The following is a 72,089-nucleotide window of genomic DNA, read 5'->3' on the forward strand; positions in this document are numbered from 1 at the left end:
GGTCCTGAACTTCAGCTGCCTCTGACAGACTATTTCCATATTATCTCTGTCCTTTCTTTTACATCAGAGGGTGAGGGGTTGGTTATTCTTTTAAAAGTTGTATTCTGTGTTTTATTACCTGTTGTATACAATACAGTTTAGTGATTTTTCAAACTTATCAGAGTCTATGGTTATTAACATCTGAGAGATCCACTGGTGATAGATACAGTGGGTTCCAGGCCGGATCTTCTTCTGGGACAAAGGCATTTACCATCTAGTTAGCAGGCCCCAGTCTAAATTAGTTTACTAGTGCGCCTTTGCTGGTAACAATTATTTATTTCAGATAATAAAAGCAACAAAACAAATAGTGCTTCCCACTTACAAATAAATATGTTTCACCACGTTGCATGTGTGTCTACAAATGAACAAGTTGGGCAAAAGAATTATTATTTTCATAGACAGGGAGCAGAGGCACAGAGGGAATTTAGATTGTTCCTCCTTATGTGAAAAGAAAAGAAAAGAAAAGAAAAGAAAAGAAAAGAAAAGAAAAGAAAAGAAAAGAAAAGAAAAGAAAAGAAAAGAAAAGAAAAGACCAGTGATCCCAACCTTAAACTGTACCTCCAGGATTCAAGCAGAGGGTTTTTGTTTGGTTGGTTGGTTGGTTGGTTGGTTGGTTGGTTGGTTTTTCTAAGACATAATAGATAAGCCATGTACCAAAAGAAATTCATTGTCTACCAGAGAAATATCACAAAGTGCTGAAGCTTGAGGTATTTCTACGGCAAATTCTTTTCTTTAGCTTTGCTTTTTTGTAATAAGAAAAGCTTCACATGGACAAGAGTGGGGTTGTTTTAAGAAACTTGAGAGAGGAGAAAGAACATCATTTTCACTGTCATCTGCACTTATTAACCTTGAAAAGCACTTAGAAAAGGGCTTTCTAAACTATGAACTTGCCATTGCATTAAAAGCTTTTTTTCTTTATCCCAGCACTGAGAGGGACATAAGAAACAGAAAAGGCATAGATGGCAGTGATAACACCAATGGGGAAACTTGAAATACAATTCTGAATGCCACTTATTGTAGTCTTGATATCCATATAATCAATATGGATTATATTGAGTTTACCAACCTTGTAGATGAACTGGTGGAGTTGCTGAGAAAAAAAAATCATATAGTTTTCAAAAGAAAATACAATTGCTTTCCGTATTATCTGGTTGTTTTAAATTTCTACTAATTGTGCAGTAAAGCAACACATTAATGTTTTGTAAAAGTGGCTTGTTCCCTTAAAATGTTGTGCTTATAAGAAGTACACAAGATATTTTTCAGGGGGAAATGAAATGCATAGTGTTTATTAAAAATACAATATGGAAAGCAGAATTTGCATTAAACAAACATACAAAGATCCTGCAGATGACTTTATAGTTACCAGTCTGTAGTGGCTCAAGTCAATCTATTGGCCAGTTAGATTGAACATGAGTGAGGAGTCAGGAACCATTGATAACAATTTGAGGCTTCTCTGAGGCTCCTCTGTAGGCTTCTTATGGAAGACGCTTTTCCGGAAGTGATCTCATAGAAAAACTTAAAGCTGAATAGGAAAACTTCATAGAAAAACTTAGAACATAAGAACATAAGAACGGCCATACTGGGTCAGACCAAAGGTCCATCTAGCCCAGTATCCTGTCTACCGATAGTGGCCAGCACCAGGTGCCCCAGAGAGGGTGGACCGAAGACAATAAGGGGGGGCAGCACTACACAATGATCAAGCGATCTGTCTCCTGCCATCCCTCTCCTGCCTCTGACAGACAGAGGCCAAGGACACCATTTTATCCCCTGGCTAATAGCCTTTTATGGACCTAACCTCCATGAAATTATCTAGTTTCTCTTTAAACTCTAGTATAGTCCTAGCCTTCACAGCCTCCTCTGGCAAGGAGTTCCACAGGTTGACTACACGCTGTGTGAAGAAGAACTTTCTTTTATTAGTTTTAAACCTGCTTCCCATTAATTTCATTTGGTGTCCTCTAGTTCTTCTATTTAGGGAACTAATAAATAACTTTTCTTTATCTGCCCTCTCCACACCACTCATGATTTTATAGACCTCTATCATATCCCCCCCCAGTCTCCTCTTTTCTAAACTGAAAAGTCCCAGTCTCTTTAACCTCTCCTCATATGGGACCCGTTCCAAACCCCTAATCATTTTAGTTGCCCTTTTCTGAACCCTTTCCAAGGCCAAAATATCTTTTTTGAGGTGAGGAGACCACATTTGTACACAGTATTCAAGATTTGGGCGTACCATAGTTTTATACAGGGGCAGTAAGATATTATGGGTCTTATTTTCTATCCCTTTCCTAATAATTCCTAGCATCCTATTTGCCTTTTTGACCGCCGCTGCACACTGCATGGAAGTTTTCAGAGAACTGTCCACGATAACTCCAAGATCTCTTTCCTGATTTGTCGTAGCCAAATTAGCCCCCATCATACTGTACGTATAGCTGGGGTTATTTCTCCTGATGTGCATTACTTTACACTTATCCACATTACATTTAATTTGCCATTTTGTTGCCCAATCACTCAGTTTGGTGAGATCTTCTTGGAGTCCCTCACAGTCTGCTTCTGTCTTGACTATCCTAAACAGTTTTGTATCATCTGCATACTTTACTACCTCACTGCTTACCCCTTTCTCCAGATCATTTATGAATACGTTGAAAAGAATTGGTCCCAGGACTGACCCTTGGGGTACACCACTAGTTACCCCTCTCCAATCTGAAAATTTACCATATATTCCTACCCTTTGTTTCCTGTCTTTTAACCAGTTCTCAATCCAAGAAAGGACCTTCCCTCTTATCCCATGGCCATGTAATTTACACAAGAGCCTTTGGTGAGGGACCTTGTCAAAGGCTTTCTGAAAATCCAAGTATACTATATCTACTGGATCCCCCTTGTCCGCATGTTTGTTAACCCCTTCAAAGAACTCTAACAGATTAGTAAGACAGGATTTCCCTTTACAGAAGCCATGTTGACTTTTGTCCAACAAATTATGTTCTTCTACATGCTTCACAATTTTATTCTTTACTATTGTTTCGACTAATTTGCCCGGTACTGAAGTTAGACTTACCGGTCTGTAATTGCCAGGATCGCCTCTAGAGCCGTTTTTAAATATTGGTGTCAAATATTGGTGTCAAAACTTCTTTTCAAAGAGAGCGTCCACACAGCAAAAGCTCATCACAAAAGAGATTTGCTTTTTCGAAAGATAGCGTCCACATTGATTGGATGCTGTCTCGCATTTAAGTTGTAATTAGTCTGGATGGAGTGGCCACCAGGGCACCTGTGCTTTTTCATGAAGACCTCTTCTTTTTAAAAAAAAAACCTATTCCCTGTCCACACATGCCTTTTTCTGAAAGAGCTCTTTCAGAAAAAGACTTCTTCCTTGTAAAAAGAGGTTTACTGCTGAGTTCTTTCTACTTTCTGTGTAAAGAATGCAATTGCAGTGTGGATGTAAATGAAGTTTTTCCAGAAAAACAGCCATTTTTCCAGAAAAACTCTGCAGTGTGGACATACCCTGAGTCTTGGCTTGTAGGACTAAACCCAGAGTCTCATGGCAAGAGCACCATACTAGTAAGAACCCTTGTAAGTATATGGGTTTTGCAATGTCATGCTGCAATCTTTAATGTGTTAATCTTTTTTTCCCACAGTTACCCTTTAAGGTCAATCTTCTTTATCTCTTGTCTGTGATCTTACCTGCCTGAGTGTCTGCCTGTTTCCAGGGCTCATATATTCTGCTAATTCATTTAGCCTGGGGCACAATGGATATTCTCCTATCTTCTCCATGTCTCTCAAGTCTTCTTGATCTTCTGGGCATTCCTCATGGCTTTCACACACATTATTCACTCACACTAAATAATTTACAGAGAATTTCCGACAAAGAATTATATGGTTACTAAAAGACACAATTTAGTTTGTAATGCTAACAAGAAGTAAGACATTACACCAAACATTGTCTAGTTATGGAAGGCAGAGTAAAATAGACGCATACAAAACTTGTAAGCAAATCATTATATGGGACTTATGAAAATCCTTATAAGTATATTCTTATACAACACTAAAATACTACATTTTGGCACCTCTTAGTAGTGTGTCATGGTAAGCATGAACATGTGTACGAGTGAGAGAAAGAGAGTGAGATGGGTGTGAGTTTGTAATGAAAATATGAAATTGTAGCCACAAAAAAAGCAAGGAAATAAAATGGAGAAAAGGAAGTGGGAAAGGAAAAATTAGATTGGGGATAAAAAGAAAAAAAGAACTACAGGTACCGCATTTTTCCATTTCCCTGAACTTTCTGTTGTCATTTGTACTAGTGCAAAATGAATGTAAAATGCTGCCATGATGACTAACAAACATTTTATATCCATTCTGTATTCACTTTGCACTGGCTTAAATGATTTCACAATATACAAGGGAATGGAGAATAATGCCACAAGACTGTTGTTAAAAGTAAATAGGGACAAAAGATAAATGCAGGAAAACTGCAGTTTGCCTTTATCTCTGCTTCATTTTATCTCTTTGATGGATTCCACTCCATCTCTTCGTGTCATTTTAAGAGACATTTTCTTAGACAATGTTTTACAGCAGCTTAATTCCTGTCTCATCTACACCGCAGTAAATGAGGAGTAACTCCATTTAAACACTCTGTTACCCTCCTTTGAGGGAGATCAGAATCAGGCCCTAATATCATCTAACCCTTGAAAGCTAAGTTGTCAGTAACTATGACAACTGTTCCCTTTTCCTCAACCCGTCATATTCAGTGATACTGTTATGCCATGGTGATCCTATTTTGTAGGTCCACTTATCTCAATAAGCCAGAGAAGAAAGTTAGAAAAGCTGTGGTCTGAAGTAGTTCTCCTTATTTCAGATCTAGATCAAAGCTATCTTCCAGGAAGGTTAAAAAATTACTTTGCTATAATTACAGACATTATGGGTACATCTACACAGCAGAGATAAAGTCAAATTAAGCTATGCAACTTCACCTATGTCAACTGCGTAGCTTAAATTGAAATAGCTTAACTCGGCTTTAGGCTCTGTCAACACCACAGGAAGTCGAAGGAAGAACACTCTTCCTTTGACTTCCTTTACCCCTCATTATGGGAGTCGGTGTAAGAAGTCCTCCAGCTCAACACTATTTTGAAATAAAGGTTTGTAGTGTAGACACATTCTCTGTTATTTCAGAATTATGTCAGTTATTCCAAAATAACACTGCTGTGTAGACATCCCCTCAGTGACCTATTTTTATCTCATTCCCAATAGGGACAGAGGTTGTCAAAGAAAGGGATTTTTTTCAAAATGTAGAGCACTAGGCACTGTCACATCCTGTGTGGTCCCATAAGAGGAAATATAGAGATGAACAGGATCCAGTAGAATAAAAGAAGGTAGGACTACTTCATGAACTCCTCTGTTGTTGAATAACTCCTTATAGTATATATGTTAAAAACAGTAAATTGTACATATTAAAAACAATGACTGTTGCAAGTGATGTTGACCTTTATGCCTTGCAGCTTAAGCGTGCCTCTACATACTGGCATTAGAAGGAAATTTTCCCTGGAAGGAGTTAACCCATCATTGTCTACCACAGTATTTCTTGCACTTCCTTTCTGGCATATGTTACTGACTACTGTCAGAAACAGAATACTGAAGAAGTTCCCCTGCTTTGACATAGTATGGGCATATGTCTATATTAGCTACTGTGTGACTTACTGTAGAATCATTCATTACATCTCCAGCTTTATGGGCAGACTGGTGACAAGAAATTAGGGCATGAACAATGAAGCAAACTTATTTATACCCATATGTACTATTAAAATGTGAGAACACTTTGCAAGAAAAAGCATGAAACAGTTTCAAACTTGCCTCATTTATATAGGAACGTAGAAGTCATTAAAAATCTTAGCAATTCTGATTAGTTTTATGCAGATTTTAAATTACAGTTGATTAAATTTAATCTCCCATTTATTTTGAATCGAAAAGCTGCATCGAGCTTGCTTGAGTAATGAAAGTTGCAATCATTAAGTCAGTGTTCAATAAAATGTAAAGATTGGTGGGATAAGTGGAAAAAATACTGAACTTTCACAGTTAAGTCAGGTATAGGTAAACACAGGCTGATTCCAAACTGCAGGAAGAGTTGCTACTCTGGGTTCCTATTCAGCTTTAAATTTTGCTTTCAAAGAATAAATAAAGGTGAAGAGCCGTTTTGACTGTTCAGGATGTAGTATATTTTCTCTTACTAAATTCTATGTTTATATACTCCCAAGAGTAAAATAAGAAACACATATATCCATCTAATTGTTTTATTCATAGGCATCCACCAAAATCCTGGTTCATAGCAAGAGGGATAAAGGGTGGGAAAAGGCTTATGAGTTGAAGCAGTGAAGAAGCAGTGGGGATGTGGTTGACATGGCTATGGCCATGTCAGGCTGAATCAGGAAAGAGGATGAGCTTCTGCAAGTCTCAGGTCTCACTGAAGTAAATGAGAGTGGATGGCTCTGAACACCACATCCCATCAGTGGTTCCCTGCTGCTTTTTGTTCCTGCTCTAGGAAGAATAATCTGCACAGGGATTTCTGGGAGGAGCTACAACAGAAAACAGAATTTGGAATTAAATTAGCTCTTCCTACTGGATGGTATTATTAAAATACATTTGTACAGTAGTTGCCATTAGAAGTCAGCAGTTGCCAGACGTGATTCCCCTGCACATGAAAACCTATTTGTACTAGATCTCCTAAATAGCAGTTTAACCACTATAGCAGAGGTAATGAAAGAGAAGGCAGGGCTTAGCTGTAGCACATAGATACCCACAAGCTTCAAGCAGGCTTGTCATAACTCAGCTGTACCTTTGCTGCTGCTCCCTGTGCTGTATGGTTACATTTCTGTTTATACTGGAGCTAGCTCGAAGAGACCCAGTGTGAGTATGTGTAAATAAATAGCAGAATCACACCCCTAGCTCACATTGTAGACAAAGCCTTAAACATTGCTACTGTATATAGTCTCCCTCAATGCTTCCTTCCCACTGTTAGCATGTATGAAAGGAAGGGGCTGGCCACATCCCCAAAACTGACTAATGACTCCACTTTTGCCATGTTAAAGATTGCCAGTCGTACTGTCTTTTTTCCCCCTGATGTTTCATAGGTCAGATGCCAACCTGGTATTGAAAAGAATAACTGCATTGATTTCAAAAGAGCTATTTACAGCAGTTGAAGATCTGGCCCAAGGGATAGAAACACTTACACTGTAAATGGTACTTAGACTGTTAGCACTTTGGGTCAGGGACAGTCTTTCAGTTCTGTTCTGTCCAGTGCATGGAATAATGGAATCCTAGGTGCTGCAAGAATACAAATAAATAATACCAAAGAAAATGAACCACACTATGACTACCCTCTACCCAGGTGTGCTAGCTATTTGGTGTGTTTGGGCACCCTAGTGCCCTCCTACCAACTTTCTTATAGGGGCAGGTACCATCTGAGTTTGCATATTTTTATGCCATAGCAGTTTGCAGGTCACATGTACTGAAATTGCCTGCATAAATTCTAAGTGAACTGGATAGTTTCCTTTTTTATTACCACTCAGAGACAAAAGAAGAAGAAATCACTTCTATTCACTCATATGCTGGTTAACAGCAAAACGACACAACTATGGCAAGGGAATAATAGGCAGATGTGTCCATCAGAGGGATAAATTCTGATAACTATGGCAGAAACTATTTGTTGGATTTTACAATAGAACTTTCAATGGAACTGAGCATTAATCATAAACCTTTTACTTGATCTTACTAGATTCCCTGGGGAATTTCACATGAGCCATGATAATATTTTGGACTTATATTTTCATAGTGATCCTTGTAATCTTTTTCCTGTTGGTAGCAATGAGGGACTAAGTGAAGTGACCTCTGAAAGGAGGATATACCTTGGTAATCATTTAAAGAGTCACCTCATTATTATCAAGCATTTGATAATTCATGGTGCCTTCATATCAATAAAAAGCCTGATATTCTCAGAAACTGTCTCCTTAATGGGTATATAATGCTTACATATGCTTATATAAACTTGGGAAACTAAAGGGATGATTGTTATGGCAGATATTTCCTGTTGGGGAATAAATAGGAAAGAATGATTAAGGGCTAAGGACATTCTGCCCTGGTCTACATTAGAGAGTTATTTTGAAATAGGCAGAGCATCCATACTACCAAGCCCATTATTTCTAAATAATAAGCTTGTTATTTTGAAATAACTCCTGCTTGTGAAGAGGAATAATGCTAATTTCAAAATTGTTGTTTCAAAATAGCATTAAGTGTGGAAACTCAGCTGCTGTTATTTAGAAATAATTGGCCTCCAAAGGCCTTGCACTTGGCCACAGACCTAACAACACCACTGCTCCCATACTTTAAAGCTGTAGACAGAAGGGAAAGGCCTAGTGGCAACACACTTGCCAGCCCTGTGCCACACAGCACCCTTCAGGGCCGGCATGGCAGACCCCAGAACTTCCTCTGAGTTCGCCATGGCTGCAAGCACACCTGCAGCAACCTCTGCAGTTCCTGGACATGGGCAAAAGAGGGTATCAGGCTGGACTGGTGCGGAGATCCTGGATCCCATCGATGTCTGGGGAAAGGAGACCAACATCTCTGCACTAAGACTCGTAATGCCAAGGTCTATGGCTGGATAGCTGCCAGCCTCACCCAGAAGGACTATGGTCTGAGTCATCTGTTGATCATCATAATCATAATTAGGAGAGATTGAATAGGTTTCCAGCTTTGCTGTAGATTTATGTTATGTTGGGCAATCTGCTGAATCTATCTGAGTCTCAGTTTTTCATCTGAAGGCTGGGGATAATAATAATTCCTGTGTTTCACTCTGTGTAAGAGGCTCTTTGAGGTAGGAATTCTCTCTTACCTGTGTGCATGTACAACACTTAGGACAATTGGGTCTCATCAGTTAACATGGTACTGTAATATAACTAATAATACTAATAGATTTCTGACAATAAAACCAAAGTACCACCCTGTGACAGACCGGGCCGTGTCTGGGCACAACTAAGGGCGTCCGCTCAGGGCGAGATGCTCAAATCCGGGGTTCCTTACAGCCCCCGACTGGCGACCTCTCCACACAGGCCACGAACCAGTCTCACCGAGCGCTTCAGCTGCCTGCCAGAAGCCTCCCGAGCAAAACCCCTCCGACACCCCAGCAATATCCGTGCCCCAGATGGCCCCAGGCCTATACACGGGTGGGGGGGTCCTAGCACCCAATCCCACCTACCCCGAACAAGTTCTGTCCGGTTCCAAGAAACCAGCCACAGATCCCTGGTCAATTTACCCTCTGGATCTTACCCACAAATCACGCTGGGCCAATCCTTTAGAATCTATATCTAAAGGTTTATTATTACAAGAAAGAAAAGCCTGAGAGTAAGGTTATTAAAGTACAGTACGTTACATGCACCGAATCTCCCAGTCCTCGATGCAGGCTCTAGCAGAGATGTTGCAGCTGCTGGTTAAAAGTCCTTATTGCACATCCTACGATCAGGATGGGTTCACAGGTCTGGAGGCAGCACTGCAGGGATTGAAGAGCCCGGAAGACCTGTGAACCCATCCTGATCGTAGGATGTGCAATAAGAACTTTTAAACCAGCAGCTGCAACATCTCTGCTAGAGCCTGCATCGAGAACTGGGAGATTCGGTGCATGTAACGTACTGTACTTTAATAACCTTACTCTCAGGCTTTTCTTTCTTGTAATAATAAACCTTTAGATATAGATTCTAAAGGATTGGCCCAGCGTGATTTGTGGGTAAGATCCAGAGGGTAAATTGACCAGGGATCTGTGGCTGGTTTCTCGGAACCGGACAGAACTTGTTCGGGGTAGGTGGGATTGGGTGCTAGGACCCCCCACCTGTGTATAGGCCCGGGGCCATCTGGGGCACGGATATTGCTGGGGTGTCGGAGGGGTTTTGCTCAGGAGGCTTCAGGCAGGCAGCTGAAGCGCTCGGTGAGACTGGTTTGTGGCCTGTGTGGAGAGGTCGCCAGTCAGGGGGACTGTAAAGAGCCCCGGATTTGAGCAACTCGCCCTGAGCGGACGCCCTAAGCTGTGCCCAGACACGGCCCGGTCCGTCACACACCCCTATTATTGTTCCGCAGATGGAGCTTGCATTGTTTTCAGTCTCCATTTTGTCCATTAGGGGCTTACAGGCTCATACCCGAGACTGCAAAAGGATTTATTTCACAAGAGTAAAATGGGAGAAAAAAGCAGTGAGTAGCATCATACTTTTTACACATTTGGTCTGTGTGTGTGCAAATCTAAATCTTCTTTTCTCTTCTGAGATGAGAGTAAATCTGGGGTTGACCTAGGACCTCTCTGAAAATTGAGCTGACCTAAAATCATGGATAGGTAAAGTACAATAATAATAGAAGTTGAAAATCAATAGAGTGTACTTTACAGGGTCATGCTAAAGTCATTTTGGTTTCACTGACAAAATGATATTTGGATTTTGTAAAGTTTTTTTAAACTACCAATTAACTTCCTAGCATCTTTGTATTACAGCTGGAAATATTCTCAGGATTGAATTTGTTATATGACAGGTTTAAGAATGTAGCGCAACCTAATACTTATCAAACAATGTTTTACACCAGAGTATTATGCTTAATATAATATTTGTTTAGTGTCTCTGTTGTATGAGTTCTGCACTATAAACAGAACATAAAGTTAAGGGGGTAAAATAAAGATGTAGGGAAATAATGTAGAATGCTGTAAAATGCAATATATAGTATTTGTATTTTAAATTGTATAGGAATTGTGTTCCCTTTCTGTATATGAACTGAAGCTCATAGAAAAGCTTGCTGAAGAGAAAATTAGAAAGTGATATACATTCATACCATGTTTAGTACTGCATGTGTTTAACTAAAATTCAGTTATTTGAAAATGCCTCCCGAAATTAAGGTTGAAATCCTCATACTCTGTTTAGAGCCAGGATAAACAAGTTTTGTGCAGTAATCTAGGTGAAGGTTGAGGCAATATTGTTCTCTCAAACTCAGCCTACTGAACTGGCTTTCAACCGCTCTGAAACCCCTCTGCTGTTCTACAGCATGGTATACTCCATTTTTCTAGGTTGCATGGCAAGGGATCTACACAACTCCCTGATCCAGTGAATAATGCCACTCAACCCTTCCATACTGTCCCAGAGAGGAAAGGCCAGGGTCAGTACTCCATGGCACAGAAAGGATATACAATATCCTTGTGTGTTTTCTCTGTGGTCAGTAGAGAGGCTGGAGTCAATGGGAGTCTTATCATTGACTTCACTAAGTTAGAGCAATGCTAATCACTCTTGAAAAACCCATCTTCATATGCCTACCTTTTTTTTTCAGTAAATAATCTAGTGTAGCTAGAACTTAGTTTGCATTTTAAGAATGAAAGACTTCATATTCTCTCCATTTTGTTTTATTTGTAGTTTACAGCAACTATTTGACATACCAAATGCTTTAAGAAGCAGGCATATGTAATCCCATAAATCATTAATCTTTTGAGTAAATCTAACATAACCTGAAAATATTCCTCCCCTCCCAATCCTGTGCTGGGAGAGAAGATAAGAACAATCAAACTCTATAGTACACACGTGGTGCTGAAGCTGTGTAAAGAAGCAACACCATGTAGCAGTTAAAGAAATATAGTGGTTCACAATCAATAAAACATGGGATCTGGATTTTATTCTGGGATCCACCACTTTGGTGCCTTATTCAATGCCCTTTACACATCCCAAAAGACATCTGTTGACCTCAGTGCATAATTTGACTTGGGAATTTTTATTGAAAACAACATGCAAGGAGAAAAGATGGATTTTCAGACCCCAGGCCAAATTTACATAGCAGACAATCTGGGAGAGGGGGTGGGAGAAATATCATGTTGTTCCTTGTAAATTTAATAACTGGATGTACAAATAACAGAGATACAGTAGCTATCAACCAATATTACCGCTTTTAGGCTACATCTAGACTGCACTCCTTTTTTGACAGAGGCTTTGTCGACAGATACTGTTGATGAAGCCTCTGTCAAAAAAGAGTGTCTAGACTATGATCAGTATTGTAGACAAAGCAAGCCGCTTTTTTGAAAGAGAGTCTAGACGCTCTCTTTCGAAAAAGCAGTTTGCATGCAATAGTGCCTTTTTTTGAAAGAGTACTTTCAAAAAAGGCATTACTGTATTCCTCATAAAATGAGATTTACCACTGTTGACAAAACTGCCGCGTTCTGTCGACTTATGGTCAACAGAATGTGGAGGTAATGTAGACGCAGATATAGTTTTGTCAACAAAAGCCAATTTTTGTCAATAAAGCCCTATAAAGAGTAAACCCTGCAAATTAAGGAAATTCTCCTCAGCTCACGTCTCATATTTTTTCTCTGTCTAATGAGAATTGAGCTTAGTGCAAAACTGTAAAAGAATCTGTTTCTGGTCCTAAATCAGTGCTAGTGACAGAAAAGGAGTCCGAATGTTATCACTTTTATGAACAACTCTAAATAATTATTCAGATGTAAATGAAGTAGACAGAGTGGAAGCAGAAAGTCTAGGACAGCTTTGTTGTTCAGCTGCTTCTTTCATATAGATGTAGTACTAAAACTTTCAAAATACTAAACATTACAATGTCAACCGCTTTATAAAAGGAAATAAAAACACATTGAAATAACCTTGCTTGTTTTATAACTCTGTTATCTTCACTTTGTTCCACTGGTTCCACTTGAATCCAGATGATTTTGAAATAAAAAAGTAGGGGAGAGATTGAAAGGAATATAACTCATAATAATCCAAATGTAAACCATAATGACAACTGAACAATGGTACATCCAACATTGGTAGAAGATGGTCACCTTACCTACTCCAAAAGGATTGTGATCTATCACACTAACTACACAGTTCTGTTTCCTACTGCCCTTGCCATGCCAACAAACAAAATCAATAAAATGTGACAAGTGTAGCTAGTGAGTGTTTTGTCCATGAAAATACAAGACTCTTGCTGAGAGGTTTAACCCATCATATGAAATCTGTTTAAATAAAAACAGAACTAGATGGCATCTGTAATGAATTATTATGTATTTACTTTTTGCAGCAGATAAGAAGGTCACGTCCATTTGTCTTTTGTAGGCCAAGATGATGATTCACATTTATAGCTAGTGCTAGGCTAGTTGAGCATTCATATAAAATACTAAAATAATCAGGCAACTCACTATTGCTCTTCAGCAAAGACATTCCATCACATATATGAACAAAAAATTGCCATATGTACGATGCCATAAGAATTTCAGGTACAATTACAAAACCATATATACTAGCCAATTAGCCTGTTATAAGACAGGATTTTCAGGTCTCTCCTCCACGTCGGTCTTCTCTCCTGAGCCTCCAGTCTCTCGCGCCGTCTCTCTCTCTCTCTCTCTCCCCTCTGCCTCCTGACTCTCTCTCTGTCTCTCTCTTTCTCTTCTCCTCCCCCTCCTGCCTCTCACTTGGGAACCGCAGAGCCCAAATGGCCGTTTAGGCTCCGCACTCCCCATGCTGCATGGGGAGCGCGGAGCCCAAATGGTCACTTGCGCCACTTGCTCCCATGCAGCAGCCCAGCTGAGTGGCACAGAAGTCAGCTGAGAGCCACATCGGGAGGTGAAGGGGGGCAGGGCAGTGAGGTTTACAGCTAGGGGGCAAGGCCTTGAGCTGCTGTCACACCACATACACCTCCCCCCCCTCCCCCACCCCGCTACCCTTCACCTCCCGCTGTGGTGCTCGTCTGACTTCTATGCCACTCAGCTGGGCTGCCACAGGGGAGCAAGCAGTGTAAGTGGCCATTTGGGGCCTGCGCTCCCCATGCAGCACGGGCCGCTCAGAGGGAACAGCCAGCATTTCAGCAACAGCGCTGCCCAGAGGGAACAGCCAGCATTTCAGGCAACAGAACCGCCCTGAGGGAATAGCCAGCATTTCAGCATTACAGAGTGAGAGACATTGGGCTACTATATATATGTTATATATATAAAGAATGCCCAAAGTTGTTTATGATTGTTTATATGTGTAGAGGTGGAGGGTTTTCTTTATCTGAGATAAAGACGTAATGATATTCTTTCTTCTATAGGACATAATAGGATTTTCCCTTTAGGTCTTCTCTGTTTTTTCTGAAAGATTTGAGGGTGGTCTCAGAGGATATAATTGTAGTTATAACATAATTGTAGTTATCCCGTTTTAAAGCGGTGAGAACAGGATTTTGGCTAAAGGTATTTTTTATTCAAGTATTGATCAGTGAAATCAAAGAGATGCCAGTGAAACTGGAAAAGAAATAAAAAGTAAACAATTTGGAAATTGAGCAACTAAGAGGGAAACAGATTTGTAACATTTGCTGTAGGGCTTGGATGTCACCGTTTCACTAAGTCTACGTCTACACTACAAGGTTTTGCACAAAAACCTGCAGAGCGTCTACACCTCAAATGAGCCCTTTCACAATTAAATGGGCAGTTAAATGGCAGAACAGAGGGCTTTTTCCGCCATAGGTAAACCTCCTTTTCTGAGGCATAACTGCTTTTAGGGCTACAGCTATTGCATAAGAAACCCCAAGGGGAAAAATCACACGTGCTCACAGAATGGCCATCAGAGCTTTCTTGTGCAAGAGCGTCCATGCAGTGTAGACGCCCTCTTGCGCAAAAGCATATGGCTTTTGCGATGTGCTTTGAGGTGTGGATGTGCTCTTGTTCAAGAAGTTTTTGTGCAATAACCCTTGCACAAAAGGCTTCTTGCACAAGAAGCCTGTAGTGTAGACGTAGCCTAATTGTTTAGTTATCACTAAAACTTCCAGGCGAGACAACACCTGATTACCTAATGTTAAAAAAAAGGTCTAGCTCTTGAATTCATATCTCAGTCCTTCACTCTAAACTACAGTTTGACTCTTCTCTGGAGGGTCCAGTTGTGGAATCGAAGTCTAGACCCAGGTCGGGATGCCATCTACCTCTGTAAGGGGCATTAACCTGCCTCCATTATTGGCATCTCATTCTTTACTTTTGTTATCCTCCCACTGCCCTTGTGGGGTAGAGAAGTATTGTAATCTCCATTTTACCAGCAGAGAATGGAGATCACACAAGAAGTTTATGATTGAGCAGCTGAAGAGAAAATGAAGTGCTTGGACAAAAGAGACAAGGCCTTCTCCATGTTGCTTCCTTGGGATTTGCAACCTGCTAAATTCAGTGAGGACATTGTCTGCAGCTTCATTTCCTGGCAGCAGCTGGGAAAAGCAGGAAGTCCTAGGCCAGCCAGGCAGGAGGTATGAGTCTGGTAGTTATCAAAGGTGTAACAACACACACACACATTCCACTCCATAATTAGACTTTAGCATCCAAGGGAAAAAATAAACACATTGAAGATGTAGCTCTTTTAATAACCTTTTTTTAGGTGTTTCTTTTCCATTCACTTAAATATGTGACTAGATGTATGACCATGTATTTTATATAATATAAATTACATCTTAATTGCATGTTTCCTTTGATTTAACTGCACATCTATGATAATGCAAGAGTATGTGTTTTAAATGTCAGTATGCAGTGTTAAAATAACTATTTTCAAAACATTAAATATCCATCTTTTTTAGTTTAGTGAATGCTTATTGCAGAGACTAAATGTTACTAGCCTCCTTTAAGAATTAATATTTGAAGTTAGAGCACTAGGGTCCTAAATATAATGGTGTATTATCTCCTGTTCTATTAAAACAGACAAGTCATAAACATGGCCCAGTGAAAAGAAAGGCTAATTGCACTGTGCTTCTCAGAGGCCACTAATGTTATTCCCAGCAAAAGGACAACATCCTCGTTTCTGTCTTAGCAGTTACTCAGTTATAAAACAAAAATGTCAAATTCCCATCTCTTCACCTCTCTCTCCTTCAGATGCCTTTCCTGTTATTGTTCCGTGTTCTTTTAACTTGAAGGGCATCAAATACAGACAAGATTTTCATCAAATACAGACAAGATTATAGTTAGGCTCTTAAATGTACATTTAAGCATCTAAGTATGGGTGTGTCAAAACAGCACCCTGAACTTGAAATAAGATATGCAATTTGCACTATGCAAATTGCGTTATCTTATTCTGAAAGCATTTTGAAATAGCTTGTCTTCAAATGTGGCACATCTACACAGCGCCAGATTTCAAAATAACATGCTATTTCAAGCCATCCCTTATCTCTCGTGCAACAAGGTTTACCGGATGGCAAAACAGCAAGCCTGTTATTTTGAAAAATATTTCAAAATAATAGGCAGCTTGTGTAGATGCAGGGTAGCTATTTAGGGATACTTCTAGTATTCCAAAATATCAGTGCTGTGTAGGCATACCCTAAGTGGTCTGATTTTCAGAAATGTGGCACACACAGAGGTTCCCACTATAGTTGATGTGTTTACTACACTTCTGAAAATCAGAATTCTTTTATAGGTATCTAAATATGGACTCAGTTGTGATTTTGGACACAGGAGTCACAAGAAACAACTGGGTTTTTACAATTCAGGTCATCTATTCAAGCCTCTATATATGAAGACTCTAACTTTAGACATCCCCTTCTTTGACAATCTTGGCCTATCTGTGCTTGGAGTGTCTTCCCATAAGGGCCAGGCTACTATATTCTGAGGCCCTAAGCTATGTCAAGTATAATAGGACCTATATCACACACACACACAAAGGAATTATTATTTTTACAGAAAGGACATTGAATATATAAACAAAAAAATATGTTCTCATAAGGAACCAAGAGAAGATATATGATTTTTAAAAATTATGAATAAGGAAAATTATACTATTTTTATATGAGTGGGTGAAAAAAATGATTAAAATTTGTCAGGGAAATACAAAGTTTATTCAGACTATATATAAAATGTATTTACAAATATATATTCCAATTTAATTTTCACTGTGAAACAATGACTTATTGGAATTTTTCTTTTGCCATATTACAAAAGGACAGCAAAGGTTCCTGAAACTGATGGTGAGAAGTCTACACAGAATTATCCTCCTCAAGATCCACTCAACTTAAGTCTAAAAGATGATCACCTCATGTGACGCATGGATAATGGTGGAGGCACAAAGTAGCATGAACACTAAAATACACAATTATACATATGAACAGATCAGAATAAGGAAGAACACACTACTAAAGAATAATGGGGAAAAAAGCAGCAAAGACCTTATACAACTAACCATGCTGGACCATAAACAAAGGATGGCAGCCTTACAGTTCTTACCAGCCAATGTAAATGTTATACATGACATCACCTAAGCACTATATGAATATGAGATTGGCAGAATTGCTTCATAAAACTGTTTCTGATCTCACATTTTTTCCAATTTTATCAGCAGTGAGACTATTTATGTATTTAAATAAATTATGAATGACGTCAGATTATTACCAGTTGCAGCTGGCCAGCAAAATACTGCCTTAGGAGACTGATGGCAGACTTTCTCATAGAAATACTAATTTTATAAGTACAATTATTATTTTTTTCCTTAACCCTGACCTCCTGCCTGTCAACAATTAGTGAAGGGTAATGGATGGGTGAGAGTATTTGTGTAGCCAGTTGTGTAGATTTTTATCATGAGATTAAATGGGAAAGGTATTTAGGGGTCATAGTGGACCATAAGCTAAATAGGAGTCAACAGTGTGACACTGCTGCAAAAAAAGTAAACATGATTCTGGGATGAATTAACAGGAGTTTTCTGAGCAAGACATGAGAAGTCATTCTTCTGCTCTACTCTGTGCTGATTAGGCCTCAGTTGGAGTATTGCGTCCAGTTCTGGGCACCACATTTCAAGAAAGATGTGGAGAAACTGGAGAAGGTCCAGAGAAGAGCAACAAAGAAGAATAAAGTTCTAGAAAACATGACCTATTAGGGAAGACTGAAAGAATTGGCCTTGTTTCATTTAGAAAAGAGAAGACTGAGAAGGGACATGATAGCTGTTTAAAAGTACCTAAAATGGTGTTATAAAGAGGAAGGAGAAAAATTGTTCTTCTTGTTCTACATGATGGTTATAATATTTAAACGATTTGATCAAGAACAATAGATACTGACACATACCCTGCTACAATGAGTTTAACAGGATCAAAATAAAAAGGGACACAGAGGAGGAGGGGGGAAGAACTGAGAAAACTGTGGATCATCCTGACTAACTATAGTGGAAATACATATTTAAATGGACAAACCAAAGGACCGTCAAAAAAAAGAAACATGCTTTATTTGGCAAATAACCTACCATCAGAAAACCTCCATAAATAAATTCTTATTGCTTGTTTGCAAATTCCAGCACCTAAATTAACACAACCAGCTCTACCAGTTTAGAAAATTTGACTGTTTATTCTCTAAATAAATTCTAGCCTTTTAAAACAATTATTTTCTTATCTACCTTCTCAGGAAACAGATGTTGTTTTCTTTATTCCCATGAAAATTTCTTATCTGTATTCCCCTAATATTTCTTATTTCAGCTTTATATTAATTTTTTTGCACTCATCCTATTACAAATTCCATAGTACCTGTGATTTTTGGCTTTGAAACATAGGATTCTTCTTCTTCTTCAAGTTCAAATATATTTGAGTTCTGTAAGCTCAAGAATGTGTGATCTTCTGAAACTAAGCCTTTTGATCAAATATATATTTTAATGTTGTTTGGGTTTTGATTTTAAAATGTAGCAAAATGAAGTTCAATTGCATATGACAGCTCCATAAACCTTACCTGCTCCCAGCCTCAAATAATGCATTAAAGAATATTTAAGAATTAGATTATTATCCAGTAAAGGCAAAGAAAAGTGGGATTGAACAGAGGACAACCTGTGTTGTGATCTTAAGTCATTTCTGTAGTAAAATTACTTTAGGCACTGAAGAAAAATTCAGTGTGGGTGAAAATGGAGCAACAGTAGTTTCTGTGAAGCATTTTTCTTGGGATCTTAAGGTCATTTCTATAATGAAAAATGACTTTGGAACTGACACAGCGACACCAGAGTATTTACCTTATGTATCTAAGGATTTTCATTCTGAATCCCAGCTTTCTTTATAATGGGGGGATCAAAATTACAAGTCTGATAAGGCCAGTTCCCTAGTCCCAATTTTGCCATGCATGAGTATAATTTTTACGAAGCATGGGGACTGAATGGTATTCCCAGTGAAGAAGGTGAAAATGGATCCAAAGCCTTAGCAGCCATTAGGTCACTGACATCAGTAAGTTGTATAAGCTTTTTTTTTTTTTTTTTTAAACTTAGCAGGTTCAAAACTGTAACTACTTTGAAGTTTGAAAAGACTTATTTTCCACAGTAATGAATGTGGAATCTTAAAATGGCTGTCAGGTAATTACTTTCTCATGCTATAAAAGCATAAAGGCATTATAAGTTGATTCCCAAATATACTTAACACATAGACTGGCCAGTTTTTCCAGAAAATCAGCTGCTTTTCCGGAAAAACTTGCCAGCTGTCTACACTGGCCGCTTGAATTTCCGCAAAAGCGCTGACTTCCTACTGTAAGAAATCAGTGCTTTTTGCGGAAATACTATGCTGCTCCCCTTCAGGTAAAAGTCCCTTTTGCGCAAAACTTTTGTGCAAAAGGGCCAGTGTAGACAGCTGAGATTTGTTTTGTGCAAAAGCGCGTCTAGATTGGCCATGGACGCTTTTCCACAAAAAGTGCTTTTGCGGAAAAGCGTCCATGCCAATCTAGACGCTCTTTTCCAAAAATGCTTTCAACGGAAAACTTTTCCGTTAAAAGCATTTCTGGAAAATCATGCCAGTCTAGACGTAGCCATAAGGTATAGTCTCTTTCTCCTTTAAGAATTCTGTCTAGTTAATTAAAAGAACATCATTGTGAAATCCTTTTAAAAGGAACTTTGGCAAAAATGTGTTGCAAAGTCAAGTGCTAATTGAAAAATGTTATATCCAGACTGGAGATTTCCCAGTAACTTTGGTGTTTTTAGTGATCTCATCAGAGTTATTTCATTTCAAAGGTGTGGAATAAATCTGAAGAGTCAGAGACTGTCCTCCTGTGAAGAGACTCAGCATGAGCTATTCTCTGAAAAACGTTCAATGACTGCAAGGGAGGCTCTTCTTATAGCCAGAATGAATGCTTTTTATTAGGTACCATGCAACTTTATAAGGGCCAAACTTTCAAAGAGTAGTAGAGATTAATACTGTATTAAAACCTGCTCGCTGACAATTCAGACCAGTAGACATTGCATTTTGAACTTCAGGTCTAGTCATGTCAAGTTACAGATTATTTGCATGCCCATAAGTGTCCATGGAAAGTAGTGCTGAATTAAGGCATAAACAAACTAAGATATATTTTAGGGACTCACAATATGAGATATATTTTAGGGACTCACAATCTAGACTTCAAGCCTCTTTTGAAAGAGGCTTTTTCGAAAGATACTTTCAAAAAAGCCTCTTTTGAAAAAGAGCGTCTAGACTGCAATCAGTACTTTCAAAAAAGCAAGCCACTTTTTCGAAAGAGAGCACCCAGGCAGTCTGGATGCTCTCTTTCTAAAAAGCACAGTTTGCATTACATAGCGCCTTTTTTTGAAAGAGCACTTTCATTAAATGAGGAGTACTGCCGTCGAAAGAAAAGCCACATTCTTTCAATTTAATTTCGAAAGAACGCAGCTGTAGTCTAGATGCAGGTGAAGTTTTTTCGAAAAAAGGCTTCTTAATTCGAAAAAACCCTGCAGTCTGGACACAGCCATAGATTTAGGCTTACTTGATTTTGATTTTGAAACCATCACTTTAGCAGGCTTATGATTAAGATCTGGGAAGACTCTGACCACAGAGTAAAGTATGACTCTTACTGGAAAATAAGAATAAACACTCCGAGTAGACCTGTATTTGTACAAGAGCAAAGAGAGAGGGAGATGTGGAACAGAGTTGAATTTGAGTTTAATAAATACAGCTGCTCTTGTAAAAGTGTTCATCTTCAAAACAGATTACAAGCAAGTACTGCCACCTGTTATAAACTACTCCATCTCAAGTGCTACTAGCATTTAGATATTGAGCGTGCACTTGTTCTTGGTTCTATGTGTACCTATTGTCTCTTTTTAAGTATTTCAGGTCATATTTTTATCAAACTATGATAGCCATTGTCCATTACTGTGAATCACCCCATATTAGCACAACCAGAATTCAGTTAAAGATGAGTTGCAATGGCACTATCTGGATTTACAACAAACTCTCAAATTCCATCTGAATAGCTTCTTACTGATAAATACCCCCAAGGTGGGAATTTAGGAAACCAGTCAAGGTACTTCTCTCTCTCTCTATTCCCATTGTACCAATATGAAACAATGTAATGAGGGATAATTAAAATTTATGATGCCAAAACATAGCAGTACCAGTACACACTGTGAGACACAGTCTGTGGCCATTTAGGCTGCACTTCGTGTTCATAAAATAATCTATTTTAGGATAGGGATCTGATTTATGCTTCTCTAAGACTTAGGCAGAGTGAGTAAACTGACTTGTTGTTTGAGTTCTCCCCCATGCAGTCTGACTTATTAGGCATCCTGGACCAGAAGACACTGGAGCTGTTGGGGGACGGGGGTGTAGAAAAAGTGAAGAGGTAGGACAAAAGTTGCTGCTTAGAAGTCTCATATGAAAACTCTGACTACTACATCAAGAAGAAGTGACGCTCAAAGAGGGAAAACCCATGTTTGTAGTGTTATGCTCATACAAAGCACACGAGATCATTTATAGGGGAGAAGGCAGCACGCCGCATTTATTGAGAATACAACAGTTAGCCTGTTAGCTAACTGTTAGCTTTTCAGTCACCCACACATACACACACCATGCACACAGTCCTGCCAATCGATGTTGTAGTTACCAGTCCAGAGTATGGATCAATCTAGTGGCCAGCCAGACTGATCGCAGAGGGGAGCCAGGCTTTGTCAGTCGTGATCCGATGCTCCTGGAGTTAGTGGCAAGACGAACCCAAAGTCCCTTGGCAAAACACCCTGTTCTTATAGTCCTTTTTTCTCTGTTGACTTCTATGGATTTTGCTGTGTCAGTTTGTGACTGGTTACTACTTAATTGTTATCTTTTGATGTTAACATTTGAAAACACATCCAAGAGTGTCATCCTGTCCTGGATTGAGTTAATCAATTGTCTTCAGGGGTGCCAGCCTCCACTTTAGGGTCATCAATCTGCCCTTCCTTAATCATGGATGCACGTTGATGGTTCTCTGGCGTCGATAAGTCTAGTTAAATTTCTTTACCTCTCCTCTCTTGACCATCTGGTTTTTACAATGGCCTTCACACCTTATCTTTTTCTGATGCATACATTCCTTATTCACACAAACAGTCTTTTACAAAGACTTTCAAAGGTATACAAACAGTAATGGTTTATACTGAGCAATAAAAAAGCATTGTAAATTAAACCTTACTAAATCTTGTAATCAAAACAGTTCACATTGTGGCCCGGGCCTTCAACATTCCTCTAATTTTATTAACATAGACATAATACAAGATCCTGTCTCTTACTTATTAAACCTTAAAACAAAGAAATGTATATATAACTAAAAGGCCTAATGGTCTGTCCCCGCCTTAACATCAGTAAAGACACAGGCAGTCTGTCAGATGCATTTCTACCAATGCACAAAAAAGGATGGTTGGCAGGATGAAATTAAGTCATACATTACTATATTATTAAACCTGAAATATAAATATAAAATCCCACTCCTACAGTAGGGGACATGAGAGAAATTCTTTTCTCCTAGTAACCAAGGAAAGAGGCGACTAGAGCTTAGATTCTTGTGTGATCATGTAATCAATTTTGCGTCAATACACCAAGGTGCTCAGTTACAAAAAGATGTAAACATGCAACATTAGAACACAATTAGAAGCTCTCTGTAACAGTGTAGTCCAGGTTCCAAGTTCCATATCTTGCACAGATAAAGAGCACAAATATTAAATTGCTTCCATATCATTCAACCTATGCATACTGAATCTTACTTACCATTCTATTTGGCAGGATGCTATCCAAGCCCTGGTCTATACTAGAGAGTTATTTCAAAATAACCCCTCTTATTTTGAAATAATAAGCAGAGCATTCACACACCAAGACCGCTATTTTGAAATAATGGGCAAGCTATTTCAAAATCTGTACTCTTGCTTTCTTCAGGGAATAACACTTATTCCTATTAATGTGTTGGGGTTTGGATGTTTTCTTTCGTATTTCATTAGGATCATTCTCAGTATTAGGGGAGAAGGAATAATTAGAACTAAGGGAGCATAGTAATATTCAAGCTAACCTCTGAACATTCCATCTTTCAAGTTAACAAAGTACACTGAACAAGATGTGGAACCTCTATATGTATGCTCTCTTCAGAATGTATTCATAGCAAAAACTGAATGGTCATTAGTTTATCCAAACTCACAGTTGATCTAACTTGACCAGGCTGTGATAGGATACAGTACAATTTCAGTTTGGTAACAGAGAAGTTAACTATTGCCAGTACTAGAAATTATGCAGGTGAATCCTTTGGTGCCATGTTAAAAAATCCATCCTTATATATCAGGAGAAGTTTGCAAGTAGAAATATAGTTGAGGGGAAATAACTTTGCAATGATGTTCAGGTATCAATAAAGGCAAACAGGGAAACTCATCAAACTTATTGTTTGAATACATCCTATTCCATACTTTTAAAATCCATAAAAGCTAATTTTAGAGAAAATTGTCAGCAAAGAGAGAAGTGAATGCCAGAGATAGCATTTTCAGCAATAAGATGCCTACCAATAAATAACACTTCCCTCTTTGCTCCATCCTGAAAGTATAGCCTACATTCTTTCTTCTTAGATGTATACAATTACATTTTTCTTTATTAAAACACATAGGCTGTGTCTACATTGGCACCCTTTTCCATAAAAGGGATGCTAATGAGACACTTCGGAATTGCAAATGCCACGGGGGATTTAAATATTCACCGCGGCATTTGCATGAACATGGCTGCCGCTTTTTTCCGGCTCGGGGTTTTGCTGGAGAAAAGCGCCAGTCTAGACAGGATCTTGAGGAAAATAAACTCTTTTCCGGAAGATCCCTTATTCCTACTTTCAAGCAAAACCCCGAGCCAGAAAAAAAGCGGCAGCCATGTTCATGCAAATGCCGTGGGGGATATTTAAATCCCCCGCGGCATTTGCAATTCCGAAGTGTCTCATTAGCATCCCTTTTACGGAAAAGGGTGCCAATGTAGACACAGCCATATTGTTTGCTTGCACCCACTTTAATAAGGGATCCAGACTATTCTGAACTGATGACCTGCCCTCTTCATTATTTGCCACTCCCCCAATTTTTGTGACAACCTCATATTTCTGTGTATGGGTAAGGATGGCCCTGGCCTCAGGGGAACAGGCAAAAGGCACAGAAGGTGGTGAGCAGAGCAAGTTTTGTCCAGAGGACTTTGGAGGAACAGTGGATGGTCGCACAGCCAGCAGCGGAAGAAAAGGTGCATTTTGCAGGGGAAACTGCCACTACTCTCTAGTTGATGGCTGCATGGCCACTCTTTGCTCCTCCAGACTTACAAATGAACTTTCAGAACACAACCCATTTGTATGTCAGGGACTTCCTGTATTAAGAAATTTGCCTTTCCCCAGCACTACTCTGTATCTCACTAGCAGGCTGGTAGGTGCCCCTAGTGTGTTTCCCCTCTCCAGGAGTCCTTCTTATAAAAGCCTACCTGGGCCCTGATTGGCTGTCACTAGCCTCATTCTGATTGGCTCCCAGGAAAGCTCTCTCTGAAGACTGTTTTTCACCCCATATCAGGAAAAAAAGGGTTAGCACCTCATTACTATATATCTCCACTTAATTTTTAAAGCAGGTCACTGCACTTTCAAATTTATTATTTTAATGAATGACATTAAATCCCTTTAATTTGGGGGGCAAAATGTTTCAATATTGGCTCAAACCTAGGAGCTTTTGGTGACATTGGAGTACTTCCTAAAGAACAAAAAATGGTACTTTTCCCGTCATGTACTATTGATGTGAGAGGTGGACGGCTATCTATTAAGATTCACTAAGGTCTATTTCTAGAGTAATTTATGAACTAGCATAATTCAATAGATGATATGGTGATATTTATTAAAACTACAGTGAAACTAGACATCCTTTCAATGCATTTATCATAGAAAATTCTGTTTTTCTTGAAAGGTAGATACAATAATAGTGAGCAAAGGAAGTTAATCTAGCTCCATGGGATTTTATTCAATAGAAAGTCAGTGCAGATCCCATAGGCTGTTGCCAACTCTAGTTTAAAAGAGCATAGCACCAGGTAATATGGGATTATACGATCTACCATGGTGTAAATTTCAAATATATGGTAGTATATCTGGCTTTTTCATGACACAGACAAATTGCTTACTTTACTGCCCTGTCCTGTAATTTTGTTAGCACAGTGAAAAATTCATGTAAGTGGACAGATCATAGATTAGAGATGCTAGATGGTTGCCTCTTTTGGAAATTTTCTTAATGTTTTATCTATCACGTAAATGATTTGCTCTCTCCAAGCAGGAGCATCTGTTCATTGACTGATTCTGCCATCCTTTTGGCAACACTTCTGGGCAGGATATTACTAAGATACTTTTGTTCCATGTCCAAACTTTAAATACTTCAGGCTTCATTTAAAATAAAAGTAGTATTGTCTGAATCATCAACAAGAAAGTTGTATAGCATCACAGTCTGTTCTGATTATTTTGCCACTGTGGAATCTACTTTAAAATAATAATCAGTGTTGAACTTCACTGAGAATAAACACTATGTGATCAGGTGCATCAATTTTAATTTAATTTATAGTGAGCTGTCAAAAAAGTTATATTCCATAAGGTGCTTTGTAAGCAGACCTTTCATCTAAAAGTATACTTGGGTTATTTCTTCAGGATGTTCATTATTACACAGCAATGAAGAAAAGTTGCAAACAGTAAAGAGTCCAGCTATAGAAATCCAAATGTGATTGAAAGTCTGGAAAACTTTCCCTGGGGATCCATCAAATGCTTCAGTACAATATAGCAGGCACTTGCCTAGGAACTCAGCCTGAAAGTTACATATAATAAAAGCTAGACTGTAAAAAGATAAATGAAAGATGTAAACTGCTTGGGAAAATCTAACAAAGAAGCTTTCTTGTTAAATTAAGCATTCAATAATAATAAAAGAGGAGTTTGGAAGGATAGTTTGCTACCTGAAGGTCTTAACATAGAATATCATGTACTCCAAATTCCATTCAAATATTCCTACATTTACTAAACATTACAAAGATGAATATGTGCACTTGGTTAAAATAATACACTGCAACAAATCAAGTTTAAATTTCTATCCAGTAGGAGGCATGCTATTTCTTCTATATATTTGAGAGAGTTTGTGAATCTGTCTGTGTCCATTCAGCTGTGAGCTGTCAGTTTGTTCAAGAACTCCTCCTAAACGGTAAGCACTAAGGATGCTGCTTCCTATTATCATAACTTAAAGAAAGGTCAGGGTTTGGTTGGGCCAGGCCAATGGAATGTGCTTGGAATGTGATTGTTTCTCATCAAACAGAAAGGTATGGCTGTGATTGCAGAAACAGTTATACTCCGGAATGACCATGGGAGAGCCACAAGCATAGGGGGACAGTTACATATCCCAGAATGACCACAGGGAGGCAGCAAGTGCACAAGCATCAGGGAGCAGCTACCAGCTGGGCAGAGCAGCCCCTGTCACTCTGGCCAGTCCTGGGAAGAAGTTGGCAGGCAAGCTCCATGCCCCCCTCACCTCTGGCCAGTCCCAGGGAGCAGTCATCAGCCACTCCCATCTCCTTCCCTGAGTCCTCCTCCTCTGAAACTCCTCAAACACCTCACGCCCTCCAGCCCTGATTCCTTCACCCTCAGCCCCCAGCCCCTTGTCCTGAGGAACCCAAGCAATATTGGGTAAATCTTCTTATAATAAATATAATAAAGAAAAGATCCATAAGTTTGATACAATTGCCTTAATTCATTACTGTATTCCAATTCTATGCTGGTGTCACTCAGTTGAAATCAGTGCAGTGACTCCATCATAAAATTAGAGTAACACAATGGGAAATAAGTGTTCCTTTCATAAGGCCCAATTCTGCGCATTTTTCTACGTAGGACTCCCACCAATTTTAATGACAAGTCTTGACTGTGGGGGTGAACTTGGCTGTGAAGAGAAAGAAAACAAAGCCTATGTGCACCTTAACTTAAAATAAGAACATTATAGTAATATCCTTATTAATCATCTTGAAAACATTAAAAGACTGATTTTCACAGGCTTTGGGTACTTACATCTCTCACAGAGCTGTGGGTACTCATCACTTCTCTAAGGCCATTGAAGGGTATGTGTTCATTTTAAACAAAATGTAATTTAAAAAGTGGGAATGCATAAAAAAGCGGGTATGCATAAAAAAGCATGCTGTGGCTCACCACCTTAGCAACAGCCTAGAAAAGGCCAAGGGGAGGTGGGTGAACCCAGCATGTGGAGTGAAGAAGTACAAGCATGTAACAAACAAAGCCATATATGGAAAGTAAAACTGTGCTGCCTGCAATACACTGCAAAAGCAACAAAAAATCCCCCAGACTTAAGATAAACAACCTTAAAAAAATGTTTCTAGAAGATAGTAAACTTGGATCATCTTGCTGAGCTGAGCGATGGCAAAAATGAATCTTGCCAAAATTCCTGTTCAGTGTATAGTCAGTGAAATAGAAGAAAATTTCTGATTTCTATTTCAACTTCACTCCTTTTTGGTCATGTTATACATTTAAATCATATCCTACATACTATGAAGAGTATTTCTGAAAACAAATGTTTTTAATACAAAAATGCAGCCATCAATGCCCCCACCAGCTTAGCTATTTAGTAGCTTTTAAACTCAATGGTTCAAATTCAGTGTCCACTGCTACACTCTATTTACTCTGACCCAAGAGGTATTTGTGGGAATGGAATATAATCTGAGAAAACTATTTCAGGCTAACCACTAATTTTGTAAATCTGTGCAGAATAACCCTTTGACTCTGAAAATATTTGCTAGAGGTGGAATCCTGCAGTTTCTGTTGAAACTCAAGTGTTCATTTGTGTGGGGGGGGGGGAGGAGAGAGGGAGTTTAGACTGCAGGATTAGTCTCTGGATTTACTTGTTCACAGCAAAGTATTCAGATAGGCACATGTGCATAATTTGTAGAAGCACTTAACATAATACAGTAACTGAGCACAAAAATAGACAACTAGATGTGTAACTGATCTTTTGTTCTGTATTCAAGTGACCAGACAAATTATGTGCATGTAAAACTCTGAAACTCTTGCTCTAAATTCCTACATATTTGAAATTTAAATCTCACTTAGTACTTTGCCAAATGTACAGTGAATGGGAGGACACATTACGTCATTGTCCACCCTAACCATTGCCAACAAAATGGAATAGAAAGATTTTATCCCATGTATTTTAGGGTTCACCTTTCCCTGTGCCCCTTAAAGCACATCACATCAAGAAGGGGACATGGAGGAGACAAGGACATGTTTCTTCATCCAAAAGGAGCAGAACAGGAGACTGCAGGAGCTGCAACACTCTAAGATGTGTAGTACTAAGCACCATGTCTCATGGAGCTTTACCACTGTCAGTGGTATTTTGAAACCCTTGGAAAGCACAATCTATCCCTTAATCAGCTGGTTAAATCTTTCATTTTTGATGTAGTATGTTTCCTCAGTGACTGCCAGAGATTTCATCTCAATTTTATTATATGGCCATCCCATATTTCAAAGCAGCGACTCCATATTTGCGGTCAGCTTTATGCATATACCAAAAACAGAATGATGCTGTGTAAATTTACTGCAGTAAAATTGGTTAATAATGTGCATATGACAGAGGATGTTGAAAATCAGAATGCTTGTTTTCCAAAATGCAACAGATTTTGAAAATCCAGTTCAGTCACGTTTTGGTTCTTTCTTTCTCTCTTTCTCTCTTTCTTTCCACCAAACATTTATACCTGCAATTATCCCCTAAATTCTAAAATATGAATTATGTTGCTGTGATATTTCTTTAGAGCTGTTTTTGTTGTAGGGGCTATTCTGTGGGTCAGGTTGGAGGTAGACAAGTGTGTATGTAGCACGGCTACCAAGCACATACCTTCAGAGATTCCTGGCAGTGCTGCAGTCCATAAGACCAACAATCAAGGACTGTCAAAGTTACATGGTGGGGGGAATCTCTCCAGGCAGTGACATTACTTAGGGCGGCACAAAAAAATGGCTTAAAGCTAACTTAACCCACCCTCCCTCTGTGTTGTGATTCTTGGAGGCACAGCACAGAATATCATCCTGAGACTTCATTCTGGTATCCACCAACTTTTTTCATTAACTGTTTGCGAACAATTGTATTTTTTGTTTTGTTTACAATTTTTGTTTTTGGAATACAAAATCTTACAAAGAATCATGTGAAGGTATTCATGTGTAGGTTCATGTTAAAAATTACTTTGATTTTCTTCTTTATAACAGGTATAGTCATCTAAGCAGGTAGTCATCACATCCCACAAACAGTGAGTGGTGAACAGTCCTAGGTATAATCAAAGCAAACAGTTCAGGAGTAATAATTAGTAAACCAAATAAATGTCGAGATTTGTTAAATAAACTATTCACTATTAATTATTCATCTAGCTCCTCACACAGGCACTGCTTAGATCAGTGGTCACTAACCAGTAGACCGGGATCTACTGGTTAGTCTTGAAGCCTCTGGCAGGTGATCATGACTGGTTTGCCCAGGAGACTATCAAGTGCCAGCACCTCAGCTGCCCCTCCCCCCAGCACTTCAGTTGCCCCACCCCCCACTTCCATGCTGCTCCTGCCCTCTCCCTTGGAGCTGCTCCCTGAGAGCCTCCTGCAGTTGTGCAGGGTGGGGGAGACAGAGGAAAGGGATACTGATGTTACAGTGTCCACCTCCTCTCACCCCTGTATCCCATCTTCACAGACAGGGGGGTTATGAAAGTGCTGGGGATGGAGGGAGCTGCTCCTCCTATGTCTGAATGTCTGCAGCACACTGAAAGGGGTGATGCAAATCTCTGTCACTCTCACATTGTGTGTGTCTTTGTCACTCACACAAACTTTTACACTCCCTCTCCTGACCCAACACATACTTGTGTTGTTGTTGTCATCATCATTGTTGTTACTTCTTTTATTTCTTTCAAAGTGTGTTATTTTAGGTGTTTGCCTGGTTTGTGCATTTCATAATTTTATTTCTCTCTTATGCTTAACTGTAATTCTTTGAGCAGTGAGTTCTAAAATGCTTAAGTTGTCAGGGCTGGAGTAATTATCCCTGTGGTAATTTTTTTTTTAATATATATATTATACCTAGGAATTTGGTTTCAACTGGTGGTGCAGAGCTACACATTACCTCAAGATTGGTGGACGTAACAAAATGTATTCCCTCTAATTGTTGTCTATCCATATGCAGAACACTGGTTGGGAATCTCCTGGATTCAGGCTTGATCTCCTGGAGGTGCCTGCAGCCAAATTATGAGATCAGTCTCTAACAGTCTGGCAGTGCACTAGGGTTAAAGCAGACTCACCCCCTGCCCTTGCTCCAACATCTCTGTGTCCCCTGAAGAAAGTGGGGTAGGGAGTCTCAACACATTGCCCCTTGCCTGCAGACACTGCCATCACCCAGATTCCATAGGCTGGGAAGGAGCAACCATTGTCAATGGGTGGTGTGGGATAGGTGCCAGAAGACTGGAGGCAACATGCAGAGCCACCTGCCCCTCCCCCACAGGAGATGCTGCTGGACATGACGGCCACTTCTGGGAATGGTGCAAGGCTGGGGCAGGGGTAAATGTGCCTTAGTTACAATACACCACTGCCTGGGAGCCACCAAAGGTAAGGAGTGCCCAGTTGTAGTGAGCATCCTGAGCCGCTATCTAAGACCTGACCCCCATCTGCACCAAAACTTCCTTCCTGAGCCTGCATTCTGAACCCCCTCCTGCACATGAATCTCCTGCCCCTCACTCGACCAAGAACCACCCCCACACTCCATATCCCCTTGGCCAAAGACAAGAGACTGCATTACAACCCCCTGTTCCAGCCTGCTGAATCTATGTTGGCACTTTATAGTGCTGTAACTTTCTGGCTTAGGGGTGTGAAAAAATATCACACCCTCCTTGTTGTCCTCCCTCCCACCCGAGTGCATGAATTTACAGAACTGTAAAGTGCCAGTGTGAACCAGGTTACAACGCTCAGATCCATGCTCCCAGCACTGTTAGCTACTCCCCTTGTGGAGGTGCTTTACATAGAGCGCTGGGAGATCTCTCCCCTAGCACTCATGCCATGGCCAGACTTTCTGTGTAAAGCACTGCTGTAGCTACGCTTTCAACTCCTAAGTGTAGACAAAGCTTGAGTTAGGATGGGAAAGTGAGATGGATTGAGTGAGCAGGGTGGGGCCTCAAAGAAGGGGCAGGGAAAGAGGTGGGATAAGGGTATTTCGGTCTGAGGTGGATCCTTCATTGCATTTAAATTCAAAAACCAAGGTTGGAAACCACTGGCTCAGATCCTACCATGGTAGGGGCTTATTGTATTTCATAATATGTTTGCTTAACTTCTGGATATTCTATAAAGTTACTTCAGTAGAATTGTGGACTGGCAACATACTGTTATGTCATTCCCCAACAGGCTATCCCACAGAGTGGTACTTGCATAAAGCACACCACAAAATTACATGTAGCATGCACTGTTATGGCCACTTAAATAATATTGCATGTGCAAGTGTGAAGAAGACCTCAGTTGGCTATAAGAATCTGTCCCCTCTTGGTAGAAAATGACCTATCCTGAGCTTATCATACTTTGATCGTCTCCTGGCCAGATTATAGCCGTGCAATATACCTGAAGAGATGATGCGTGAGAGAGCGCATGAACCATGGGTGACAGATATTATTGTTCCACTTAATGCTCTATTGGAAGGAGCTAAGACACAATACTGACAAAGTTGGCATAAAAACCTATATATATATATATATATATATATATATAATAAAATAAAGGTGAATAGTAGGTACTTGGACATCTCTATTTGGTCTTATCTGATCTCATTCCTCATACCTCTGCAGAATTTCTCTCTCTCTCTCTTTCACAAACACACACACACACACACACACACACACACACACACACACACACACACACGCTTTCTCGTTTTTTCTATTGGGATTCTTAGCCTGAAAAGAGATTGTGGGAGCAGTTGAATTTATGAGTGGGGAGAAACCATAAATAGAACTATGCAAATCTGCACAGTGTGTTAGGCATTTACAAACAAAAAGCTTATTCTGCACCAGGAAGGATCATTACTTCCAGTAATTAAGAGATGTTTCCTCCAGGACAGTTCTTGTTTTTACTAATTAGAATTCTGTTAAGGGAGTACTAGGCTCCAATTCATCACAGATATTCTTCTTGTTTTCTTATAACTTGAGCCCAAACAAACAGCTTTTTTAAAAAAAAACCTTGGTTCTAATTATCCTTTTTCTTCATGTAAATTCCTTTTTTTTTTTTTTTTTGTGAGCAAGGTTTCTCCAATTACTGTTGAGAATTATACACCCTAGGTCTGTTGTTTCCACTGGGGTTTACACCACTTAAGGAAAATCTGTTTCTAATCTAGTTCTTCATTCGCACACCACAGGATGCCAACACTTATGCATGGTGGTGTTTGTTTGGTTTTTTGGGTTTTTTTAGTCCAGAAGGAAAACTACTTCTTAGGCCTAGTAATTTCCTTGTTTTTGTTATAACTTTGTTTAGTAGAAAAAAGGAAGGAAAAGAGTATGACCCAGTGCTAGAGCACAATTTAAGCATCATGGCTCCAAGATTTGTCTTAGTCACTTTGGGTGTGTCTAGACTACAGGGTTTTGTCTACAAAATGGACTTTTGTCGACAAAACTATACCTGCATCTACACTGCCGCTGAGTTCTGTCGACATAACGTCGACAGAACTCAGCAGTTTTGTCGACAGCTGTAAACATCATTCTACGAGGAATAACGCCTTTTGTTGACAGAGTTCTGTCGACAGAAGGTGTTATTGCATCTACATTGTCCTTTGCATCTACACTGCCATGTTGACAAAGTGGCTTGTTTTGTCAACAGAACTGGATGTACTCTAGATGCTCTTTGTTGACAGAAGCTTTGTCGACAGTATCTGTCGACAAAACTTCTGTCAACATAAGAACATAAGAACGGCCGTACTGAGTCAGACCAAAGGTACTTCTAGCCCAGTATCCTGTCTACCGACAGTGGCCAGCACCAGGTGCCCCAGAGAGGGTGTACCGAAGACAATGATCAAGCGATTTGTCTCCTACCATCTCTCTCCAGCCTCTGACAAGCAAAGGCCAAGGACACCATTTTATCCCCTGGCTTTAGGCCTTTTATGGACCTAACCTCCATGAAATTATCTAGCTTCTCTTTAAACTCTATTATAGTCCTAGCCTTCACAGCCTCCTCTGGCAAGGAGTTCCACAGGTTGACTACACGCTGTGTGAAGAAGAACTTTCTTTTATTAGTTTTAAAACTGCTACCCATTAATTTCATTTGGTGTCCTCTAGTTCTTCTATTTAGGGAACTAATAAATAACTTTTCTTTATCGGCCCTCTCCACACCACTCATGATTTTATAGACCTCTATCATATCCCCCCTCTGTCTCCTTTTTTCTAAACTGAAAAGTCCCAGTTGCTTTAACCTCTCCTCATATAGGACCCGTTCCAAACTCCTAATCATTTTAGTTGCTCTTTTCTGAACCCTTTCTAAGGCCAAAATATATTTTTTGAGGTGAGGAGCCCACCTCTGTACACAGTATTAAAGATGTGGGCGTACCATAATTTTATACAGGGGCAGTAAGATATTCTGGGTCTTATTTTCTATCCCTTTCGTAATAATTCCTAGCATCCTATTTGCCTTTTTGACCACCGCTGCACACTGCATGGAAGTTTTCAGAGAATTGTCCACGATAACTCCAAGATCCCTTTCCTGATTTGTCATAGCCAAATTAGCCCCCATCATACTGTACGTATAGTTGGGGTTACTTTTCCCAATGTGCATTACTTTACTCTTATCCACATTAAATTTCATTTGCCATTTTGCTGCCCAATCACTGAGTTTAGTTATATCATTTTGGAGTCCCTCACAGTCTGCTTCTGTCTTGACTATCCTAAACAGTTTGGTATCATCTTCAAACTTTACTACCTCACTGCTTACCCCTTTCTCCAGATCATTTATGAATAAGTTGAAAAGTATTGGTCCCAGGACTGACCCTTGGGGGACACCACTAGTTACCCCTCTCCAATCTGAAAATTTACCATTTATTCCTACCCTTTGTTTCCTGTCTTTTAACCAGTTCTCAATCCAAGAAAGGACCTTTCTCTTATCCCATGGCCATGTAATTTACACAAGAGCCTTTGGTGAGGGACCTTGTCAAAGGCTTTCTGAAAATCCAAGTATACTATATCTACTGGATCCCCCTTGTCCACATGCTTGTTAACCCCTTCAAAGAACTCTAATAGATTAGCAAGACAGGATTTCCCTTTACAGAAACCATATTGACTTTTGTCCAACAAATTATGTTCTTCTACATATGTCGCGAGAATCACAGGTCCGATAATGAATACCCAAGGGGGGAAGGACAGAACCAGGTGGACAGTTTTATCAAATAAAAAATATTTATTTATGACAGTGGTGAATTTATAGTATTATTCTAAGATTTTAATAGACCGTGGTCATAATTAATTTACAGTATTTATTATATTTATTCTATGGTTTCTAGTAAAACGTGTCAGAGATATAGGGATGGGAATGGCAAGGGGAATAGTCTCTAATCTTAAAATACCCAGCTACAGTAATAAAATAACAGTGATAACTACAAACTCTTCTGTACTACCCACAAACAACTACAACACTAAGGTTATACAACAAGAAAAAAAATCAAATCATACATACCAACTTACACAGCACATGGAACATTTCACAGATATTGGTTCGGTTGCGAAGGCCTTGGTTACGCCCGAGGGTTGGGGGAGGTGGCTGGTCGGTTGATCAGGCCGGCAGCGCTTTGAAGTATACGGGAAGGCACACGCACGGTGGTACGTGTGTTGCGAAGACTTCCTAGAGCGAACTGTGCCATGGGTATTTATCACCAAATCTGCACATCGCTTTCCCGCACTTGCATATTACCATATATGGCCCAATGGTCACCAAGTAGGGGGTCTGTGTCCCAGGGGTTGGGCCGAAACTGTGCAGGTTTCATGCGACCAGGTAAGCCCCGCAGTTCTCACGCCAAGGTGATGAGTGGGAAAGTCTGAGGCTATTTTCCCCTTTTCACACCTTTCCTTTTTCTAAAGGCAATGGTATGCAGGAAGGGTGCGGCTGGTTTCTCTCAAGGAGTTCTGCAGAACAAGTGCGGCCTGGCCAAACTTTTTTACTGGCGGGGGGGAGGGCAGTTTCTTTTCTCTAACAACATGCTTCACAATTTTATTCTTTACTATTGTTTCGACTAATTTACCCGGTACTGAAGTTAGACTTACCTGTCTGTAATTGCCAGGATTGCCTCTAGAGCCCTTTTTAAATATCGGTGTCACGTTGGCTACCTTCCAGTCATTAGGTACGGAAGCCGATTTAAAGGATAGGTTACAAACTACAGATAATAGCTCAGCAATTTCCCATTTGAGTTCTTTTAGAACCCTTGGATGAATGCCATCCGGTCCCGGAGATTTGTTATCATTAAGTTTTTTTATTTGTTCCAAAACCTCCTCTAATGACACTTCAATCCGGGACAATTCCTAAGATTCACCATCCACAAAGGACGGTGCAGATTCGGGAATCTCCGCAATGTCCTCAGCCGTGAAGACTGAAGCAAAGAAATCATTTAGTTTCCCTGCAATGGCTTTATCGTCTTTGATTGCTCCTTTTATAGCTCGATCATCTAGGGGACCCACAGGTTTTTTAGCAGGCTTCCTGCTTCTAATGTACTTAAAAAACATTTTGTTATTTCTTTTTGAGTTTTTGGCTAGCTGTTTCTCAAAATCTTTCTTTGCTTTTCTTATTACATTTTTACACTTGATTTGACAGTGTTTATGTTCCTTTCTATTTATCTCACTAGGATTGGACATCCACTTCTGAAAAGATGCCTTTTTGTCCCTCACTGCTTCTTTTACATGGTGGTTAAGCCACAGTGACACTGTTTTAGGTCTCTTGCTATGTTTTTTAATTTGGGGTATATATTTAAGTTGGGACTCTATTATGGTGTCTTTAAAAAGTTTCCATGCAGCTTTCAGGGATTTGGCTCTAGTCACTGTGCCTTTTAATTTCTGTTTAACTAACCTCCTCATTTTTGTGTAATTCCCCTTTTTGAAATTAAATGCCAGGGTGCTGGACAGCTGTGGTGTTCTTCCCACCACAGGCATGTTGAATGTTATTATATTATGGTCACTATTCCCAAGCGGTCCTGTAACGGTTATTTCCTGGACCTGATCCTGCACTCCACTCAGGACTAAATCGAGAATTGCCTCTCCCCTTGTGGGTTCCTGCACCAGCTGCTCCAAGAAGCAGTCATTTAAGCCATTGAGAAATTTTATCTCCGCTTCTCTTCCTGAGGTGACATGTATCCAGTCAATATGGGGGTAATTAAAATCCCCCATTATTATAGAGTTCTCTATTTTGGTAGCCTCTCTAATCTCCCTCAGCATTTCAATGTCAGTATCGCTGTCCTGGTCAGGTGGTCGGTAATATATCCCTACTGCTAATTTCTTATTATTGGAGCATGGAATTTCTATCCATAGCGATTCTGTGGAACATGTTGATTAATTTAATATTTTTATTTCATTTGATTCTACATTATCTTTCACATACAGTGCCACTCCGCCACCCACCCGGCCTGCTCTATCCTTTAAATATATTTTATATCCCGGTATGATTGTGTCCCACAGATTTTCCTCATTCCACCAGGTTTCAGTGATGCCTATTATGTCAATCTCCTCATTTAATACGAGGTACTCCAGTTCACCCATCTTATTAGTCAGACTCCTAGCATTTGTGTAGAAGCACTTTAAAAATTTGCCACTGCTTATTTGTCTGCCTTTCCCTGATGCATTGGATTCCTTTGAATGCGGTTGTTTGTCTGCTCTGGCCCATGGTTTGTCCTCTCCCCTCCTCTCTTTCTGACTACAGCTTAGAGAGTCTCTATCAATGGATTCTCCTCTAAGAGAAGTCTCCCTCCGATTTACGTGCATCTCCACACCGATCGGCTTTCCTCCATCTCAGTTTAAAAACTGCTCTACGGCCTTTTTAATGTTTAGTGCCAGCAGTCTGGTTCCACCCTGGTTTAGGTGGAGCCCATTCTTCCTGTATAGGCTCCCCCTCTCCCAGAAGTGTCCCCAGTTCCTAATAAATCTAAACCTCTCTTCCCTACACCATCGTCTCATCCACGCATGGAGACTCTGAAGCTCTGCCTGCCTACCTGGCCCTGCGCGTGGAACTGGAAGCATTTCCGAGAATGCCACAATAGAGGTCCTGGATTTCAGTCTCCTTCCTAGCAGTCTAAATTTGGCCTCCAGGACATCTCTCCTATCCTTCCCTATGTCATTGGTACCGACATGTACCATGACCACCGGCTCCTCCCCATCACTACACATAAGTCTATCTAGATGCCTCAAGAGATCTGCAACCTTCGCACCAGGCAGGCAAGTGACCATACGGTTCTCCCGGTCATCACAAACCCAACTATCTATGTTTCTAACAATCAAATCACCCACTACTAACACCTGCCTCTTCCTAACTGGCATTCCCTTCCCCTCAGAGGTATCCTCAGTGCGAGAGGATACTGCAACATCCTCTGGGAGGAGGGTCCCAACTACAGGATGGTTTCCCTCTGCTCCCATTGAATGCCCTGTTCCCTTGAGACTTTCATCCTCCTTAAGAGCACTGGGGCTCTCAGACTGGAGGTGGGACAGTACTAAAGTGTCCCGGAAAGACTCATCAACATAGCTCTCTACCTCCCTTAGCAACTCCAGTTCAGCCACCCTGGCTTCCAAAGCCCGAACTCGGTCTCTGAGGGTCAGGAGCTCCTTGCAACGAGTGCACACATACGCCACCCGCCCACAGGGCAGGTAATCATACATGTTACACTCGACGCAATAAACAGGATAGCCCCCACGCTGCTGCTGGGCTTCTGTCTCCATTTTTCTAATGAATAAGTTTAGGTGTAAATGGGATTCTTTTTAAACCTCTGGAGTATAGATTATTCTAAGAGTTATGTTTTAAAGAAGGTCCGAAGTCACTAGTGCCCTCTAACCTCCCTCTCCAAACTCTCCTGTTAGCTGTTCCTGTTCGCAAGCTCCATGATCGCTGAGTCACCGGCTTATATAGCTCTGGTAGCCCCTCCCCCTGACTGAGGCTCAGCCAATTAACAGAGGCTTCTAGGTTTCAAACCTTTTAGAAGCTCCTTCAAACAAACAAACAAACAAACCACCAAACAGACAAACACAAGCTCAGCACACAGCAAATAACTCCCCCAAACACAAACACACACTTCTGACAGCCACTTACCACAAGGGTCCCGTTTTTACTCCCTCTTTTACCTGGAGAACTCCCTCCAGGTAAAAGCCTATAGTCTAGACGTACCCTTAATTACTTGTCAAGAGCTCCATGCCTATGGACAAGACACTTAGGTCTAGTCCACAATAGACCTGGCAGGCTGGCTTAAGGGAAAATGAGTAGCTGGGTTCAGTTTACTTTAAGCTGAGCTTCTACATGGCGGGAGGCTGATGAGAGCACATGTTTCCATCGGCTTCCCTTGGGGTATGTCTACACTACCACCCTAGTTCGAACTAGGGTGGTAATGTAGGCAACCAGAGTTGCAAATGAAGCCCGGGATTTGAATTTCCCGGGCTTCATTTGCATAAAGCCGGGCACTGCCATTTTTAAATGTCCGCTAGTGCGGACACCGTGCCGCGTGGCTACACGTGGCACGGACTAGGTAGCTCGGACTAGGCTTCCTAGTCTGAACTACCGTTACTCCTCATTTCACGTTTCACGAGGAGTAACGGTAGTTCAGACTAGGAAGCCTAGTCCGAGCTACCTAGTCCGTGCCACGTGTAGCCGCGCGGCACGGAGTCCGCACTAGCGGACATTTAAAAATGGCGGCGCCCGGCTTTATGCAAATGAAGCCCAGGAAATTCAAATCCCGGGCTTCATTTGCAACTCTGGTTGCCTACAGTACCACCCTAGTTCGAACTAGGGTGGTAGTGTAGACATACCCTTACTCATTGCAGAATAAAGAGTACAGGACAGCAGTGGGGTACCCCTCACCATTCGATTTAGGGGTCTACACTGGACCCACTAAATTGAACACTAGAAGATCAACCTCCAGAGGGTCTGTCTTCTCTGTACTGTAGACATAACCTTAGGGACAGATTTTCAGTTGCCTAAAGATGCTGATAGGTGCCTAGTGGGATTTTCAAATGTGCTTAAGCATGTTAGGTGTTTAGTTCCCATTTTTACTTACTTAGGCACTTTGGGTACATCTACACTTGCTCCCTAGTTTGAACTAGGGATGCAAATGTAGGCGACCAAAATTGCTAAGGAAGCGGGGATTTAAATATCCCGTGCTTTATTAGCATGATCTCACCAGCGCATTACTCTGCTCAATAGCTGTTTCAAAAGCGAAAGTGTGCACCAGGACGCGTTAGTTTGAACCAAACCCCTTGGTTCGAACTAACGTTACTCTCATTTTTTGGAGTCATCACTTTCTTAGCAATTTCGATCGCCTACATTTGCATCCCTAGTTTGAACTAGGGAGAAAGTGTAGACATACCCTTGTATGTAATAAAGGCCAGATTTCAACGATATTTAGATGCCTAGGGATGAGATACATGGTTTTTGAAAATCTTACTAGGTACTTAATTCTCCTTTCAAGAACATAAGAATGGCCATATTGTGTGAGATCAATGGTCCATTCACTATACTATCCCATCCTCCAGCAGTGGCCAATGCTACATTCTTCAAATAAACAAAACAGGGCAATTTGCAAATAATGCATTCCCTGTTGTCCAGCCCTACCATATGGAATGTAGATGCCTAGGTGCTTTTGAAATTCGAACTAAGAGTCTATCTGCATCTTTCAGCATCTCTAAATATCTTTGACAATATGTTCCTTTTGGTGTAGCTTTCAGAAGCTCATAAGTACTTCATTTAGGCTCTGATCTTACAACCACTCTTGTGCATAACATTACGATCACAGGTAACCCCGCTGAAATCAATGTAGTCATTCTCTGTCTTAAAGCCAAGCACATTTGTAAATATTTATAGAATCAGGGCCTTACACTATTTGGAAAATGTTGATCTAAAATCTTCCTTGTCTTTGTTTACAAACCTGTAAAATTCCAGAGAGGTGCTATGAAGCTTAATTAATTGTTTGTAAAGCTCTTTGAAATCTCCCAGAGAAAGCATTATATATGTTCAAGGCATTATTATAAAGTATTTTAATAAATCACCATTGGCAGAATGAAAAGGTATTTACCTGCTCTGAAAGCTAGTGACCAACTGATTATCATTTTTAAGAGGATAGCTGCGGCAATCCTCCATTCAAATAAAAGTGGCAGCCATGTTTATGCTAATGAAGCGTGGGATATTTAAATACCTGCTTCATTAGCAATTTTGACGTGCCTAATCTACATCTCTCTGTCAACAGAGAGGTGTAGTCAGACATACCCTGTGAGAAAAGCAGTGTCCATAATAATCTTTTGGCTACACTAAAGTAGTATCAAGATAATAAAGGTCTCTCTCTCTCACTCACTCACTCACTCACTCACACACACACACACACACACACACACAAAGTTGAGTAGAGTAAAGTAAAATAAAATATCCAGAACACCTCATATTTGTATGTCTGGCTAATATTTACTAGTTTACTTTAAAAATGGATATAACCTACTGGTAGAAGTACTACTTTTAAAATGCTTAAAATATACAAAGAGCAAAAATTAAATCCAGATAAAGAGAGGAATTCCATAGAAAAATCACCTACGCTACTTCATATTTATGCAAAAATAATAAAAAAACAAGCCTTCCACAACATATACATCTAAATTCTTGTGTCAATGAACAAAAACTTAGTAAAAGAGATAAGATTTGAAAAATAACCCTAACATACAAAGCATAATTCACGTTTCTTGGCTACTGAATGATTGCAGCTGAGAAATGCAATAAGAACATTCCATTTAACCAGAACTACCAGACTTCATTCTCCTCCATTTTCTCCATTACTAAAAATTACTTTGTTCCTGGAAAATGCTCCCTCAGTCTCACAGACCTTGGGTAACTGGCCAGTCCTCATCTACTCACACCCTCCCCATCTGAAGCAAATACTCACCAACAGCCACACAATGCAACAGAGAAACACGTATCCAGGAACCTACACATGCAACAAACCCCATTGCCAACTCTGTCCACATGTCTATCTGAGTGAAATCATCAATGGACCTAACCACAGAAGCCACAACATCAGCAGTTCATCCACCTGCACATCCACTAACGTGAAGCATGCCATCAAGTGCCAGAAATACCTCTATGCCATGTTTATTGGCCAAACCAGTCTCTATGCCAAAATATAAATGGACACAAATCAGATATCAGGAATGGTTAGACAAGTAATCCTGTAAAGGGAACACTGAACCTGCCTAAACATTCAGTAATAGATTTGAAAGTAGCCACCCTTCTACAAAATAATTTCAAAACCTGGTTACAAAAGGAGACAACTGAACTAGAATTCACATGCAAATTCATCACTATCAACGTAGTATTGAATAAGGATCTCAACTAGGTAATACCTTACAAAAATAATTTCTCCTCTCTGGATATTCACATCTGTACACCAAATGCTGTGAAAGACCTACCTCCACCCTAATTTGATTACCTTCATTAACACAAGCAACTTCTTCCTTCTCAGCTTCTGTAACATCCACACCAATTCCTCTGATAAAGTGGGTTTTACCCATGAAAGCTTATGCCCTAATAAATCTGTCAGGGTATGTCTACGCTACAGTACTATTTCGAATTAACTTAATTTGAAATAGTTAATTCGAATTAAGCTAATTCGAAATAACGCATCTATACACAAAAACTATTTCAAAATAGCGTGTCCACACTGAGTGGACCTGAACCGAAGTTAAGTCTGGCCAGAACCAGTGCCAGCAGGGCATCAGGTTAGGATTTAGTGTGTGGGGCTGCTGCCTGAGGCTAACTGAGCTCTGTGCTTAAAGGGACCCTACACACACCCCAGGAAGACAGTTCTCAGGGTTCCCCACTTGCTTGGCTACCTTGATGAGGGACAGCGAAGCAGTCCTGTCTTGGAGTGCCCTGAGTGCCCGCACTCGGGACACCATAGCACTCAGCCACATGAAGCCAGAGCTGCCCCTGGGCGTGCCGATGTGTCATGTGGGGTCGTTGCCATCAGCCCAGCTGCACTTGCTGCAGGCTGCCATCCGGGGGGTCCATCTTGGGGCTGTCAGGATCCAGGAGGCCCAGAGGGAGAGAGTCCACCCGAGGAGCCCTCAGAGCATCCCCAGTTCTCCCCACTGGGGGCTCGTGCCCCATTCCTCCCTCATGTCCATCCACTTACCCTTCCCTAGCCCCACTTCCTGATGTCAAATAAAAGACACGTATGTTCAAAAATAGAAACTGGGTTTATTGAATAAAACTGGGGAGGGAGGATGAACCTCTGGGGAGACTGGGAAAATGAGGTGGGAGAGGGGAAGAGAGAGGGTGGGGGAGGGGAGGGAAAAACCTGGGAGGAGGGAGCTGGAAGGGGGAAGCAAGGGGAAGAAGGGGGAGGGGAAGCTCAGGGCTCATGGTTGGGGGTCTCGCCGGACCAACTTGACTTTCATGCTAACCTGCTCCTGGGTTTGCATGTGACCTTTGGTGGCCTGGCTGGCAGCTATCCTGCCATAGACAGCCGCATTCCTCCGTCTAGTGCGGAGATCATGGATGTTGGAAGCATCCCCCCCAAACCTGAATAAGGTCCATGATATCCTCCCTGGATCAGGAAGGTGCCTGCCTTCTCCAGCCCCTGTCAGGCTCCTAGGAGCTGGCAGACTGCTCCCAGGGAACAGTGGAGGGCTGGCTGCCAGTGGCTTGCTGGCTCATGTTTTGGGGCCACTGGGTCAGGGGCTGCAGTGGCCACTGCTGGCTCTGGACTGGCAGGCTTTGAGCTGGCACAGGCTCTGTGGCCAGGGTCTACCCCTTTAATGTCTCCGTGGCTGGGGGAGAGGAGAGAAAGTTTACCTGGTTGTGCCCAGAGTGGCCACCAGGGCTCCCTGGGAAGGGCTGGAGGCCCCCTATTTCTAATTAAGTGTCTACACAGCACTTAATTCAAAATAGCTATTTCGAATTTGGCGTTACTCCTCGTAGAATGAGGTTTACCAAATTCAAAATAAGGGCTCCACTATTTCAAATTTATTTCGAAATAGCGGTTTGCCTGTGTAGACTCTATTAAAGTTAATTTGAAATAACTGCTGTTATTTCAAATTAACTTTGTAGTGTAGACATACCCTCAGTCTCTAATGCATGTGCCAAAGGACTCCTCGTTGTTTTTGAAAAACAATCCCTGGCACAATAAATCCATTTTAAGATTTTCTATTGACCCTGTGAGTCTCTTGCATGCACAGATTGTCAATGCCCTCATGTTATTCCCAGCACCTTTCATGCCCCACAGGTCTCTCAACCATTACGAATGTCAGCAGTACTCATCAAACCTTGCTGTTAACAGGATCAAGATGGAGTGCAAGTTGATTGAGACAATAGAGAGAAAGCTGACTATCATTTTCCATAGTACTGTCCAGTTCAAAATAACTACTCTTAAACTACTCACTATAGGGTATGTCTACACAACAAAGTTATTTTGAAATAACAGCCGTTATTCTGAAATAACTTTACCAACATCTACACGGCCAAACCACTATTTTGAAATTAAATCGAAATAACAGGGCTTATTTTGAAATGGAACCTCATTCCACAAGGAATAGTGCCAATTTCGAAATTGCTATTTCAAAATAAGCGCTCCGTAGATGCTTATTTTGAAATAGGGGGCCTCCAGCCCTGCCCAGGGTGCCCTGCTGGCCATTCTGGCCCAAACCAGAAAAACTCCTCTCCTCTCCCCCTACCCTGCACCGGAGCCCTTAAAGGGGTAGACTCTGCCCACAGTGCCTGTTCCAGCTCCAAGCCTGCCAGCCCAGAGCCAGCAGTCGCTGCACCTGACCCACTGGCCCCAGGATGAGCCAGGCAGCCACTGCCAGCCAGCCCTCCACCACTCCCCAGGAGCAGTCTGCCAGCTCCCAGGAGCTGCCAGGAGCTGGAAGAGACGGGCACCTGCCTGGTCCAGTGTGAAGATCAGAGACCTAATTCACGTTTGGGGGGGATGCCTCCAACATCCATGATCTCCGCACTAAACAGAGGAACGCAACCATCTACAGGTGGATGGCTGCCAGACTGGCACCAAAGGCCACAAGCGAATCCAGGAGCAGGTTTGCATGAAAATAAAGGAGCTGCGGCGGACCTAGGCCAGGGCCACAGGGGGAGCTCCTAACCAGGGGCATAGCCAGATCCCTGTCACTATTTTGATGCCCTGGACTGCATCCTGGGGGGCAGGATGGTCTGTGCCCTCCAGGTGGTCATCAACCACAGAGGAGGAGGAAAAGGAGGGCCAGGAGCCTCAGGAGCCTGGAGGGAGCGTGCCGCACACCCAGGACCTGAGCCATCCCAGCGGGCCTGTCTCCGGTGTCATCCAAAGCTGGGGAGGCAACGACATGTGAGTGCCATCACTGTCCTCTTATGCAAGGGGAGGGGTAGGCGGGGAGGGAGACCAGAGACCATGTGCGTGGCCCTTGCTGACCATGGATCACGCAGCAATCTTTGTATGTGCTGTGCCACCCCTGGACACGTAGCCCAGCTGGCTGCCACACAGGGGCCTTGGCCTGTTACCCACATGCATGTATGTATAAAGGCACATGACATGCTCCTGACCCCAGGGTGGGACACTGAACAATTCCCTCCCTTCAGAAGCCCCCTCTACATAGAGGCAGGGCACATCTCTCACCCCTCCCCTCCCACCCCCACACTATATTCAGCACAAGGGCATGGATGCAGTCCCGGGCCAGCTCCCACTCCCGGGGATAGCAGGACATGCTGAACATGGCCTGTGTGCAAGTACATTGGTTCCAATGGTGCAAAGACCTGCCGTCCTCGCCTTGCAGAGGGGGGCTGGGCTTCACCCACTGTGTCCCCAGAGATAACTGACCACTTCTCTTGTTTCTCCACAGCCGCAGCAGCTGTGAGTGCAGGACGCACCACCCCACCCAGGACATCCTCCCACAGGCTGACCTGTAACCAGGAGGAGTACCAATGGCAGCATCTGGGGTTACTGCGAGGCCGGCACTGCACCCTGGACTACTGAATGCATGAAGACCTGTAGGTCCAGCAGGAGAGCTGACAGGAGTTGCTTGCCCAGGGCTGTGCCATGTCCAACCACCTGTAGACCCTGGTGCTGCTCCAATCCCTGCTGTCTCCCCAGATTCCACTCCTCAAAGAATACTACATACAACTTCCCTACCAGTTATATGGGGAACTAAGGCTGCTTTCATAAGGCTACTAATAATAGCCCCAGTTTTCAGTCACACACTGCCATCCATATGTTTTTTGTAAAGTGCGTGAAAAGCTGAAAATATGTATGTTCTTATATGTTCTTCCAGGCTGAGACTATCTTTGTTCCTTGATATGTCCTGCAGTGCTCAGGCTGTAGTACCTTATATTTTCTGGCGAAAGAAGAAATTGTGTTTCTGCTTTTCTCTGATTCTATTTTTTTCTTTTTGCAGATGGGCATTGGACCTGAGGGTCCTGATACAAAGCTCTTTAAAATCAAGGAAATTATTCCTAGTGACTTCAAAGGGCTTTGAGTTAGGCCCATGATGAATAGGATAACCCGTGGGAAAAAAACTTGCAAGATGTTTTCAGAGCTGAGCAGGTTTTCACTGTATTGCCCCAGTTCTTTTAAATGCGAGTTGAATCACTGAAACACTGCACAAATATATGAAAATGTAAGGGAAAGTCTATTACAATAACAGTCAACGTGTCAGTAAAAGCTCTCCAAACATACAACATCCAATAGACTAAATAGCATGCCAAACTTGTAGGATGGCCCTCTTGTTACCACCATAAGAGCAAACTGAAGAGATTTTGCTGAAACCATAGACTGAAGAGAATTATTACAAATAGTTGTATTGTATTTGCAAATCATCTGAAAGGAAGTTTTCAGTTCCTATGCAATTATTCTCTGGCATGCTATGATATGACCCTCTTATATATTTCCATGTGTTCATTTCAAATGTCCAGCTCCTTCTTATTCCTGAAATCAAATGTATTATACATAGGGCAGAAGACATGACTCTTTAAAATTACATAATAGGAGACTGTGACGGTCCGTGTCAGAGCCCCATGACAGAGACCATCAAATGCTTTTTGAAAGTAAAATTCTAAAATTAGAAGAAAATGTCACAATACCCCTGAATTTTCAGTTGTCTTTGAATTCAAAGATCCCCTGCTGGTGAATATATATTTTTAAACATTTCTTTTTTAAAATACACACTGCATTTAGCAATGATACTTCTCTTTTCCCCTGTCCTTCTAATACCACTCCCTCCTTTTAAGAACAGCTCTTAGCACTTATCTAAGTAGAACATGAATGGACAACACTTCGTGGAAGCTGTGTTAAAATCACTTTTCCATTCGTATGTCTGGGATTTTTTTTTTTACCATATTATCATTAACTTTTTATTAGTTTTTTAAAAGCTTTGGTTTTATCACTTCCTGGAGCAAATTCACTTCCATAACCTTTATCCACCTGAGGAAAAATAGAGCACCATAGTGCTCGCTGGACATGTCTCAAACTAAGCGAGTGATTACACAGGCCTGTAAACTAAAGCACAGAAATGTATAAAAAATGTTGTTCAATAGCTATACAAGTCACTTGCAGCATAGAAGACCAAAAAAGAACTATGATAAAAGCCAGAGAGTAACAGAGTAAATCATGGCTGCTTTATATAGGAAAGGGAAATTCCAACCCACTTTGCTGCAGCCATAGAGGAATATATTTTAGGAGAGACTATTAGCAAAAGGTTCAGAGTCTCATTCTTCACGAGCTGTCAATGCAGCATCAGGCAGATGTCAGGCATGGGGGAATTCCCCCCCGCACCATACCAGGTAGTAAAGATTATTATTTTCACTGCAAGTCTGAAGAAGGCATTGGGGCAAACCCTGAGGAAGGGGCTTAACTCCTGATCATCTGCTCAAAACCCAGCCTTGCTGCAAGGACAGGTGCTAAGATCTGATTTGGTCTCATAGAATATAAACCATGGAGAGATGGAAAGGATGAAGCACATCCCAAGAGTAGCTACAGGAACTGGTTCATTGAGTGGCAAGGAATATGTGTATGGACGAGGGTGAACAAGCAAGTTTTGAAAGTAGTTGGTTTTAATAGCCTGAACTCACTAAATCAACTGGGCACACCTTGTTCAGCTTTAGTTCTTTAGTTTCATAAAAGTAAACAACTGATAAGGCTTAGCCATAGCATTTGAGAGTCATCTGTGCAGCCACAGTCAGAAGTGAGCCAGACAGAAGTCACTTTTTGGGTGCAAGTGAACCTTTAAGGCCAAACTAATTGCATTCAATTTGGCCCAATGAGTTTAATTATAATCAAGCAGGAGGAAAGGCAACTAAGAGGAGAGTATAAGAAAGTGGCAGAGTGGTTCTGTGGCCCTGCCCTGTTAGCAAGGATATGCTGAGCAGTTTCTGCTGAGTTATTGCAGCAGTTTACTATAGTTCCTTTACCCCACCCTGGAGGTGCATGGGAGTTGCTCTTTGGTCAGAGACAGTGGATAGCTAGGACAGACGAATTGCTGCATGGAAGCACAACGGTACAAAGTCTTATGCAGAAATGTACCTTTTTATGGGAATTATCAATAAAGTCAAACACTAGGACAACCTTGGGCTGGACCTGAGGCTCTTCTGTATTCATTTTATGTGATCATTTACATGTGTGTGAAGTGATTGTGACATGGATATAGAAATGCTGTCACTAGTATAAATGAATAATTTCATGTAATAGCAATTTTCACTTGCTTTACAGAGGTGTAACTAACTGCATAAAGCTGGGTAATTACCCCCAGAAGGTCTAGATTCTGGTTAGAGCAGAATGAGAACTCCACTTGATTTATATAAACTTTAGAGTCCTGACCCACTTTGGCTTGCAACCCTCAGTGTGAGAGTTATACAAACTTAGACTTCTTTGTGCTCAGTTAGAGACTCTCACTAATATGCACTTTTCATGTTGTCACAGAATTTGACCTCAGGAATTCACCCTCTGATCTACCCACAAAGTATAAATAAAATTACAACAAGAAGAGAGGAAACCGGTGGAGATATATATGAGGAGGGCAAGACTCTACAGGAAAAATCTGTCCCCAAATGTTGATTCTCCAGCAATGTCTTCAGATAATCAAAAAAAAATACACCCAATTCGATTGTCAGAATCATAGAGATTGGCAAAGGTGAGAGATCACTGCCATGAATGTCACAGCATTGTCATTGTAGTCCTCTCTCCCCACATAAGTGTGTACATCAGTCATCAGAATAATAGCACTCTGATATGTGAAATGTAATAGAAGAGCTGGATTAACAGTGGTTCTAGTCTTGTGCTTGTCTTCTTCCCCCCACACCCAAAAAGAAAGAGGGTTTCCAGCTCTGCGGATCTCCTTAAATCTACAAATATTCCAGAGGTTGAATTGGAGGCTATTATTATTTGCCTAGGTGAGGTCGTAATAGCAGTTTCCTCTGTGGACTTCTTTCTTTGAAACTCCCCTTAAGTCAGTGATTCAATGGAATCCAGAACTGACATTGAGTGTCAGGGAAGTGTCTTACACCTCTTCACTGTCTGGGATCCCCTTAATGCGCAGTTCTCAAAGGAAAACATTCTGCTCTCATTGAAAATGGGGGATGGAACCAAAAGCCAACTCTGATCTACTGGAAAGAATAGCTGCTTCAAATTAAATTTACAGATTTACCTATACATTGGCATTATGCCCATCACCAGTGTATCTGAGCTGGAAGCTGACCTGAACCTACACCTCAGAACTTGCTCAAAATCTAGATTTGAGATTTGAGTCCATAATTAATTAAGATGAGACACAGCAGAAGATGAATTTAACAGTGTTTGGCCCTTTCAGGATTTTGAAAGAGAAGAACTAAAGACAGCTTTAAAAACAAGGTAGAGTGCAGCTTACATTTGAGGTTGCTATGAGATTTGAAGGAAAGTGATTACAAAACTGAGGTTCCACCACAGCTCTTCCAGTGCACTAACTGCCCTAATACCCACTATATAGGCTATGTCTACACTTGTGGCTTCTTGCACGAGAAATATGCAAATGCAGCTAAGCGTGGAATATCGCCAAGCCTCATTTGAATACCTAATAAGCCGCCATTTTTGCAGAAGAGGCTCTTGCACCATGCGGCTATTCCTGAAAATAATCGGTGTAGCGGCATTGTGCAAGAAGGCTTTTCTTGCGCAAGAAGGGGCAGTGTAGACAGCTCCTTCTGGCACAAGAGCCTCTTCTGCAAAAATGGTGGCATATTGGGTATGCAAATGAGGCTCAGAGATATTCCACACAGTCTCATTTGCATATTTCTCATGCAAGAAGCCGCGAGTGTAGACATAGCCTATGTGGGTGAAACAAGATAACCACTTTGTTGTCAAATTAACTCACATTAAAAGTAAGAGACAACAACAGCATATCACCCGTAAGTGAACACTCTTCACAGATAATCACTCAATATCTGACATCTCAGTTCTTGTCCTCACAACACCTTCAAGAGCCAAGCCTGAAAGTTTAAATTAATAAATTTGCTAGAAACTAAAATGAACTAAATAGAGACAATGGACTATTGGCCTATTACCACAATCTATAACCCACAAACCCACCCCCATCTTTTTTTCCTCCCCCGTGGCTCCATAACTGGAAAGGTATTAATGGAGCACTTCATTTTGAATGGTCCTTTAAAATATGTGTCAACTACACATACTAAACAATCGGTTCCACCTTGTATTTAACTGTGGCATGGCCTATGCTATAGACCTATATTCGCATAACTATGTTGCTTTGGGGTGCAGATTTTTCACAACCTGAGGAATATATTTATAACTACCCACCCTTCTGTGTAGACAGCACTATGTTAGCAGGAGAGCTTCTCCTGTGACCTACCTACAAACTCTTAAGGAGGTGAATTATCTCCCATCATCTTAGGGGATATCTATACTTGCAGTGCCGCAATGGTGCAGCAGAAAGAGAACTGCTACAATTGCACCACTGCAGTGTTTGTGGTGAGAAAGTTCTATGACAATGGAAGAGAGATCTCTCACTGGCATAAAAATCAAGTCCTGAAAGCAGCAGAAGCGACTCCCGCTAGCACAGCATTGGCCACACTAATGCTTACTTAAGTTATGTCACTCAGTGGTGTGGAATATTCACACCTCTGAGGGATATACATTTTGCCAATGCAAGTGATAGTGCAGACATAGCCTGAAAGCATCTTCATTAAAGCATTAGAGTGGTGAAGCAGCAACAGAGCTGCTGAAGTGTTTTAAGTGTAGATGTGCCCTTTGACATTATGAATGTATTTTCTAGATTAAAAGAAAAGCATGTTGAAAGCTCAAAAGCTTGTGTCTTCCAGCAACAAAAGTTGGTCCAATAAAAGAAATTATCTCATCCACCTTGTGTGTCTAATATCCTGGGAAAAACACAACTACAATGCTGTATGGAAGAAAATAGTTTCAGACACCAGGAAACTTCATACTTGGGGACAAACCTAAGAAACTCTTAAGCAATATTGTAATTGGCACTCATAGAGGAGGTGGGGAACTTTCTTAAACCCAGTCTCTCTGAGGGTATGTCTACACTAGAAAGTTAATTTGAAATAACAGCTGTTATTTCAAATTAACTTTAATAATGTCTACACATACAAACCACTATTTCAAAATTAATTTGAAATAGCTGAGCCCTTATTTCAAATTTGGCAAACCTCATTGTACAAGGATTAACACCAAATTCAAAATAGCTAATTCAAAATAAGTGCTGTGTAGACACTTATTTCGAATTAGGGGGCCTCCAGCCCTTCCCAGTTTCCCTTGGTGGCCACTCTGGGCCAAACCAGGAAAACTCATCTCCTCTTCCCAAGCCCCAGGGCCCTTAAAGGGGCAGGCTCTGGTCACTGGGAACATGCAAGAGCCAGGCCTGCCAGCAGCTGCAAACCCTCAGCCAGTGGCCACAGGATGGCAGTCAGTGTCAGCCAGCTCTCCCCCACCCAGTCCCCCAGCACCCAGGGGCCAACCAGGGGCCGTAAACGGCGCACGCCCTCATGGACTAGTGCGGAGATCATGGACCTCATTGAGGTTTGGGGGGAGGCCCCCAACTTCAATGATCTCCGCACTAGGCAGAGGAACATGGCCATCTATGGCTGCATAGTGGCCACCATGGCCAGAAAGGGCCACAGGCGCACCCAAGACCAGGTGCGCCTGAAGGTGAAAGAGCTGCAGCAGGCGTATGCCAGGGCCACCAGGGGCAGCACCGTAGCAGGGGCTGACACCTTTCCCTACTTCCCCACCCTTGACTGACTCCTGGGGGGTGGGGCGGTCCAGTTCATGCCAGCCCGGGAGGCAGTGAGCCAGGACCAGAGGGTCCTGACCCGGACACACCAGAGGGGCCACCGCCAGATGTCCCGGCACCAGAGTCGGCAGGGTCATCCAGGGAGGCCATACCGGGTAAGTGCCAGCACTGTCCCCTACCTGGGGGGGAGGCAGAGAGGGAGACCAGGGACTGCGCGCATGGCCCATGCCTCCCATGGATCACGCAGCCACCTGTGCATGTGCGAGCATGTGTGCCGTGCCACCCTTGGGCAGGTGGCTTCAGCTGCGTGACACCCAGGGACCGTGGCCCAATAGGCACATGCGTGTGTGAAGAGACCTGACATGCTCCCGACCCTGGGGCGGGACCTAGCAAGATGCTCTCCCTTCATATGCCCCCTCTACATAGAGGCAGGGGACATCTCCCCCCCCTGCCCCGGCCACACTATACATGGCACAGAGGCATGGGTGTGGTCTTGGGGCAGCTCCCAGTCCTGGGGAGAGCCAGACATCCTGACCATGGCCTCTGTGCAAGCACATTGGCTCTGACGGTGCAGGGCACGGTCGCCCTCACATCACGGGGGGCGGAGGGGCTGGGCATCATCCACTGTATCCACTGGGAGAACTGACCACTTCTCTTCTTTCTTTACAGCTGCACCAGCTGCTCATGCAGGGTGCACCATCCCACCAGGGACATGCTCCCGCACCTGCAGCCTGCTCCAACCATAAGCACGTGGCAGGAATACCGGGACCAGCACCTGGGGGCCCTGCAAGCCCTGCACCACACCATCCAGGCCTGGATGCTGGAGGACCTGCAGCTCCACCAGGAGCAGCTTGCTCAGGACTGAGCAATGAACTGTAACCTGCAGGCCCTGCTGCAGAGCATGCTGCCCCGTGCCGATCCTGCGCCTGCTGCCCCCGCAAATACTGTTCCTCCTGCCACTTCGGCCCCCCCTCCCACCTCTTCCTCTTCAACCTCCACACCCTCCTCCTCAATGTCCGCACCCCCCACCTCAACCTCTGCACCCTCCTCTCCATCCCCCCAGGGATGCTGAGGCCTCCTCCCCCACTGTGCTGGGAGGCGGTTGGCCCGGAGAGACCCCCAGTCCTGAGTGCTGAGCTTCCCCTTTGCCTTCTTCCCCTTGCTTCCCCCTCCAGCTCCCTCCTCCCAGTTTTCCCCATCCCTTATCCCACTCTCTCTCCTGACCTCTCCTGCCTCCTTTCCCCTGTCTCCCTAGAGTTTCATTCCCCCTCCCCAGTTGTGTTAAATAAAGACAGGTTATATTTTTGAAAATACTTGTCTTTTATTTGACATCAGGAAGGGGGAGGAGGGCTAGGCAAGGGTAAGTGGAAGGACAAGAGGGAGGAATGGGGCACAAGCCCCCAGTGGGGCAAACCGGGGAGACTGTTAGCGCTCCTCAGGGTGGAAACTCTCCCTCAGGGCCCCCTGGATTCTGACAGCCCCTCAATGGTCCTCCCAGATGGCAGCCTGCAGACAGTGTAGCCAGGCTGCTGGCAACATGTCCACAAGATGCAGCAGAATCCCCGGGGGCAGGTCTGGTTCCATGTTGCAGAGTGCCGTGGTGCCCCGAGTGAGGGCAAGCAGAGCACTCCGAGACACAAATGCTCTGCTGTCCCTCAGCGAGGTAGACCAGCAAGCAGAGAAACCTGAGAACTGTCTGTCCGGGATGGGGGGTCGGGTCCCTTTAAGCACTGACCTCAGCTAGCCTGAGGCAGCAGCCCCACACACTATGTCCGACCCTGATGCCCTTTTGGCACTGATTCCGGCCTGCCTTACCTTCGATTCAGGGTCCACTCAATGTGGACGCACTATTTCGAATTAGAAAAATGCTATTTCGAATTAGTTTTTGTGTCTAGATATGTTATTTCGATTTAGCTTATTTTGAATTAACTAATTTGAAATAAGTTAATTCGAAATAGCGCTGTAGTGTAGACATACCCTGAGAGAGGGAGAGAATGATATTGAGAATCCCAAAGGCACAGGAGGTCCAAGAATGTGAAGTAGAATGTAGGTTGGTTCTGTTCTCTTACTGCAATTTAAGAGAAAAACTAATTTAGCATATTCTAAAGCATATGATTAAAGGAAATTAAATATCTGTGTAGGCTGCTTGTTTTTTTTTTTTTTAAATCTTTTTCTTTCTTTGTTGCTTTGTTCCAGCTACTAAAAATACTTTGTTCCATGAAGGATGCTGGTTACATTATCACTGGAAGGGAATTCAGGTGGCCCAGTTGGAACTTTAGGATGATGGTAGCTAGTATGCACAGGGAAGGTAGCTGGGTCCTGGTCTGAACAGACAAGTCATGAGATGCTCTCCGAACACGTAAGGGCAAGAGTTGGGTGTATTCTGAGACCACAATGCAAGCACAGGTGCAGCTAGCCCTGTAACCATGACAACAATTTTCCACACTTAGGGTATGTCTACGCTACACGGCTATTTCAAAATAAGCTATTCCAGAAACCGCAGTCTAGATGTGGTTCTTTCAAAAACAGAGCGCTTTTTCAAAAGATCCTGTTTTCGAAAGAACCGCATCTAGACTGCAATGTCAATTTTGAAATATCGCTTTTTCGAAAGACTACCATTACGTATTATGCAAATGAAGTGTGGGATATTTAAATCCTGGCTTCATTTGCACTTTCAAAGTGCTTCATTTACATCCTTCTAGCCTACATCTCTCTGTCAGCAGACACACCTTAAAAGTGCCCTCATCTTAACAAGTGAACCAGATGCTTGTCAGCAGTATCACATCAGCTGATGTCACTTGCCATAGCACCACATGACCATACAGATGGTTTTAGGGAAAACAGTATCCTCCCCTATCCAGTTTAAAGTTTAAATTGCACATGGAGATGAACTAGAAACCATAGGTGGAGTGTGCTTTGGGCCAAAAACAAGCCTGAGCAAGAGGCAGATACATAGTGCAATAGCTTAAAGCAGCCCCATTAAAAGAACACTGAAGTAATCTAATAATGAAAAGCGCCAGCAGGAAGTTATGGAAAAGTATGGGCAATCACAACAGTTATACATGGAAATACATGAGACTCCAGTCCTTCAAACTCCATGTGTAGCATACAGCTAGGCATGTATTTAAATTTAAACATATGTATAAGTCTTTGCAGGATTGACGCAGAAGTCTATAAATTTACATACACCATTCTGAAAGTCCGTGGCCCAGTCATGCTTCTGTGTTTAAGTCAATAGCAGTTTTCTACTTATTTCCATGGGATCAGGATTGGGCTCTTGGCCTTGACTATGATGAGAATGTGTTCAGTGTGAGGGTATGTCTACCCTACCACCCTAGTTCGAACTAGGGTGGTTAATGTAGTCATACGAACTTGCAAATGAAGCCCGGGATTTGAATTTCCCGGGCTTCATTTGCATGTTGCCGGGCGCCGCCATTTTTAAATGTCCGCTAGTGCGGACTCCATGCCCGCGGCTACACGTGGCACTAACTAGATAGTTCGGACTATCGTTCCTATTCATTCCACGAGGCGTACAGATAGTTCGGAATAGGAAGCCTAGTCCAAACTATCTAGTTCATGCCACATGTAGCTGCGGGCACGGAGTCCGCACTAGCGGACATTTAAAAATGGCGGCGCCTGGGCTTCATTTGCAAGTTCATATGACTACATTAACCACCCTAGTTCGAACTAGGGTGGTAGTGTAGACATACCCTGAGTGACTAATAAATGAGTAATATGTTATCAAACGTACACAATATTTTTCATGAAAGGGGCCTAGATACTTTGTAAGTTATTTATTTGGTTTTGTTACTTTATCAATTATTTCACAACTATACATGGCCCAGGTCCTCAACTGGTATAAACATGTGTAACGCCATTGAAGGCAATTGAGCTATACCAAATTAGTCCAGCTGAGGATTTGTCCAATTATACTCTACCTCAGATAAAAATCAGAAAATAAAAAAACCCTAAAAAGCACAATGTATTGGCTTCAGCAAACCCCCAAAATAAATCATTCCCCCAAACATGCATTAAGAATTTCCAAAGTGAGATTCTCAAATTAATGTAACCAGGAACTGTTATTCATAAGTACTGAATATTAAAGGCTGAAATCAGAGAGCAGAACTCCAGGAAACAGTGAAATTCTAGAAAGGCCATGTATCTTAAGATACATGGATACTATAGCTAAGCAATCAGGGTATTTCTCAGAGTAGTGCAGTCTAACACAATAAAATCAGTTTTATCCTTAGATTTTACACCAGGAATGCAAACAAACACTTTATTACAATCGTGTCATTCTCACTGACTAAGCTCCATATCAGGCTTCCTTTCCAGCAGAACCATGTGTATTGTATATCGTTTCAAAGCTGGCTTTGGCAAGTAAAGTACACAAACTAAAATATCAAAATGCTACATATTTCTTCATTAATGATCTAATTAACACTTTTCTATCAACATAAATTAAGGTCAAAATTTCGAAACATGGGTACTCATATTCCGGCACCTAAATCTCTATTTCAGCACCTAATTAACTGGCCTGATTTTCAGAAGTGCTAAAGTCCCACAGCTCCCACTGAGCTAATTACTTAGCTGTTTAATATTAAATTTGAAAATTTTGACCTAGAATCTTCAGAAAGAAAGATAATTATTGGCATTCAGATTCTCCATTACCTTGCATCTTGTTTAGTTATTTGTACCTGTGCAAAGGTTCCATTCTGACTAGTCCAGGTGCAAAGACCTCATCCCACACAGCACTCACATGGTTACATAATTTTAAGTATTTGCTTGAGTGTAATTGACTTCAATGGGATTTAAAGTTAATTACTTGGTTAAATGCTGTTTTGGATGGAGATATCAGAGCCTAATCCCAAACCCAAATGAATCAATTAGTATCTTTCCACAGGATTCAGTGAGTTTTAGCTCAGGCCCAAACTAACTATGCAAGACAAAGGCCCTATAATGCAGATGTACATTGATTAAGGCCTGGACTATGCTATAAAGTTAGGTTGATGAACGCAGCCTTGTCCTTTGGGGGGCTAGAGACAGTGATCTAGGCCTTGTCTATACTACAAAGTTAAGATATCATAAGGCATCTTCTGTTGACCTGGCTCTGGAGTTGTGCACATAATGCACAACTGGTGACATAGTTAGAGTGATGCAGTGTTTGTGTAAGTACCATGTTGCTTATATCAACCTACGGGCATGTCTACACTAGGAAACTATTTTGAAATTAGTGGGGGGAGGTGGCTTGCCCCCTTCCCAGAATGGCACCCAGCTGCTCGACGTAGTGGCATGTGTTAGGTGCTGCCCCAGAGCAAGAACTTTGTCCCCTGGCCTTCATGTAGGACTCCTAGAGTTCTTTGACCTTCATCCAGTCCTGGTCCTGGTTCCAACGGTGCCCCTTCTGTGCCAGGCTGGCAGCCATCCGGCTATAGACTTTGGTATTATTTGCCTCTTGGTACAGAGATCCTGGATGTTGGTCTCCTCCCCACAGACCTCAATGAGACCCATGGTCTCCACAGCAGTGCAGAAGGGTGCCTCCTCTTTTGCTGCCAGCATCCTAGCAGCCCGGGGGAGCTCGGTGGGAGAACTGGGGTCAGTCATGGCATCAGTGAAGGCAGTGCAGGGTTCTGCAGTGTGGCGCAGGGCTAGCAGGTCCGGTGTGGTGCCACAAGCCCTTTCCCTTCTGGCTGCATCTTTAAAGGTTGCAGGGGAAGAGAAACTATAGAGTTTTGATGGGTGTGGACAGAGTGGCCACCAGGGCACCTGTGAGAAGCCCTGGGAGCCAATTATTTTGACATAAACACAGTTGCTCCATCCTCACTCGCTCTATTTCAAAATAGGTGATATTCCTTGAAGAATGAGGGTTTATTATTTGAAAATAACTTCAAACTAACTGGCTTGCTGTGTGGGCTCTCACCTTGTTATTTCGAAATAAGGCTGTAGTATAGACGTGCCCTAGGATACAACCATATTTGCTCCAATCCTTCTAACAGCAACAAACACCTACAAGATCTTTATCAAGGATTCTTAAAACTAAAATAGCTACCTGGGGAAGGGAAGAAACAGACCGACAGAGCCAGATGGGTACCTAGAAATCACCTGCTTCAGAACAGGCCCAACAAGGAAAATAACAAAATGCCACTGATTATCACCTACAGCCCCCAGCTTAACTCCCACCAGCACATCACTGGCAATCTGCAGCCTGGCCTAGAAAACAATCCCTCACTCTCACAGAGCTTGGGAGACAGGCCAGCCCTCCAACCTGGAGCAAATACTCACCAGCAACTACACACCACACACAGAAACACTTACCCAGGATCTATCCTTGCAACAAACCCCATTGCCAGCTCTGTCCACACATCTGCCCTAGTGACACCATTAAAGGACTTAATCACATAAGCCACATCAGGGGCTCATCTACCTGCACACCTACTAATGTGATATATGCCATCAAGTGCTAGAAATAACCCTCTGCCATGTATATTGGCTAAAATGCACGGTCTCTGTGCTACTGGCTAAATGGACACAAATCAGACATCACAAAAGGCAACATACATAAATCAGTAGGAGAAAACTTTAACCTCCCTAGGTATTTAGTAATGAATTTAAAAGTAGCCGTCCTTTAAAAAAAAGAAACAAACAAAAATCTTTCAAAACTAGATTACAAACAGAAACATCAAAACTGCAATTCATTTAAACACTTAATACAATCAAATTAGGGCTGAATAAGAATTTAGATTGTTTATCTCACTACAGTTTCCTCCTTCTTGGTATTCACACCTCCCCATCAGCTGCTGTGAGTACACCCTGATTGAACTGACCTCTTCAACACTGGTCCTACGCTTGAGAAGTAATTCCTCCTTCCACTTGCCATTGTATTGCACAATCACTCCATTTTTTGAGATCCTTTTGTAGCTCTTTGCATTTAGGTTTGGACTTAAATATTTTGAGTAATTTTGAAAGATCTGCAAATTTGCCACCTCACTGCTTACCCACTTTCCAAGCAGGAGCTGCCTGTGACTATAGGCCAACTCAGCGGTTGCCTAGGGCGCCACCTTTAATGGGGCGCCCAGGGCTCTTGATGATGATGTCACAGGGAACCTGGGGCACCCGATGATGACATCATCCCATTGACAGCCATGCAGGCAGGGACACTGATCGCGCATTCTGCCTGGGGCGCCAGCTGCCACAGCCCGCCTCGGGCCAATCCTGTTTCCAAGACCACTTATGAAAAAGTTGAAAAGCAGTGGTCCATGCAGACCTGTAGAGAACACTGCTGTTATTCCTACACTCTTTTCCTTATCTTTTAAGAGGAGAAGCTAGCATTGTTTTCATGATCACTTAAGGATCCTTCAATCACTGGAATGACAAGCCTTTTGTTATCTTAATCACCCTGTCTCCCTCTGTTTATAAACAAACTCTCTGCCCCAAAAACAAAGCTGGGAGCAGAACAAACTCCACTGCAGCACTTTAAGCAGACCTCAAATATGCAGTCCAGGGGGGTTCAAACTTTAGGGGGAGCTACAGACCATAGCCCCCTTAAATGGTGCTCTTGCAGAAAAGACTGAACAAATCCCTTTCAGATCATCATACCATGAAAGGGTGCTCCACAATGCAAAGAAGGCAGACATTTCCTGCCAAGTCTATTTGGCATGCCCAGGGAGAAGCTGAGAAGTTTGGAGCACTGGACAAATTAGATTTTCAGCTCAAATCTGAGCCTAAGCCTATTTAAAGCTTTGGGAAGATTGCACATCTTTAATAAAAAGCAATCTTTCTAATACAGCTGTCAAGCTATACCTGGTATAGCTTTACCATCCTCTGCTTACACTCAGTCCTAGGTTTAAAAGTCTTAACAATTACCACCTCAAGCTACTAAGAGCACACTGTGTTAATCTTGCTAACTTATTCACTTACCAAAAATATTATTTGACACTTTGTACTATTATTTTAGAATCATTATTTTCATTTTACATAACAACACTCCCCCTTTTTTAAACTTCTAATTTTATGCTTTTCTGTTTGAGTTTTTATAATGTCTTATTAGGAAATTGAATTAACTGAAGATTTTAGATGGGAACAATTCTATCAGGACAGAGCTGGCCTTTCTGACTTACGTGTAATTCTTGCACTGGGCCTGTTCATTAGGCTGTAATCCTTTCAAACACCTGCAGTGTTTTGTTTTTTATTTTAGCTGAAAAGCCTGAACAAAATGTAGTGGCATCTTGACTTTCAAAATTAGTATCTTGTTTTCATTTTTATGGGGAGTTGTTTTCCATCAGATTGTGTTGCATGACAGTACATAGGGTCCAATACCCTTGATCTTACACTTTGTGAAGTCATTTAAACTTAGGCAAAATAGATGCAAAGTTCTATTAATTCAGAATTCTGCCATCACTCAAATCAGCAATGTCATCTACAGTCACTTAGCTGTCATTTGCACAGGTGTAAATAACACAAAGGTGCAAGGCAGTGAAGAATCAGACAGAGTGCAGCAGAGGGTAGCAGCAGGATCAGAGCCAAGGGGCATGCTAGATCCTTTCCCTCCTTCTGCCTTTGGCCTAAAAAAGAGCATAAAATGGATCAGTATATCACCAACCTACAAAAGGAACAGCAGTGGAAGCACTATTCCCCCCCTCCCCCATGCATACACACACCCCACTGCACCCTCTCCCCATTTGGGCATATCTACACAGCATGGCTAAAGCCGAAATAAGCTGCACAACTTGAGCCACGTCAATTGCGTAGCTGAAGTCAAAAGAGCTTTTTTCGGCTTTTGGTGCTGTCTAAACAGCAGGAAGTCCAAGGAGGAGCACTCTTCCTGGGTATGTCTACACTACAACGTTAATTCGAACTAACTTAGTTCGAATTAGTTAATTCGAACTAAGCTAATTCGAACTAACGGATCCAAACTAAAAAACTAGTTCGAATTAGTGTTTTGCTAATTCGAACTAGCATGTCCACATTAAGTGGACCCTGAACCGGGCTTAAGGATGGCCAGAAGCAGTGCCGGCAGGGCATCAGAGAAGAACTCAGAGCGTGGAGATGCTTTCTCAGGCTAGCCGAGGGCTGTGCTTAAAGGGTCCCGACCCCCACCCCAGACAGACAGTTCTCAGTGGTGCCCCGCTTGCAAAGCAGTTCTGGCTTGGATTGCCCGGACTACCCACACTGGGCACATCACACCACTCAGCCATCAGCTCGGCTGCACTTGCCGCAGGCTGCCATCTGGGGAGAGGGGGCAATTGGGAGGCTGCAGGAGAGCTTCCACCCCCAGAAGCCCGCAGAGCCAGCCCAGTCCTCCCCATCGGGGGCTCATGCCCCATTCCTCCCTCACCTCCTTCCACTTACCCTTCCCTAGCCCCTCTTCTTGATGTACAAAATAAAGATAACGTGTCTTCCAAAATGGAATCTGTCTGTATTGAACAAAACTGGGGGAGACTGGGAAAAGGAGGTGGGAGAGGGGAAGAGAGAGGCTGGGAGAGGGGAGGGCAACTAAAATGATCAGGGGTTGGGAACAGGTTCAATATGAAGAGAGGCTAAAGAGACTGGGACTTTTCAGCACAGAAAAGAGGAGACAAAGGGGGGACAGGATAGAGGTCTCTAACAGAAAAGTTGTTCATTAGTTCCCATAAAGAAGGACTAGAGGACACCAAAGGAAAGGAATGGGTAGCAGGCTTCAAACTAGTAACAGAAAGTTGTTCTTGACAAAGCAAAGAGTCAACCTGTGGAACTCCTCGCTGCAGGAGGATGTGAAGGCTAGAACTAGAACAGAGTTTAAAGGGAAGTGAGATCAAGTCATGGAGGCTGGGTCCATGGAGTGGTATTAGCCAGGGGGTAGAAGTGGTGTCCCTGCCCAAAGTTTGTGGAAGGCTGGAGAGGGATGGCATGAGACAAATGGCTTGGTCACTGTCTTCGGTCCATCCCCTCCAGGTTCCCTAGGGTTGGCCGCTGTTGGCAGACAGGCTACTGGGCTAGATGGACCGTTGGTCTGACCCAGGACGGCCATTGTAAGCTCAGGGCTCAGGGTCGGGGGTCTCACTGGACCCCCTTGATTCTCTTGCACACCTGCTCCTGGGTGGCCAGGCTGGCAGCTCTCCTGCCCTAGATGGCCACTTTCCTGTGCCTAGTGCGGAGATCGTGGACGAGGTCCACGATGTCTGCACTAGCCCAGGCGGGTGCCTGCCTCTTGCGGTCCCGGGCAAGCTCCAGAGAGCCTCCAGCCTGGTCCCGGGAAGAGGGAGAGGGCTGGGGGGCATCGGGTGGGTGGCTCGATCCGTGCCAGGTGCAGGGTCTGCTGGCTGGGTGCTGGCAGGCTTGCACCTGGCACGGGCACCGTAGCCAGCCCATGCCCCTTTAAGGGGTCCGGGGCCGGGAGGGGGGCAGACGAGTTTCCCTGGTGTTGGCCAGAGTGTCCTCCAGGGAAACCTGGGGAGGGCTAGCCTCCCACTAGTTCGAATTAAGGGGCTACACACCCCTTAATTCGAACTAGCTAGTTCGAACTAGGCTTAATCCTCGTAAAATGAGGTTTTCTTAGTTCGAACTAAGCGCTCCGTTAGTTCGAATTAAATTCGAACTAATGGAGCGCTAGTGTAGCGCCTATGAAAGTTAGTTCGAACTAACATCCGTTAGTTCGAACTAACTTTGTAGTGTAGACATACCCCCTCTGACTTCCCTCACTCCTGGTAAAATGAAGGTTATAGGAGTTGGAGTAAAAAGTCCTCTGGCTTGACATTATTTTCAACCAACAACCCCACAAATGCTTTCTTAAGAAGGACATAAAAGGCTCATGCACCTCAAAAGAAAGAGAGATTCCAACAGGGAGGATTTTCTTTCCTGGCAGAGCACGGACGGCATCCTCCCCAAAATTCTTTCATTCTTCTTGATTTTACTTATATGTGCCATCATATGTACATAGAACTCACTGTATACTGTGTATGTGGGGTCGGGACAGAGTAAGTGGGGTTGTCTTCCATTAATTCTATGTGGCTTGATGGCCGTAGGGCAACAGTTACAATATTAGAGTCCCTTTGAATATTAGGTGTAGATTTTCCATTTCTTCTTTGCTGCACTGGATGGGTTGTCCAGGATAATATTAGATCTACCAGCTGACTTTCATGCTGTAAATCATGAGATGTAGTTAACTTATTTACAGTGACATGCAGGAAAAGACAAAGCTATTCTTGAGTGGATCTACTACAGAATCCTACAGAATGCATAGGAAATTTCTCATGGTTTCTGAGCTCCTCTATATGCAGAGTGCCTTGAACTTTTTTCCTTTTACATCACTGTATTCAGTGTGATAGGGGGTTAGTGACAAAATATAAACTGTATGGTTTCCAGTACTCTCATATATACCTCCACCATGCCTATTCTAGCAGTGGCAACTGAATTTTCTACTCAATATCTGAAGGAGATTCCAGCATTCATAAGAGCAAGATGGGCAAAATTCAGGTCACACTGATATGCTATTGGTAGTTTGGGCAAAAGAACTGAAAGCTATGGCAGAATGTTTACCACCACTTTGAATGAATGTGTTGTATGCTTGAGTTATTAAGGCTTGTCTTCACTACTGGGGTAAGCTGACTTGTTACATTACTCCATCTAAGTGGGGAACATTGCTGGAATTGATGTAGTTTGGGTCAATTTACTGTAGTGTCTTTACCTCATTGCGTAAACAGGAGATGCTCTCCCATTGACTTAGCTTACTCTTCTTGGAAAGATGGAGCAGTGGAGTTGACTGGAGAGTGCTCTTCCATCAATTTAGTGAGTCTCTGCTAGACTTGCTAAATTCAAACCTGCAGCATTGACTGTGGCAGCATTGATCTTCCTGATAGTGAACAAAAGCCCTGAAGTTGAGGATCTGGTTAGAGATTTTAGATGATCCAGTAGCTATGGTGACTGGTAGGGATATGCATGTGTGTGTGTATGTATGTGTGTGTGTGTATATATATTTAAATATATATATTTCACTAATGTACCTCAGGCCTTTTTCTCTAATTAGAAGATTAGGCTAATGCTTTTCATGGAACTATACCCTAAGTTTATTGAGAAGATGAAACAGGTGTACAATTCTGCTTCCCACTCATTGAGTCATGTATCTCCACAGCAGGATATGACATTGTCACTGCGTGATCTACACTGGTAGGCTTTCAGATAGAATTTAAAGTGATGCCATTGATCACCAAAGCCCTAAGTGGCCTTGAAAGACAATCTCTCTTCTCATGGTTAATGCACAGTCTAGCACTTTCTGAACTCTAAAATGTCACAGCAATCTGCAAGGTTGTTCAAAATAGCTGTTTTCAATAGTGCAGAGGATTCTCAGGACTTTAACAGCAGCAAACAACTTTGTCCTTTGTGGTTGCATCTTGAAAACCCAAGGCATATGCAAACCAGCAAAATGAATGCATGTTTGATGGGTAGTATTTGTCATGACAGCTGCCTGTGGAAGTGGGAAAGTCAAGGAAGTTAAGTCTGGCTCAATCAGAGTGTTTGGCTCTGACTCAGCCTTATGCCCATTTATGTGAGTGAAGGGACTCACCTTCTCATGAGCACCCTTTTGTGGCTGTGGGCATGTCTACCGCTCCTCTGTCCCTGTTGTTTTTGGGGTGAAGGTGTCCCCAACTACTTTCCAGTCTGTTGCCTGGGACCAGGCTTCTTTTTATCCTCTTGCTGCTTATGAAGGGAATTGGGGGGGTGACCTAGGCCCACCCACTCCTCTGGGTCCCAGCCCAGGGACCCCGTACGTAGCAGTTGCCTGAGAAGTATCTCCGCTGTCTGCTGCTACCTTGCTCCCTGGGCCACCTCCCCACGATGCTGCCTTGTCTTTCAGGGCTCCAGCCGAGTCTTTCAGGGCTTTGAGGCCCTGAGCCCAATGCACCTTGTCTAGGGTTTTGTAGAGTTTTGTAGTGGTTAGTCTTCCACAGCTGGACCTGGGTCTCAACGCTACATCTAAACTACACCCCTCTGTCGGCATGGGGATGTAAATTAGATGTATCAAAAGTGCAAATGAAGTGGGGATTTAAATATCCTGCTCTTCATTTGCATAATGGTGGCTGCCACTTTTTTACGAAATGGGGCTTTTCGAAAAAACCCAGCAGTTTAGATGGGGCATTTTCGACAGAAATGCCCCATTTCGAAAGATCCTGTACTCCTCAGGATCCTGTACTCCTCAGGAGGAGTACAGGATCTTTTGAAATGGGGCATTTCTGTTGAAAATGCCCCGTCTAAACTGCCAGTTTTTTTCGAAAGGCCCTGTTTCAAAAAAAAGCGGCAGCCACCATTATGCAAATGAAGCACGGGGTAATTAAATCCCTGCTTCATTTGCACTTTTGAAATGTCTAATTTACATCCCTCTGCTGACAGAGGGGTATAGTTTAGACACGGTCAACCAGGCCTGTGGTTCAGTCTGCACTCAGAGCTGTGTGAGGTGCTGCTGTTCTTCCATTCAGCCCCTAGTTCTGACTGGGTCAAGTGCCAGTGAAGAACAAACTGATCCTGGCCCAGCAGCTTCTTTTATATCACCTTACTGTGCCCTGATTGGCTGCAGTGGAAGCATCCACTCTAGTATGCCTAGAGGACTTCTTTTCTGCTCTTCTCCCTGGGCCAGGGTATGGCAAGGGCTCCAGCCTGTCTTCAGGCCTAGTCCACCCTGTCACAATGTGAATGAGCCAAGAAAGAGCCAACCCATAAAGGACATTCTGGCATTACTTCCTGGTTGTTACAGTAACTATTTACATTACTTCATACATTCTCCCATTTGTATTCATATAATCAGCTCCAATGGATAGACTGATGTTTTGGCATGGCTCTGACTTCAGATTTTCTGGCTTGTTTATGTCTATTGCATCCAGCATGTTGGTGAAACTAATTAACATTTATTTAAGAACAACTAATATCCAGTCTATGTTTTGATAAATTGTCCAGAGGATAGGGCCAGTAAACTAAATAAATTAATTAATTATATGTTAAAATAATATTAGCTACCATCTTTAGTACACCAAAGTCAGGTAATGTAAAACTGAAATTTAACTTTTAAGTCTATTACCTACATCTACCATATTTTCCAGCGTATAAGACGACTTTTTATACTAAAAAACATCCCCCAAAAATTGGGGGTCGTCTTATATGCTGGGTATAAACATACTGTAGCTTCGGCTACATACAGAACGTCCCTGTGCTGATACTGTATGTACCGCGCTGAGCCAATCCCGGCAAGAGGTGTATTCTATTAATGCATACAAAGCCTGCTCGGATTGGCTGAGTCAGAGAGGCAGGCTATTACAACCTTTGCCAACCTTTGCAGGCTTTGTATGCATTAATAGAATACACCGCTTGCCGGGATTGGCTCAGCACGGTACATACAGTATCAGCACAGGGACGTTCTGTATGTAGCCGAAGCTACAGTACTGTATTACCGCACATCTAGCGGCCTAAAAGATTAGGGACGTTCTGTAAGTGGGTGGTGGAAAAGACCCCATCATGGCTCCAGCAAGAAGAAGGAAATTTGAAGCCAGTTTCAAGCTGAAAGTTGTAAACTTTGCCAAGGAACATAATAACTGTGCCGCTGCAAGTCAATATGGAGTAACAGAAAAGGTGGTCCGAGACTGGAAAGCAAATGAAGACACATTAAAGAGTATGCCAAGTAGTAAGTGTGCATTAAGAAGAGGCACCCCACATTGGTCAGAACTTGAAAAGCACGTAGCAGACATGGTGCATGAGCATCGTCAAAATGGTTATGTAGTGACACAAAACAAAATACGTATGTTTGCACTTCAGTGGGCCAAATCTAACCCAGATCACAGCAAAGGATTTAAGGCCACTGTATCCTGGTGTACTAGGTTCTTGGAAAGGCATAATCTGGTAATGAGGCAAAAGACCAAAATTGCACAAAAATTACCTGCAGATCTCGACAGCAAAGTAAGTCTTTTCCATCGATATGTAATACAACAGTGCAAGAAACATGGCTATGCGTTAAGTCAGATCGGAAATATGGATGAAACTCCTATGAATTTTGATATGGTTGGAAATAAAACTGTTAATCCAAAAGGTGCAAAAACAGTGTTAATTAAAACAGCAGGACATTAGAAGTCCAGTTTTACAGTGGTACTAGCATGTACAGCTGATGGCGCCAAACTAAGACCAATGATTATTTTTAAAAGAAAAACAATGCCGAAAATCAAGTTCCCTGTTGGAGTTTTTGTACATGTGAATGAAAAAGGCTGGATGAATGAAGAAGGGGTAAAGCTATGGCTTGATAATGTATGGAGTAGGCGACCAGGTGGACTTTGTCAAGAACGTAGCCTACTGGTGTGGGATATGTTCAGGGCTCATTTAACTACCAGCACAAAGAAAAGGCTGGCAAGAATAAACACAGATGCGGCAGTTATTCCTGAAGGATTGACATCATTGGTACAGCCACTGGATGTGTGCCTAAATAAGTCATTTAAAGATCGCATTCGAGAACAGTGGAATGAGTGGATGGTTAGCGGCGAAAAGTCATTCACAAAAGGAGGAAACATGTGTGCGCCACAATTGGATGTTTTGTGTAACTTTGTCATAAAAGCCTGGAATGATATTGATGCAGAAACAGTAATCAAGTCTTTCAAGAAGTGTGGCATATCAAATTCTTTGGATGGTATGGAGGACGACTTCTTGTGGCAAGATGAAGGGGAAGCCAAAGCTGAAGCCACACCATCTGATTTGGAATTAGATCCATATGATGACTGTCTTACAAATGTACCACAAGATGTCATTGATGAACTTATGATGTCAGAGGATGAACATGATGAGGATTTTGAAGGATTTTAAGTACCGGTAAGTCAAAACCATTTTAATTAAAATTATTTAAATCAAATCTGATGTTATTAAATGGTGTTGCCTCGGAAGGGGGAGGTAGTCTTATACGGCAAGTATAGGCCAAAACCTATGTTTTAACTGGAAAATTAGGGGGTAGTCTTATACGCCCAGTCGCCTTATACGCCGGAAAATACGGTATATATTGGGTATCTCTGCATGAGGAGTGGGTGAATGTTTATGTGTATGTAGAATGCATACCTGTATATTCTTTATTTTATTTATTGAAAAAGTATCTAAGAATGAAACAACATTCTCATAATATACTGTTTGCAAATGCAACAGACTGTAGCAGCTTTTGTTTGATGTCCTGGCACAGTTCTTTACTATGAGTGTTATTGACACAAATGGGTTCTAATATTGCCTACAAAACCATTACAGGCTATTATATTAGGGCACTTTTGAATACATGATAATTTATGTATCACTGACATAAACAGCCTATTGTATCAATACCTCTCAAGGTGTATGTAAATTAAACCCTTGAACCAAACATAACTTATGAATTTCAATGCCTTGCACATACAACAGCAACTATGCTTTATTAAATGAAAGAGCTTGACACATTTTAATTTTCAATTACTGACAACAAAATGATTATAATCATTATTCACCGAGCATGCCAGAATTCAGTATATTTGTCATAAAACACAGTTTTCCAGAAAAGCATAAAAAGCCAGGTCCTGCATCACTGCAGTCAATGGGAGCTTTGCTGACGTCAATAGGCACAGGTTGTAGACCATAATCTTGAGCTGACATGCACAAAAAAGGAAGAGAATACAGAAAGTGGGGCTGGTGACAGTAAGATTGTGGCTAAATGGGTACATCAAGGTCACAACTTAGTGTTTACTGTCATTGTGGTCTCACTTAAAGGCCATAGTTGGGGAGCAGGTCCCATTGTTCTAGGTACTATACTCACGTACAATAAAAATGACAGCCGCTGTGCAAAAGCACTTACTATCAAGCTAACAATGATGTTTCAGTTTCTTTTCAAAATCAATTGTTCATTTGCTAAAACTACATTCTACTTTATAGGCTCATTTGAACAATCAATCTGTGTTTTAATAATGAAGATCCATAAATATCCTCAGCTAATAAACAATGTATTTGTCTTTTTTTAAGTTTTATGTTGATGTCCCAAGAAAATATCATCTCAATTTATCTAAGAATATTTATTCAACATGAAGATTCCTTGCAAAGCACTGCAATGTGCCTCAGACTGGGCCTGGACAGAATGCCTCTTGGAGCGGTTGAGAGTCCATGTCCACTCAGCCTTTGTTCTCTTTACTCATTGTTAATAGGAAAGGACTGAGTTAACTTATTTATTTCATTAATGACAAAGAGCCATTTGATAGTGATGTCTTTACTCTGTCCTGAGCAGTATTGAAACTAAAAATCTGATGATGGAAGAGAAAAAATAAAAAATTGTTTCCTTTTTCACTCTTTGAACCTAAAAGTAGTCAGAAATATCAAAAACATAGTTTTAAAAAATATACATTTTGAATGTTTTTAAACTTTTTAACTTGTTTGGCTCATTGGCTGTATCTTACATTAATACTGAGAACATTTGTATATAGTACCAAAGAGCCCTATGAAGTAGTAGATTTTACTGCACTTTTTTGCAAAGTATATTCTCCCTTTGAGACTTATGTGTATATTTCACTTGGGCTAATGGGAGTTATATGCACTGAGAGAAATTAATAACCTATTCATTCTGTACACTGGGCAGCAATTTTTCATTTCATGCATTGTATACAACTTGCTATACAAGGTCAGTAAGTATTCTTAACATACGGGAAAAAAAGATTGAGACAGCTTTATTGTTTTGAAAACTAGATACATTGAGCTCATAATTCATTTCTATAGCAGAGGAACATCATAAGCTGCATTGATAGCCAGTCATAATATCCTTAACACAAAAACGGGGAAACCTGAAAGGTGCCAAGCCCCAGCTCTTTCACAGAAGTCAATCTGGCTCAATTAAATGACATAGGAACAAACCCCAAACTGCTTTACAAAAGAATCTGCAAAATGAATTGATTTAGGTTATTAACAACACAGTGAAGAGATGCCAATTCCATTCACGTAGACTAAAACCTCAGCAGTCCAAAGTACAATAGAAATTCTGAGCACTGAAATGATACGGTGAAAGTGTTAAAGGAAATGCAAAATAGTCAGTAAAGAATATTTAAGGCAGATGCTTGTTAAAGGGCTTGTCTACATGGGGAAATTGACTATAGAGCTATAGTGGTTTAATATAGTTGCAATCCTGCCAGAATAACTCTCCTTTTGGACACAGTTTTTCAAAATAAAAATGACCTTATTCCAATATCATTACTCCATTTCCAAAGATTCCGTCCCAGGCACTTTTAGGAGTACATGAATTCTAAGGACACTCCAAGTGGAAAATTTATTGGTTTGGGGGACAATTCAGATATAGACCCTCTCTAATTGTGTAATCTTGGTCAAGATCGATGAACTTATCTGAGTATGCCCATATATTTCCTCAGGACAATCTTTATCTTTGCCATGGCTTTGTGAATCACCTCATACAGTAAACATAGCTGAAAGCTGTTTCTTGAATGAAATGAAGTTCATTTTCATTTACATTTCAAAGGCTATTTTAATGTCTACAAATCTAATTCCCAGAGAAAAGTCCTTTTCTTAACATCGAATTTGCACTAAGCCCTCATTGTTTTTGGCTAAAATTCAAATAAAGACTCAATCTGGGAATTAAATTCTGATGGTGTTTCCAGTGCATACTTGATTAGCTGGATTATGTATCATAACACTGCTGTTTAATCCACTAAGAATTTCACAACAGAATATACAATGACCTAGAAAAGTGCCCTGCCAGGGACAATTTTGCTTTGGCAGTTGTGGAACTAAGTGTTCTTGTATAGCCTTACCATCTTTAATATCTGTTGTTCTATTGTTTTAGCAGGTAGCTTGATGTTTGGTGCAAGTAGGATAGAAACCAATATTTGTGCTAAGACTCTGTGGTTAGAATTGTGATAGAGATGCAGCCGTGTTAGTCTGGTCTAGCTGAAACAAAAGACAAGACTATGTAGCACTTTAAAGACTAACAAGATGGTTTATTACTAGTCTTTAAAGTGCTGCATAGTCCTGTCTTTTGTTTTAGTTAGAATTGGTTTCCTTTCCTGTAATTCAATGTTTTCCAACCAGAAGACTGGTTGGGTGATGGGCATAGTGAGAAGAGAAGCTGTGGGTTCAAGGCAAAAAAGAGAAGAGCTGTGCAAAGGTTAAAAGTGCATGACTATAGTTAGTCTCAATGCAAATCCATTGCTGTGGGTGACACAGTGAGCAGGTTCTTGATCTCCATCCCTGCAAAATCCTTTACAAGCGGGCACAAACAGCTCAACCATACAGCGCCCCAAATGTGTTATAAGATGTGTGTGACATCTTATAACACACAACTCAGCAGTCAAAGCACATTTGCATGGTAGAATTTGATTTCTGATAGTAAGCATCTAATCATGCCAAATTTCCTCCTTGTTCCATTTTCTGTACATGCTCGAGGACTTTAAGGTGCAGAAACTTTTTTCTTTTGTAGATAGAATATCTGTTCAAAAAAACCACCCTTCTTTTCAATCCCTTCCACCTCTCCCAAACTCTAAACATTCGTTTAATTGTGATGTAATTTTTTTGTCCTTTTTCTATGTTCTAAATGCAAAGATCCACAGTCAATTACATTGAAGGGAAGTCTGAAGTAAAAGTAAAATGACAACCAGATTAACAATTTTATTTTCAGTTTTTAACTTGTTTTCTTATTTCTGTCATGTGTGTGTATGCCCTCTCTCACGGAAGAACTTCTCACTTTCCTAGGCTTTGGGCATGTCTACACTAGCAAATTATTTCAAAATAACTAAATTTAAAATAATAACACTCAAATAACAAAATAGAAATAGTGTGTCCCCTACTATGGTGAAGCCTTGAAATTAGTCCAAGGCAGGCTCCATTACTGTGGATATTGTGGAAGCACTACCTCCACTTAGAGCAGGGGTAGCCAATAATTTTTTGCCAGAGGTCACTTCAAAAATTTTTGAAGTGACCCCGAGCCACACTGGATGGAGTGGGGCCTCAAAAGGAAGGGGCAGGGCCAAGATGCTTCAGGCTTCCCCACCCACAGACCATGATTGGTTTGGGGGGAAGCCCATTTGCCCCCCCTTCCCACTAAGCACCCATGCCCCTGGCGGTGGGAAGAGACTTCCTGTGCTCCCCAATCAGGGCCTGGTCGTGGGGGAGCATGCAAAGCGCCATGCGCTCCTGGAAGGGTGATGGAAACTTTGTGCACCTGCAGAGGCCTTTTTGCCCACCCCTGACTTAGAGACTCAGAAAGCACAGGGGAGTAATTACTTCAAATTACTCTGTGGTATATCAGAGGGGTAGCCATGTTAGTCTGAATCTGCATAAACAATGAGAAATCCTATGTCACCTTATAGACTAACAGATTAATTGGAGAATAAGCTTTTGTGGGAAAAGACCTTGTTAGGGCATCATTATCTCTGGCCTTCCTTTTCTTTGGT

The 72,089-nt window shown here is 41.9% G+C and overlaps 1 long non-coding RNA gene across 1 annotated transcript; it reads right to left on the bottom strand.

Moving 5' to 3' along the window:
* Positions 1 to 29,180: 29,180 nt before the first annotated feature.
* Positions 29,181 to 58,741, bottom strand: LOC142826521 (uncharacterized). The gene is made up of 3 exons (XR_012900712.1): positions 58,515 to 58,741; positions 30,360 to 30,468; positions 29,181 to 29,525 (listed from the first exon to the last, which is right to left on the bottom strand). It is a non-coding gene; the product is annotated as an uncharacterized LOC142826521 (long non-coding RNA).
* Between the last annotated feature and the right edge of the window lie 13,348 nt (positions 58,742 to 72,089).

This window comes from Pelodiscus sinensis, chromosome 1, assembly GCF_049634645.1.
Source record: "Pelodiscus sinensis isolate JC-2024 chromosome 1, ASM4963464v1, whole genome shotgun sequence".
NCBI lineage: Eukaryota > Metazoa > Chordata > Testudines > Trionychidae > Pelodiscus > Pelodiscus sinensis.